Source organism: Schistocerca piceifrons, chromosome 2 (genome assembly GCF_021461385.2).
Source record: "Schistocerca piceifrons isolate TAMUIC-IGC-003096 chromosome 2, iqSchPice1.1, whole genome shotgun sequence".
Classification (NCBI taxonomy): Eukaryota; Metazoa; Arthropoda; class Insecta; order Orthoptera; family Acrididae; genus Schistocerca; species Schistocerca piceifrons.
The window spans coordinates 851,974,831-852,046,919 of record NC_060139.1 but is presented as its reverse complement, the minus strand read 5'-3'; the positions used below and the strand labels follow the sequence as shown (position 1 = coordinate 852,046,919).

The 72,089-nt window shown below is 40.9% G+C and overlaps 1 protein-coding gene across 1 annotated transcript; it reads left to right on the top strand.

The window, feature by feature from the left end:
* The first annotated feature begins 33,771 nt into the window (after positions 1 to 33,771).
* Positions 33,772 to 62,199, top strand: LOC124772595 (trichohyalin). The gene is made up of 11 exons (XM_047249334.1): positions 33,772 to 34,091; positions 36,736 to 37,131; positions 41,259 to 41,780; positions 42,582 to 43,004; positions 45,209 to 47,659; positions 51,773 to 52,735; positions 54,531 to 54,740; positions 55,159 to 55,281; positions 55,750 to 55,916; positions 58,197 to 58,411; positions 60,209 to 62,199. Exons 2-11 carry the CDS (start codon positions 36,880 to 36,882, stop codon positions 60,622 to 60,624), a joined length of 5,742 nt encoding a protein of 1,913 aa, XP_047105290.1. The 5' UTR covers positions 33,772 to 34,091; positions 36,736 to 36,879; the 3' UTR covers positions 60,625 to 62,199.
* Positions 62,200 to 72,089: the final 9,890 nt, after the last annotated feature.

The window sequence follows — 72,089 nt, the reverse complement described above, 5'->3', positions numbered from 1 at the left end:
ATGTTTTTATCTTAGAATTTCTCAAAGTAGTTTCTGAGTTCCGCCATGCTAATTTTAGCGTATCAGTAATCCGGGATCTCCCTGTTACAAGTAGCCCGCGGAGACTGAAGAAACACTGTCGCCAAAACGATGACTTCGGTGACTTTGTAAAGAAGATGTACAACTCTCGAAGTACTGTTTCTACTACTACTACTACTACTACTACTACTACTACCAGTACTACAGAAAGCACCTGTAACAGTGGTCGATTCGAGTCAGACCTGTATCAGTGCAGTAGTTTGGAAAATGTACATAGTGGGAGGATTAATCTTAAGGTATCCTTGATGTATGCTGAGACACCTCAAAGGGAATGTAGGAGGGGCATTCCGACAGTATTTTTTTTGTGTGGAGTGCCCGAACCAGATTATGTATTTGATTCTTCCCGCTAACCCCTGTTGGTTTAGTTGTCAGGTAGCGGCAGCAGTGCGGAGCGTTCCTAAATTGCATCTTGCATCGGCGTGCGTATGAAACAGAGGCGTGTCCATGAATTCCTCATTCCAGAACAATGGAGGCACGAATTTCCAGCCCCCGCAAAGGCTACGCTAGCATGGAGTTCACTTGCAAATTTGATAGGACTTCCGTGTCACATCCACCATACAGTACTGCGGTAGTACCTTCAGATTTCCGCCGCATCCTTCTTTGAGAGATGGACTACGTGACCAAACGTTTTCCTTGACTCATATGCTGCCGTTAAAGCTATAAGACAATGGATGGCCACAGCTAGTTCACATGCGGGCTCTTGTTCATCGTCGACAAAAGTGCTTAACGGGTGGTGATGACTATGTGGAAAAATGACGGAAATCGTGCTCTGTTTAACTGCGTTAGTGTGCGTTATGTATCTGCTGCAGTGTCCATCGTCGTCTGACATACAGTAATTAGGCGTATAGCCGATCCGCCTTCACGAAGTTTACGTCCGTTGATTCCTAGGTTGACATATGCATATCTCTCCGTCCTTTCGGTTTGTAGTTCAAAATTTTCTTGGATGGTTTTATTCATTCTCTTCGCGTGATATTTCCACTTCTCTCTATATGCAATTATTTCTTTATTAATAGCATCTTCGTCCTCTGTTTCATCTCTTCTTGTGCAGCACTTCGTACCCCCCCCGCCCCCCTCCCAGAATCTCATCTCTCCTACTTATATGTTGCTGTCCGCTTTGTTTTCATATGTCCAGCTCTCACTTGCAAACCTGTGTCGCTATTGTTCTACAAAAGTAAATTTTTGCAGTGAATGTTCTGTTTGTTGTCACACATATTTTCTGAAATTTGTAGCTGTACTTACCGTGATTGTAAAAAGAAGACATTAGTTTCGGAATGACCCTCGTATTACTCACGACGACGAATCGAGTAGGCTCAGAATTGAGTTCTTCTACTGTGTAAGAGACCAGCGGAAAAATGTTCCTGTCGTAGCTAAAAAAAAGGCGAATATCCATCTGTTTGAAAGACCATTACTGAAAAGTGGGGTACCAGCCAGATGCCTTATTCTGCCTTCTTCAGCATCTTCAAAAATTTTCCCAAAAATGTAGGCATCGAAAATATTTGCGCTTCTTTTTTTAACATGCAACTCACCCCATATTCTCATGAGCTCCCCTAACCGTAACTCACTTACACCCATTAGTCTATCGCTGTAAGTCGCTCATACTCTTTCACTCCATCTTGCCCATTCTCGCTCACTCATTTATCTCAACTCATTTATCTCAACTCATTTCATTATCTCTTTGTGTCTCTCCGTCCACGTCTCCGGTCTCACAGTCACAGCCTCCTTCGTTTCTGTTCTACTACTGTCTCCTCTAACTGGTATTGTCTCCCTTTTGCTCTCTCTTACGGCTTCTATATCATTCATCCCTTCCCATTGTTGCTGTCTCTTCTCACTGTCAGTATCTCTCTCTGCCTCGTTGTCATTGTCATAGACTATCTCTCATTAACACTAGCTCTCGCCCACTTCCACTTTCTGTTTCCTCTGTATCTGTCCCAGTTATTGTCTGCTCCACTCTCTTCCTAACACTGTTCTGCTATTCTGTCATTGTCAGCTATGTTTCACTGTCGCTGTGTCCCTCTCTTTCCCTCACACTGCTATTATCTCCTACGCTACTTCTATACCACAACCACTGTCTACTATCTTCTAGTGTTTATTACTCTTTAGTCTCTTTGCCACTGCCACTCTGTCAGCATAAAAAAGCGGGAATATGCCAAAATTTTTAAAGATGCTCTGGGAGGTAGATTGAGACAGCTCGTACCCCACTCCTCAGTCACAGTAGAACATTCGCCTTTTTTTGTGCTCCGATAGAAGCATTTTTCTGCTGATTCCCTTCTTTTCCCAGCTACGGCAGGGGGTGTAACTCATATGAAAAGAACTTTATGGGTCAGTGCAGTTTTGATAGTTTACTTCTGTGAAACTGAAATAACGCAAAACTAATTTTACACCTCAGACCAGATTTTACGGGCACAAAAATTTTGCTTGTGCTTCAGTACTACAACATGGGGTTCCAGTTACCCTTCTGATGATAACGGAGACACCTGACCGCATTGTTTCTGTGCTACATCGCTGTGTTAACTACGTTTCCGCCAGACATGGATTTTACGTGCGTATTTTTTGTCTACAAGTAGGGAAACTTCGCACCTTGGAAACGGATAAAGATATCAAGATGATTTTCAAGGCTGTTCGATATCTGGATCTTGCGAAAACGTCGTAAAAATTACACCTATTTGCTGTACAAAGCAGTCTTGCCATCCGCGTTTTCATACCCAGAAGCCATGTTTTTGGGGTGTTTCTCGATAACGAATAAAGATTTTTGAAAATGGGATGATGGCGTTTCTAGATAAATGCTTGGAGAATATACCGTTGGAATCTGAGCAATTTGCTGCGGTTAATTATTTCTATATCTGCTGCCGACGGCGTAAAAATGGTGAAAAATGCTTTTTTGGGGTTTTGTCAGGAACCGTCCATGAGCTAGATGGTGCCTCAACGAGACCCTTAAGGATCACCATAGACCACATACAATGCAAAAAGAACCAACCGATTTGCTTCCTCCATTTGGCCAAACAGCAAGAAGTGCGAAATATTAAAAAAATTAACTCTGCACTATAAGATACCTACAGTAAGACGATCCTTATGTTGGGCATGCGCAAGGGATATCCAAAACACTTGATCCTACCTATCTATCTATCACCAATAGAACCTGAAGTACGAGCGCCGGAAAAACCCAGTTTTTTTGCGTTTTGGAACATGTTGGTAGCGCATGCTGTCGCAGCTGTACAGATTTCCTGCTGTAAAGTAACGCATGTTTCTCGTTTCCTTCCGCAGGCCTGCCTCTGGACATGGACATATCGTTCAGCAACGTGCTGGAGGACGCACGTCAGTACTTCCAGGGGCTGCCGTCTCCCGCGTCGGGCCCGGGCGCTCCGCCCCCGCAGGCGCCGGGCCAGCAGCCGCCCCCGCAGCAGGCACAACCGCCCCCGCAGCAGGTGGGCGGCACCGCCGCCGCCGCGCCAGCGCCGTCTGGCCAGCCTCCGCCGGCGCCGCCCCCGCAGCAGGTGGCACCGCCGCCGTCCGCCCCCGCCGCCGCAGAGCCGCCACCCGTGGGTACACAGTACGACGTGGCGCCCGCCTCCACAGCCGCCCCCACCGTCTTGTCCTACTGGCCGCCCCCAGCCTCCACAGCCACCACCTACCCTCGTAAAAATGTGAGTTTTTCTCTAACCAAACCACAGAATTTTATGATGTGACAAATTTCGGCTGATTACAAGTGAAATAATAAAGAAAGAGGTGAAAAAAGTAATGGGATACCTCCTAACATCGTGCGATACTGCCTCTGTAGCCGTCCATAATAACGAAAGTGTTGTCGGTGCCGGATTTTGTACATGAACTGACCTGTCGATTGCGTCTCATGTTCGGTGGAATTCATGTCGGGCGAAGTGGGTGGCTAAATCATTTGCTCGAATTGTCCAGAGTGTTCTTCAAACCAATTGCGAACAATTTTGCCATCCATAAAAATTCCATCGTTATTTGGGGACATGAAGTTCATGAATGGGTACACAGTACGACGTGGCGCCCGCCTCCACAGCCGCCCCCACCGTGTTGTCCTACTGGCCGCCCCCAGCCTCCACAGCCACCACCTACAGTGGCCGAACATACCATTTCCAGTCAATGATCCGTACAGTGGGACCAGAGGACCCAGTCCATTCCACGTAAACATAGCCCACACCATTATGGAGTTACCACCAGCTCGCGTAGTGCCTTGTTGATAACTTGGGTCCATGGATTCGAGGTTTTTGCGCCACACTCGATCCCTGCCATCAGCTCTTACCAACTGGAAACGGGGTTCATTTCAGCGGGCTACGGTTTTCCAGTCGTCAAGGGTCCAACCAATATTTTCATGAGCTCAAGAGGGGCGCTGCAGGCGATGTCGTGCTGTTTACAAAAGCGCTCGGGTGGGTCGTCTACTGCCATAGCCCATTAACGCCAAATTTCCCCGCACTGCCCTAACGGATACTTGCCTCGTACGTACCACATTGCTTTCTGCGGTTGTTCCTCGCAGTGTTGCTTGTCTGTCAGCACTAGCAACTCTATGCAAACGCCGCTGCTCTCGGTCATTAAGTGAAGGCCCTCGGCCACTGCGTTGTCCGTGGTGAGAAGTAATGCCTGATATTTGGTATTTTCGATACACTCTTGTCACTGTGGATCTCACAACACCGAATTCCCTACCGATTTCCGAAATGGAATGTCCCATGCGTGTCAGTGAATTCCCGTCGTGCTGTCATAATCACGTCGGAAACCTTTTCACATCAAACACCCGAATACAAATGGCAATTCCGACAGTGGATTACCATTTTATTACATGCTACTACCGCCATTTGTATATGTGGATATCTCTGTTTCATGATTTTCTTCACCTCAGTGAGCATAAATATCCAGTGATGTTACGAAAGCTCGCTGAAAAGTAATTTTGTTCTCAATATTCTTTGAGGCATTACAGTGTCACGCGTATTACTCGGCCGACTTTCCCGCTTCGCTGACCCAAGTTGCAACCCTCTGCGGTTAGAAGGCTCCAAAATGTTGCGTCAGACATGTCGGTATGTAACGGAACTATGGCTTTGTGTGAGGAACAGGGTGCTGTAGTCCCTCAGGAAACTGAAAGCACGAATTCGAAGAGTTCGTCCACACATGGTGCTTGTCTCCTCCAGCATAAGAATGCCAGATCACACACGAGCTTTGCGACATCTGCAGTAATCGGACGCCTTTGGTTCACTAATCTATTATCCTCCACACTGCCCTGATTTGCCCCATTCGTTTGCAGCTATTTCCAAAACTTAAAGAACTTCGAAAGTGTTGAAGCGGTGCAAGCAGAAGTGAGGCTGTGGCTCCGTCAACGTTATACAGTTATGATATCAAATAACTGGTTTCTCGTTGGAAGAAATGTCTTCGTCGCCAGGGTGATTATCTTGAGAAATAAATATGTAGACAGGAAGAATATTAATGTAGAAAGATACTAATGTTTGTATTAAATGAAAAAGCTTTAAGAGGTTTAACATAAAAAATTCGGAAGCACTACTTTCCAGCACGCCTTCGTAAGTGCCGAAATTCAGTACGAGTGGCGTAAATGCAGTGTGACGAGGGATAACAACAGAACACACGAGGTATAACAATAGAACGCTCAAAAGTTCTGCTGTGTAAAAAAAGGGAACATTTACAGTGTACACAGTTGTGCGGCGACTTCTCTCCACCATAGTCGGCTGTAGAACCAGTGAAAGGAAGGAAGGGGAAAAAAAGAAAAAGAAAGAAAAGACCAGATCACAGAGAAAATCACGAATGACTTATTTTTCGCCTTGGAGCTGTTTTGTTTATTTTGTGATCATCCAGTTACTTATTCTGTGATAAAGAGTCCCGAACATTGAATTGTATACGGACCTTGACACAAATATGACGTAAGACTGGTTATCTCGAGGTAGTCTGAAGCGACGTTGATCCTCTAGTTCCAGTTACGCTTTAAGTGCGATAAGCACTTCTGAGAGCACAGTCAGCTGGAACGCGTACCCAGTCACAAGCGGAATTATAATGTCTTTCCCCAAAGTACTGCACGCAAGACACACGTACGCCATTCAAATTGCCTGATCTACTAGCCGTGTCCCTGGGTGGATCTCTAGCGCAAGTAGATTGCACTCCCCATTCATGCAAGGAACTTGAGCGTAGGAACGATACTGTTGATGTCTGTGGTAACGATATAGTTTTGCCCGCACAAAGGTGTGATCTTTCGTTCTCATTTCAGTATTAAAAGAGACCATCATGAATCAGACGGTTGGGTGTGAAAATAATACCGCGTCGTTATAATTAAAGTGCAGCTACTCACGGAAGTCCATTGCAGACTGTAATTATCGTATGGCAGCGGAACTTAGTAGATATTCTAATGTGTTAATGCGGAACCGATTTACGGTGGAAAAAAATTAGTTCTAATTTTGGCTACAAGGTGCAGATCTGGCGCTGTGATTGCAAGAAAGGTGTATAGAAATGTTTCCATCTGTAATGGATTAGGAACGTTACGTAAGCAGAAGGTGTCAAACAAGCGAGAAAGGCATAATGTTGATTTTATTAATAATCGCGTCTTACACAGTTTGTTCAACATAAGCACCGGATACGTCGACGTAACGCTGCATCCATAAACCGTCGTGATCAACAGTTGTTCGCAGCAGTTCCGATGAAATCTGAGCAGCGTGTTCGTGTATATATACCTACTGGCCTTCGGATCAGGTAGAGACCGAACGTGCCCCTGTTAAACGCGTTCTTTTAGATATCTCCGTAATCAAAAGTCACAAGGATTCAGAACAGGGTATCTTGCAAGCCGTGCATCTGGAAAACCTCTGGAGATAACGTCCGTGGAAGGTTGCATTTAGCAGTTCTTCCACTGGGCGAGCGCCATGAGCTGCCGCCCCATGTTGCATGAAAACAGTGGTTTCCACATAGCTGCGCTCTTCCAAAACAGGAATCACATAATGAAGGAGATCTCGATAACGTGCTGACCTTACGGTACACCTGACAGGCCCTCTGTGTGTATCCTCTTCAGAGAAGAGCGGATCGAGAATAAAGGCGCTTGTGAATCCTCACTCCACAGTCACTTACGGCGAGTGCAATGGTTCTTCCTGCACAACACTCGGTTAACAGTACATCAAATTCGTCGGTTTTGTGTATTCACTGGGCCCTGTAGTGTAAAATTTGCCGCGTCACACCATAGAATATCGCTGGCCACATGTCATCGACTTCGATCTGTGACAGAAACCGACGAGCAAATTTAAAACGTTGCTGCGGATCATGAGGTTTTAGTTGTTGCACCGTCTTGGTCTTGTGAGGATACCAGTGTAAAATAACGACAAAGTATTCTGTACTATTGACCATGGAATGGACAATTCTCGTGACACCGCACGAGCACTATCACTGCCCAGAGAACGTGTTGAATAGCCAGTTACAGTACCAGCAAGCTCGTCATAACTTCAAACGGGATATGACACTTGCCTCACACCAAGCTCACCCGTGTTTTCGAACCTCATCATCACCACATTTAAACAATTTAATGACATGCAAACTCTCCTAAGACATTTCAGTCGTCGTACTCTCTCTATACAGCCCTGTAATTGCTGACGTTCATATAAAACACTTTCACTAACTGCGCACGGCCTCTCTTCTCGATAGCCATACTGTTCACTCATGTTATGGCTTCTCAAATGACAGCTTGGCTGCCACACCGTGATACGAACTGTGTAAAGCGCCAGATTTGCACCTGGTGGCCACAACTGGAACTGATTTGTTTTCCAGCGTAAATCGGTTGCGCGTTAATGTACTGGCATATCTGCCAAGTGTCGCTGCCATACGATAATTACAGCCCACAGTGGACCTCTATGAGTAGCTGCACTTTAATAATTATAACCACACGGTACCAACGAAAACTCGTACTTAAACGGAATGAGCTGAACGTACTTCTCCTTAAACCTACTTACTGCGTGTAATCTTTGGTTTCCGTCTTCAATACTTACCCCTCAAACTTCCCCCATTATCAAATTAACTATTCCTTGATGCTCCAGGATGGGTCATGTCAACCGATTCAGTGAAGCTGTGCCATGAATTTCTTTTGTCCCCGATTCTATTCAGTACGCCTTCATTAGTTATCTAACCTCAACATTCTTCTTTAGCACGACATAAAAAAAAACATTCTGTCCTGTTATTGCGTGTGCTGCTTATCAACCATGTTTCACTCTCGTACTAGGCAACACTCCAGACAAATACTTTCAGAGACGACTTCCAACCACTTACTTATTAGATGCTAAAATATTTCTTTTTATTTTCCTGTCCTGATAGCAAAATCACTTTAGTAAACTTATTTGCTTACTCTAATTTCCTCAGCCGTTGCTTGATTTTATTCGACTACATACCATTACACTTGTTTTATTTTCATCTTATAACTTCTTTTCAAGACACTACCCATTCCGTTCAGCTGCTTTTCCAAGTCCTTGCTCGTCTCAGATAGAATTACAGGGTCATCGGTAAACATCAAAATCCTAATTCCTTCTCCCTTAACTCTGCTTCCAAATTTTTCTTTGGTTTATTTTACTACGTGGTCACTGTATCAATTGAATAACTTGTGGAATAGGCTACAATACCGCCACATTCTGTTTTCGATCCTTTTTGTGGCCTTTGGCTCTTACTATTGCAACCTGATTTTTGAACAATTTATAGATGACCTTCCACTCCTTATCTTTTATATTTGCTTGTATTCAGAATTTCAAAGAATACATTCTTCATTGTCAAAAGCTATTTCTGAACCTACAAATGCTATAAACGTAGATTTGCCTTTCTTGAGTCTATCTCCTAAGAAAAGTTGTAGGATCAGCGTTGCCTCACGTGGTTATACATTTCTTCGGAACCCAAGCTGATCTTTCCCAGGGTCGGCTTCTACCAATTTTTCCATTCTTCTGCAAATAATTCGTGTCATTATTTTGCACCAATGACCTATTAAACTGGTGGTCCGGTAATATTCACACCTGTAAGCATTTGTTTTCATTGCAGTCGGGATTACTAAGTTTTTCTTGAAGCCACGGGCTATTTCGCAAGTTTGCATACCTGGCACACCAGGTGGAATAGTTTGTCCATGGCATTTTCCCCCAAGTATCTCAGTAATTCTAGGTGCATGCTACCTGTCTCAGCTGCCTATTTGGATTTGGGCACTTGCTTTTGAGGGGGATCGTTTGAGAAAATAAACGGGTACTGATACATGTAAGCTAAGGTAACTCTTCCTGTTTGAAAAATAATTGAACCAAATTTTGCACATCTTGTCATATATAATCTGGATTTGTTTTTTAGTTTTTTGTCAAGTAATTTAATTAGGACATTGCTGGATGCTTTTAGAACACAAATCAAATCCAACGAAAGCGTGTGCTGATAGGTGTGAATATTACCGAATATCAGTTTAACAAGTCATAGTTACAAAATACTAACACGAATTGTTTACAGAAGAATGGAAGAAAACTGGGAGAAAGCGAGGGAAGATTACTTTGGACTCTGGAGAAATGTAGGAACACGCGAGGCAATATTGCCGCTGTGACTTCTTTTAGAAGATGGTTAAAGAAAGGCAAACCTACGTTTGTAGGATTTATAAAGGCAGAGAAAGCTTTTGACAATGTTGACTAGAATACTCCCTTTGAAATTCTAAAGGTAGCAGGGCTAGATTACGGGGAGCGAAAAGCTATTTAAAACTTGTACAGAAACCAGACGGCAGTTGTAGGAGTCGAGGTGTATGGAACGTAAGCAGTGGTTGAGAAGGGCGTGAACAGGGTTGTAGCCTACATCTGATTTATTCAGTCCGTCGATTGAGGAAGTCAAGGAAAAATATGGAGAAGTTCAGTTAAAGGTCAAGAAGAAGAAAACGATATACAGTTCAGTCAAGAAGAGAGCAGAAGGTTTTGAATTGTGGTACTACAGAAGAATGCTGAACATTAGATATGTAGATCGCGTAACTAACGAGGAGATACTGAATAGAATTGGAGAGTCAATAAGTTTATGGCACAAGTGGACTAAATTAAGGGGTTGGTTGACACATTCTGAGACACCAAAGGATCACGTATTTAGTATTGGAGGAAAGTTTGTGTGCGTGAAGGTTTTTCTTAGTAATTAGATAAACAAATGTGTGCACCAGTTTTTTAACGTTAGTCTTACAACTCTCGCAACAATTTATGAATTATATATATAGCATTTTCTATTTCAGAAAAATGTAAATAAATTTGACATTAACACACTTTAAAAAATTTTGTATCACAGGGAGTTATGTTATAGTATGTGCGAAGACTATAAGAAATTTCACATTGTATCTGCGATGGTTCAGCAGAAAATATTCCTCATACACTGAAAAATGAAAGCTGCGAGAAACGCAGAAATAAGATTTTATTAGCGTTTAAGCCAGAAGGAAGTAACTTAATATTGGCCATAACCATACATTTGGTGATTTTGGTCTTCATTTAGCTCTTTTCCCGTTGTATGATTCAGTTTGGCAAATACTGTTTACTGACATTTCTGGACTAGCGATACGCATGTCATCTATATTTTTCAATAAGTTTTCAGTGAAGCAACGTGCACCAGATCCTCGTCTCACAAGGGTCCTGATTCTTCCACTATTACCATCACTCAACACCAAACAAACATCATATAAAAAATTTGAACAACAGTAGATAAGGAAAATTTTGTCTTCGGGCGTCTATCTTAAATGAGGTTATTAAAGTTCTCGTTAAAGTTTTGTGTTCCACCAAGTGTACATTTCTGTAACAAATTATAATTAATCGCATCATAAATGGTGATGGGCTCACAGCCACAGTACTCTACGGGAAGTAATAAAATATCGCAAAAAAAGATAGTTTTGTAGAAAAGGGGTCGTAACACTGCTCGTTGGCCCAAACAATATGGCCTTTACAGCATTTGTAGCACGAATTTAAGTCCGCAAATTGATGACATTATTTCCAACATGCAACAGAACTAAACGGTGGCAAAATAATTCCAACGCTTTTAAGCAATTTTTGCGCACACTGAGGTGACAAAAGTCATGGGATACCTCCTAATATCGTGTCGGACCTTCTTTAGCCCAGACGTAATGAAGCAGCTTGATGCGGCATGGACTAAACGAAACGTTGAAACTCCCCTGCAGAAATAATGAGCCATGCTGCCTCTATGGCCGCCCATAATTGTGTAAGTGTTGCCGGTGCAGGATTTCGTGCACGAACTGGCCTCTCGATTACGTGCCATAAATGCTCGATGGGATTCATGTCTTGCGATCTGGGTGGCCGTATCATGTGCTCGAACTGTCCAGAGTGTTCTTCAAACCACTTGCGAACATTTGTGGCCCGGCGACATGGCGTATTGTCATCCATAAAACCACATATTTGTTTGGGAACATGAAGTCCATGAATGTCTGCAAATGGCCTCCAAGTAGCCGAACATAACCATTTTCGGTTAATAACCATTTCAGTTGGACCAGAAGACTAAGTCGATTCCATGGAAATACAGTCCACGCCACTATGGAGCCACCACACTTTGCACAGTGCCTTGTTGACAGTTTGGGTCCACAGCTTCGTGGGGTCTGCGCCACACTCGAATCCTACCATCAGCTCTTACCATCTGAAATCGGGTCTCCTCTGGCCAGGCCACGGTTTTCCAATCGTCTAGAGTCCAACCGATACGGTCACGATTCCAGGAGAGGCGCTGTAGGCGATGTCGTCTTGGTAGCAAAGGCACTCGTGTCGGTCGTCTGCTGCCATTGCTCATTAACGCCGAATTTCGCCTCAGTGCGCTAACGGATACATTCGTCGTACGTCCAACATTGATTTTTGCCGTTATTTCACACTGTATTGCTTGTCTGTTAGCACTGACAACAGTGCAAACGCCGCTGCTCTCAGTCGTTAAGTGAAGGCCATCGGGGTGGTATTCTCGGATCAATCTTGACGCTATGGACCTAGGAGTTTTGAATTCACGAACAACTTCCGAAATGAAGCGTCCCACGAGTCTACTTCAACTGCCATTCCGGGTGCAAACTGTGTTAATTTCCGTCGTGCGCCCACGACCACGTCGGAATCATTTTCACATGAATCACCTGAGTACAAATGACTGGTCCGCTAATGCACTCCCCTTCTATATCTTCTGTAAGCGACACAATCGCCATCTGTATAAGTGCATATCGCTTTCCCATGACTTTTGTAATCTCAGTATACATCCCCCCTTATCCAAGGCCATTCGCCAACATCGCTGCTCCTCGTTACCGCAGAGGTGGTAGAAGGTTTTTGTTGAAGCAAAGAGCTGTGGGAGATAATGCTCAAGGCCACCAGATGAGTGTGAAGGCTGGGGGACTGGACGGGCGAACCGTGAAAGCGGCGCTCGTACACCGCGCGCCAGCCAGGCCGGCCGTCTCAGCTGCAGCGTGCGCACGCATCTCTCGAATTAAACGACGCACAAGCCACGAAGGCCCGAGCAGGGAGCGCGGTCGGGGTTGCGAACCTGCCAGTGGCGTGTGCAGGCGGTGTTCCATTGTTCATTCAAGTTTCGTCTCATCTTTGACAGCTAGCTCGTTTTGTTGTCTTGGTGGCCAAGGGCGCCCGTAAAATTTGTATGGGGAGAGCGGGGGGGGGGGGGGGGGGTTAGACTTGGGCGTATAGTGTACTTTTATTATTTTGGAAGACGAATGACAATTTGCAAGTAGCCATAGAGATTATCAAATAGCCATAGAAATTATCAAATCCGACCATCTTAAGAACATGTGTAACACTAAACCTATTTCTTTTCCTTACGTAAATACACCATATTGTTTGCTTTGCCAGAGAGCTAGAGGGAGGGGGCGGGTCCCCACTGTTGCTCATACCGGCGCCCTTGTTGGTGGGTGTCTACGCTTCTTTCATCGTAAATTCAAATCTAGTGTAAACATACGCACTCTCATTGATTGTTGATCGGCCGCAGTGCACACCCAGTGTTGCATCGCTACTAAAAAGTAGGGCTCACTTGCTACACATCAAAGCGAACTGGGTAGGGCGGTAGCACCATTGTGCTTACGACCAAAAATATATTGAGTGAGTGGGTTCGGGGGCGAGGAGGGAGGTAGTAATAGCGTACATTCCGGTATCGTTACAAGTGTAGAGCTGTCGCACGCTGTACGCCAATGCCTTGCGTAACTATCCCAACAAATCGTGGGTTCTGCTTTTGTTTGACAATATCGTTCGCACGGTAATTTGTAAGCATTCAAGTTTCATGTAATTATACCATTTGCTTTTTTAACACTCGCAATACAAAAGGGGGGGGGGGGGTACTTTATGGCCACCTTCTGTGGTCATAACAAAATAGCTAGTCAGCTATAATTTTTAAAAAAAGTTATTTGTTTTTAATGAATTTAACCAGATTTCATATATGTTTTAAATTTGTCACATAAACTTAACGCAAAAAGTTGTCTCGGTAGCCGATGTCACTTTTCCCAATGAATGTCACATTCAGCATTTCGACTTTGAGGACCTTACTTACATATCAATATCTCTTTAAAATGTATGTTGAGAGTTAAATTCAACAACAGTGAACGAAATTTTCATTTTTAAAAGTTTTTCTGTGGTAGTCATGAAATAGGTAGTATGTTTTATTGAACATGCATTGATATAAGTAACAGTGTGCTAAACGATTTTTTCAGGTTCTGGACCATACTCACACATCAGTACGTCTTTAGACAGTATGTTGTTAAGACAATTCAAGAACAATTAACGAATTTTGCTTTTTCTAAAGAATTTTTTGCAGGTGGGCATAAACTACCCCACCTAGCCTTCTTGGTAACGCACGATATGGAAAATGCCTTGATATTGCTTGGCTTAATTCTGACGTTAAGTTTTTTCGTAAAAAATTTGATACGACTTATCTGTTTTGAAAGTACTTCTTATTTGTAGATGACGATTCGTTTATTCTGACTCTTTCTAAAACCAAATCTTGAAGTTTCCTTATTATCCTTGAAGTGAAGTTCTTGCGACAAAAACTATGGAGCTTTCTTTGCAACACTAATTTCAGAAACTAATGCCTCATAACACATTTGTCGGTATCGTCACTGACTCAGTCACCTTTAACGGTTCATTTTAGCGCTCACCCCTTTCTACCCCTCGTTTATTTACAGTGCAAAATAGTAATTTACCTATGTTTAATGACAATTTGTATTGCTATTACAACAGTTTAATTATACGTTCTCTAAAAGAAGTTTTTTTTCCGAAGAATGTTAAGTTCTCCCTGCCCTGTTGTTTACTTATCCATTTTTTCAGTCACAACATAACTGGCAGGGCATGTAAAACAGATGTTGCCGTGAAATGTGATTTCTTTTTAGCGGTCGACGCTGTGACAGCTCTATGTAATGGCTGATTCCATCCAGCTTTCTCAATCGATCATGGTCGTTGCTGCCTCCATATTACGTAGCTTGGCACTGCAGCCTCCACGCACCATAGGTGCATGCACATGTTATTATATTCAGCACCATTATATTTTTGTCTAGGGTGATCTTGGTGGGCAGGATATTGTTCCACCACGTCCAATCCAAGTCGACACATTCCTACTGAGATAACAAGACAATTTCACGATGATAATGTGGTGGCACGCCATCTGGTTGTAAAATAAATTCTCTGCCCATATTCTGTTGTAACTGAGGCATTAGATAATGTTCAACCATGTCCAGATATGATATGTCAGTTACAGTTGACTCCGCAAAAAATAAAGAACCGTGAATCTGGCCGACCTTGACCCGGCGTCCTACGTGATACACAGCCCAGTATCGGTGGAACGATTGTACCAATTAATAACAGTTTGTTTGAGGTGGTGGCGTGCTATATCCTGAATAAAAATTGAACATATGCTGCATTCAGTGCTGTGTCAGACATTTGTGTAAGATATTTATCCTTTTCACAATAAAGGTTGCTTTTGTATAACTAATTTATAAACACGCTGTATAATAAGACATTGAAACAAAACATAGCATCGCAGCAAGTGTATTTTGTAACTGGGCTCTTCGTAGTTTGATGTCCAAATTGAGGACCCATTCGAGGTAAGACGGTGTGGCGTTGAAGCCAGCTGGGCTGCCCTGATAGGGTCGTAGTTCACCGTCCTGGGGGATGTGTTGGGCCGTTTGATTTGGAGCCCCACAGACGCAGCTAGGGCTAGGTAGCTTTTCCCAAATGTGGAGATTGTGTGCGCATACGAGGATGGTTTTATAAGTCTGGTAAATTTCCATGAAAGAATGGAACGCTTTTGTTGCACCTTCATGGTTGGTAAGCGTGATTACTCCAAGGATCGTACAGAGAATTATCAACAATATAACTGCGTACAGTTCAGTGTTGACAGCCTTCTGAATTGGTAAGTGTGTCGTCTGCGATTGAAAATGGGTAAAACTAAGTTTCCTGCTGTTATTAAACATTTTAATTTGAAGGGTTGGGCTGTCGCACATATCAAAACAGAATAGGATGAAGTTCACGCAGACTCTTCACTACCTTTGAAGACCATATACTTCTTGATTAAGGAATTTAAACGTATTGGGACAGGTACCGGAAACGATACGCGCTGCAGCATTCCAGGAAGGTCATCTCAAAGGAACCACTGACAAAATCCGTGATATGATAATGAAAGAACGCCGAATAAACATTCATGAGATTGCTGAGACTGTAAGCATCTCAACTGAGCAAGTGCATAATATCCTGCACGAGAATTGGATACGAAGAAGCTGTATGCGACGTGGGTGCTGTTATTCCTCCAAGTCGTCCAAAACCGCACTTGGGACAACATTTCAGCACAATCTCTGGCGATGTTTAATCGCAATCCGCAAGACCTTTGGCGCCGATTTGTAACTCGATGAAACCTGGATCCATCACTACACGCCAGAGTCAGAACACAGTCACAACAATTGACAAAGCCTGGTAAAAGTGCACCGAAGAAGGCAAAGATCATTTTGTCAGCTGGTAAAGTGATTGCCCCTGTTTTTTGAGATTCCCAAGGAATTTTTCTCATAGGTTACTTGGAAAAGGCAGAAGCGTAACTAGACCCTATTATGCTTCATTGCTGGATCGTTTGACATTTGCATTGTCTAAAAAAAAGACCAAGGTTGTCAAGAGAAAAGTGCTCTTTCACCAGGTTAATGCACCATCCCACAAATCAGTGATAACAATGGCGATAGTGCTTGAATTAGAGTTAGAACTGGTACCTTATCCACTTTATTCACCAGACTTAGCCCCAAATGACTTCTACCTGTTCCCGAACTTGAAACTTTGGCTCGCTGAGAAGAACTTTTCATCAAATGAGGAAGTGATAGTTGCGGTCAACGAGTATTCTGCAGACTGTGACAGAACCTGCTTTTTCGATAGGATGAAAAAGCTGGAGAATCGCTGGAGCAAGCGTGCAGACGTGTTCAAATTATTAGACTAAAGACATTTTTTCCAAAACTGTACGTTTATTACACATTTACATCCACATACAGATTAAATTTGTACATTCAATACTTTGTATGCGTGCCTTTGTTCTTAGTCAACCTTTGTATCCTTTTTGGAGTAGTTTTATTAACTTTTCGCATGACATTTTAATATCATTGTCATGGTACCATATTTCCTCCAATTTCCCCATGAGATCTTGTTTGGTGGTTACTGTAAGTTTCCTTATTCTCTGTTTCACAATAGCCCATGAATTTTCAGTTGGGTTCATACAGGGCTATTTTCTGGCCGGAGCAACACTTTCAGTTGCTTTTCTTCCAAGTACTTGGAAACACTTTTGGCTTTGTGGCAAGGTGCCCCATCATGCATAAAAATGGCATATTTATTTGGAAACCACTCATTTATTTGGGGGAAAAGTACCTTTTCATGGATTTCTGTATAATGTACTTGCCTCATTGTTCCTTCACGATGTGTAATCTGCCAGTGCCTTTCTCGGACGTCACATTCCAGACCATAATGGAAGTTGGATGCTTCACGCATTGCTGCACACAGTCTTGAACTGTTCTCCGGGTCTACGACGAACATACTGGCTGCTTTCTTCCATCGCAGTGAATACAGATTCATCACTGAAGCATACCTGAAACATGAGCACAAAATTGAAAGTTAGGAAAGCTGGGAATCGTAGCATGAGATCTCAACAGCCCCAAAATTCAAATGTGCGTTTCTTCAGTATCAATAAAACATCACAATTTCAAGCCAGATCTAACTTTAGAGATCAGACCAACTCAATTTACCATGTCATTGCACGTTCCTTAGCCCAGTTCTCTCTTGTCCACTCCTGAAGTTGTTTAGCCCACTACAATCTTTTGGTTTTCATGACAGGTGTGATTTTCTATTTTTTCTTGGTCAGTATCCCTTTAAACGGCATTCAGACAGCCTCCTCTTCACTGTCACAGGTGAAACTTCAACACCCAAACCTTTCAGCTGATGGCTCATGTCTGTAGAAGTAAGTTTAACGTTCATTGTTGCCATGTTTGTAAGTCTTCTCATTATTCTAGGGCTAATTTTTCTTTTACGTCCACGTTTTCCTTTCTTGTTTGGCTCGTATTCACCACCTTTCTGCACTGAACTTTTGATTCTGCTGACAGTTTTCTGCGATACTCTCATTCTGTCAGCATTTTTTTGCTGTGTATAACGATTTTCACCAAGAAGTGCTACCACAGCCGAAACTTTCGGAGGTGGAGCATCTTTTGTCTTCCCCGTAACCTCACTTTCTTTGGAAAATCCACGACTTATTCCTATAGCTGAAAAGATGCAAGTTCACAAGCTTTGTAATGTCTTGTTAATGTAGCAAGAAGATGATAGAATAAATAACAAGCTGAAGTACACAACAGAAACATAAAACATTACTGTAAACACAGTTTTAAAGCATGTACCCAGACAACTAACACTAACACGATTAGAAGGAAAAATGAAAAATGGTACGAACTGTGAAAAATTCAGTGACCTGCGAGTTGCTTGAAAGGGAAATATCGTGGCATCAATGAAACCATTGAAACAAATCAGTAATTACACTTTTCTCTCCTATTTTTACGCCAGAAAACTTAAGAGCATAAAAAATAATCTGTATGTATCTCGAAGGAGACTATGTCGAGAAGTGAGGTTAATTGTTTACGACTTATCAAACCACCCTCGTATTCCATGCGCCGTACGGAGTCTGTTTACGCTTTTCCCATATCTGTATTTGAAGTTCAAAGCTGATGGGTTTTTCAAATTGATTGTTATCGTCACGGCTCTCAGGGAAGGCACTACCACTCGAGCTGCCGTGCCATTTGATGTCCCTGCTGAAGTTTGTTGCTACCAGATGCTGGGCCAACTCGGGACGTTTATAGAGCGGAGTGGAATTATTTCGAAAATATTGGTTATTCGTGGACAGAAAGTGGAGAGACCAAGTTACATCACTGGCCATTAAAATTGCTACAACAAGAAGAAATGCAGATGATAAACGGATATTCATTGGACAAATATATTATACTAGAACTGGCATGTGATTACATTTTCACGCAATTTGGGTGCATAGATCCTGAGAAATCAGTACCCAGAACAACCACCTCTGGCTGTAATAACGGCCTAGATACGCCTGGGCATTGAGCCGAACAGAGCTTGGATGGCGTGTACAGGTACAGCTGCCTATGCAGCTTCAACACGATACCACAGTTCATCAAGAGTAGTGACTGGCGTATTGTGACGAGCCAGTTGCTCGGCCACCATTGACCAGACATTTTCCATTGGCGAGAGATCTGGAGAATGTGCTGGCCAGGGCAGCAGTCGAACATTTTTTGTATCCAGAAAGGACCTGTAACAAGCGGTCGTGCATTATCCTGCTGAAATGTAGGGTTTCGCAGGGATCGAATGAAGGGTAGAGCCACGGGTCGTAACACATCTGAAATGTAACGTCCACTGTTCAAAGTGCCGTCAGTGCGAACAAGAGGTGACCGAGACGTGTAACCAGTGGCACCCCATACCATCACGCCGGATGATATTCCAGTATGGCGATGACGAATACACGCTTCCAATGTGCGTTCACTGCGATGTCGCCAAACACGGATGCGACCATCATGATGCTGTAAACAGAACCTGGATTCCTACGAAAAAATGACGTTTTGCCATTCGTGCACCCAGGTTCGTCGTCGAGTACACCATCGCAGGCGCTCCTGTCTGTGATGCAGCGTCAAGGGTAACCGCAGCCATGGTCTCCGAGCTGATAGTCCGTGCTGCTGCGAACGTCATCGAACTGTTCGTGCAGATGGTTGTCGTCTTGCCAACGTCCCCATCTGTTGACTCAGGCATCGAGACGTGGCTCCACGATCCGTTACAGCCATGCGGATAAGATGCCTGTCATCTCGACTCCTGGGATCCAGCACGGCGTTCCGTATTACCGCCCTGTACCCACCGATTCCATATTCTGCTAACAGTTATTGGATTTCGACCAACGCGAGCAGCAATGTCGCGATGGGCTACAATCGGACCTTTATCAAAGCCGGAAACGTGATGGTACGCATTTCTCCTCGTTACACGAGGCATCACAACAACGTTTCACCAGGCAACGCCGGTCAACTGCTGTTTGTGTATGAGAAATCGGTTGGAAACTTTCCTCATGTCAGCACGTTGTGTGATGCTCTGAAAAGCTAATCATTTGCATACCACAGCATCTTCTTCCTGTCGGTTAAATTTCGCGTCTGTAGCACGTCATCTTCGTGGTGTAGCAATTTTAATGGCCTGTAGTGTATTTTGGGCACACTGTAACAGACGATACGGAGGAATGCAAAACGCGACATTGACTCGGGATTGAACTTAGGACGGAGAGCGATGGGTTGGGCGTGTGCCGTAGGAACACCGGTACCTGAGCGCGGCGCCGTCCGTGACGACGAGCAAGCAGCAGCCGACGGTGTATAACGGCAGCCGGCTGTCTGCGGAGCACGCTGCCTTCCTGCACCAGAGCCGCCAGCAGCAGCAGCAGCAGCAGGCGGCGGCGACCAGCCACAACCTGCCGCCCATCGCCGCCCTGTCGGGCTACCGCGGCGCCGGCGCGGCCGTGGGCGCAACCTCGCAGCAACAGCAGCAGCACGCTTCCTCCGCAAGGATGACTTCGGGGTCGCAGAAGACGTCGCAACGCAGCCAGCAGCAGCAGCAGCAGCAGCAACAGCAGCAGGCAGAGTACGCGGCGCAGCAGAGCCGCTACCTGCAGTACCGCGCCGCCGCCAGCAAGTACCTGCCCGCCGCGGGGGCGGCCACCACGCTGCCTGCGCACACTCCGCAGCAACAGCAGCAGCAGCAGCAGCAGCAGCCCTACATCAACTACCCCACGCCGCCCTCGTCCGGCTCGAGCCTCACTTCCCAGCAGCAGTCGCAGACCCAGCAGCCGGTCGCGCAGTCTCAGCACCACCCACACCTCCACCAGCAGCAGCAGCAACAGCAGCAGCTGCTGCAACACCACCACCAGCAGCTCATGCAGCAGCAGCAACAGCAGATACAGCAGCAGCAACACCTTCAGCAGCAGCAGCAGCAACAGCAGCAGCACTACGCGTACCTCGCCCAGCACCAGGCGGCTGCCCACCATCAGCAACAACACCACCAGGCGTCCCAAGAGCACCTCAAGGCCGTCGAACAGCAGCAGAGCAAAGCTCGCCAATATTCACAGGTTGGTCATCAGCTTTACTGTCTTCCTCTTCAGTCCGTAGCTGTAGCAAAAGCCGTCGACACTCGGGACGTGCGCGCAGATGAAATATCCAGTGGCAGTTGTCGCCGTTATTTGGCTAGCAGACCGTACATTTTGTTCACGAAAATGGACGCACGTGGAATTCCTATGTTAACCGTATTAAAACGCGCATTTACTTTCTCGACCATACGCTAGTCAGGTTGTTCTGTCTTTGGTGTACATAATTAAAAACATCAATTTCCGTGAACATGTAATAATAAAAAAATAAAGATAAATTTCCGATCAGTAAGGTCATCAACTTATAGAAGTTCACCAAATCGAACAAACTCACTCCTGACAGAGAGCACGCTTACATTCACATAACGTCAAATATTACAAAAATTGTTACTATTCTCAAGACCTTTCAGAAAACGCGAAGGTAAAAAAAGTATACAAAAGGACGCTAAACTTCTACCGTTCCACTCTCGCTTTCGTAACAAGCCGCCACAACAAACTACGCAATACTGACCGTGTATTTTATGTTACAGTCTCCTAAAGGTTTTAACCGCCCTAATGCTACTAATTGACATTTAATTATAACAAACCGTAACAGGACAGACACGTTTTAATGAATCTTCAATGGGTCGTTGCCTTAAAACGGCCTACTCCTATAACACGCGAGTTATAACGCAAAAATAACTAAATACGAAAATTATTTAACCACCAATACGACGTTTTCCGATGTTATATTATAACAAATCGCACCAATAACGATTCGTTCTCGAGACGTTCAATGTGCTGGTGTTTGGAAACAGCATGTATTCGGGGGGTACCGTATAACATAAAACCCATATAATATGGGCTTCTACTGGGCGCAACAAATACAGTATAGCGTCTTGCCTTCTGCTTGGTTCTACTTTATGTGGTACGTTGCCGACATATTGTAGAACTTGTTTCAGCGATATAGGGGAAAAGATGCATTGCTACTCACAGTAAACATGACAAAAAGACTGTTACATTTAGCTTTCGGCCAAAGCCTTCTTCAGAAAAGGAAATACACACACACACACACACACACACACACACACACACACACACACACACACACGCACGCACTCACACATACACACACAAACATTACTCTTCTCACGTCCGTTCTTTCTCTTCGTTCCTGTGTTTGTTCACCTTCTGGTTTGCTTGCAGGGTAAGTGTAATAGTCTTTTCGTTATGCCTGTCCACAACTCGACATGTCATCGTTAAGGTACGTAGCAGCCTTGTCCTTTTCATTATATTGTTGATATTCCAGTCTGGAGTTTCCATTATTTTATTTTGTGTCTCACGTGACTAAATGCGTGACTAGCGTGAAATAGCAGGAATTGACCTCACATGAGCTTTAGTTAACTTATTCCGTATGCCGACGACTTTTCGTGTCTGAATGAGGATGGGGATTAACATCTAGTGTCTCACGTGAAGTAGTTGTCAGACCATTTCTTTTAACGGAAAAAAAGTTAACAGCTGAGACTCATACGCTGCTAATAGTGAGCGAGCATTATAGTTTGACTTAAATTAGTTTGCAGTTGATGTTTGAGGTCCAAAGTGTCAACATTGTCACTACGAGTGCTGTGTGCATGCGGCTGCCACAGCCTCCATGTCCTACAAAAATCGCGTAAAAAATCCGAAAATCGGGTATTGTGTACATCTCTATATGCTTTCTAAGTAGTCTGTTCTAAATTTTAAATGAGGCGAAAGTTTAATTAATTTTTTTAGTGTATTAAGTTTTCCTTTCCGAGAAACGGTTTTAAAAATTATCGTATCTCGAAAACGAAACCACTGAAATACGTTTCTTCAGTGATTAACAAAGTAACTCACTCAGCCACGCATCTCTCCAGAGTTGCGTATTGCATCGTATTTACTAGGGTCCAGCTCTTTAAAACGGCATTGTTTGTAATTTTATCAGTATTTTTTTTCTGACCAAGTATGAAGTTTGAAATCACTAACTCTCATACAAAAATTATCACGAAATTCCAAAATTTGCATATGATTGATATCTCCAGCATCTCTCAGCGCACAATAAAATCTGTTCTTAAGTTTCGTCTTTTTTTCTCCCGGATTAGGTGGGATTTTTACACCCGAAAAAATTTCCTACTCGAGAATTGGGAGGCACAGTGCTCTGCATAGCGAAAATTGCAACACAGACAAAAATGTCATGCTACCATTGTGTAGCCCGCTAGCTGTCAAGTGCCAGCTTCTTCTAATCTGACTGTAGAGCAATGCATCCACAGGGCGAATCCGAGCGAACGGTTCTCGTTGTGCAACACTCGTTTCTCACCCGGGTCATCTTCACTGAGGCAGTGACATATCCCTCGAGCACGCGGCTGCGACATTAGGCGACGCACTATCGGCGCGGGTCACGTAATGTGATCTGGGGTATCAGTCACCTTCGGTAACTTCCGTCAAGCTGTGCGAAGTTTATTCGCCTTACACGAAGAATTTCGAACACAAAAGCTAACCTGGGCTACATAATGAGCTGTAAGTCTATGCCGGTCACAAAAAAGACCTAGAATGTTTATAGAAATGCAAGTTCATTTTGAAAGTACAATACGTTAAGGGGCACTTGAAAATGTTGAAATCTCCCTCGTGAGCACGAAGAGACATAACTTACTGAATTACACCTAGGCACCTTAAATCTTCATAGAAATACACGCTGATTTTGAATGTTCAGTACGAAAGAAAGGAAAAAAGGATGAAATTGTTTTCTTTCTGATACTTAACATATCATCTCTGACACTAACCTTTTCCAGTTCAGGATAAATTTTATTTACTAATTCTGGTTCCGTCAGAGGAAGTTTATCATAATAATTGTAAATAACTGCTGACACTGATAAGTACGTCCAAATATGGACATTATTTCATATGCGAATTTCTGGTATTTTAATACGATGGTAATTACATATTTATAAAATCCAGGCAGACAGATGATTTTAATACGTTACAAAACAACTCCTCAAAAGGATGCATACATCACTTCGGTAAAAGTTCGACTTTTGTACTTTCGAGTTACGGTATTAGTAACTTGTTCATGTCGTCTGATAATGAATTTCTAAGGAGGAGAGTATGGACTTTGGTGATGTGCGTTTTCAGTGCCGTGTGTGCAGGCCAATACGTTGACCCACCTGGTGTCATTGACGTAAAATTGTAGTTGAGAGGGAAGAACCAGCAGTGCACGCCACGAACTGTGCACATTGTTTATAAAATCCGTATATATTTTGTCTGTAAGGCAATTACTTCACACCAGTTGCGCGTGTGCTGAAGCTCAACGTACACAAGTGAAGGTGTGCTCCCTACCCTGATGCCGAGTTTCACCAAGTCCAGGGGGGCAATGTAGCATAGCGCTGTGGATTTAGTACCGTGTATTTCAGATTACTGCATCTACGTTACATTTAACAGCTTTCAAAGAAAAATAAACCAATAAATCCGCAAGGGGCCAAAAGTTTGGGTGTTCACGTGCTCTTGTGTTCTTACACAACAGCCGCTCCTGGATTTTTCAGGAAAGAAATCCTAGGTGCTTTTAGCAACCTCCCCTAACTCTTAAATGATATCGATAGGTTTATGATTCAAATTTTATGGAGAATATTTCCGCGACTGAACTATCAACTTTCACCAGTTGCTCGAGCTACGTTCTTAACGTGTGCTGGCAATCCATGCGGATTTCCGAACGCTACAGCCTAAACTGCCAACATTGGCCCACTGTCAACCACAGCAGCAGCTGCCGGACTTGGCTAGTCGTGTGGCGCATGCTTACGAGACACTTTCCTTTGACCACGTCTCTCGACCCCGTCACAGCGGTCATCTCGTGACGCGACCATAATAAAGATGGACAAATGGTTCAAATGGCTCTGAGCACTATGTGACTTAACATCTGTGGTCATCAGTCCCCCAGAACTTAGAACTACTTAAACCTAACTAACCTAAGGACATCACACACATCCATGCCCGAGGCAGGATTCGAACCTGCGACCGTAGGAGTCGTAAAGATGGACAACTTAAAACATATAGTGTATCATACACATTGAGGAAATACACGACATCACACCTTTGTGCATCGTTTGGCCCTTACTAACACAGTGGTGAACCTCACCATGACTGTACTCTGTCGTAATGAGTTGTGTCACGTAATGTTTTGACGAACGTAGTGAATGGAAAAGAGTTTTGAGTTTCTTTGTGCATTCTAAGGCAATGCGTTTCATGCAGACGGGTAAGTAAAGAGTAAAGGACGCAGGAGCGACAGCAATAGAAAGTAAATTGAGGTGGGGTGTAGACGTCCTTGGCGGCTGCGTGGTGCTTATGCAACAGCGTGCTCGGCACTCTCTCTGACGGGCGCCGACCCGCCGCCCTTGTTCTGAGACCGTTTCATCTATTTGAGCGTCCCCTTCTCCTCAGAGCTCTGGCTTTGGCGGGCGCGCTTCATAGACACCAACACTTGTTTGACTTCGGTGACTGCATCATGTTAAACTGCATATCACAATGTATGTCTCGTAGGCCTGCAGCGTAGTATAAGTCAGCAAGTGACATATTTATATGGAGTGCCCAGACTCACTGCGCTGTGTGATATTAATTTCTGTTTTATTTCCCTTTCACAATGGATGTGTTTCGGATGAATTGCTATTATCGAGTGACCTGAGGTACATTTTGATTTACATTTTTGTTATTATAGAACACTGAGCGTGAATTGCTACTTACGTCTATATTTTGTCTAGATCACTGGTTCCCATCCTGCAGTAATTACCCTCCGGGGGTAAAATAAAATTTTCTGAGGGGTAAAAAACAAAAGAGTTCTACCGTGTTTCGGTCACGAAACTAATTTTTTTTTTAAGGTTATTAGTGTTATCACTGTTTTGTAAGACCCTGCAACGCTCTGCCACTGCGCCAGCGTCCAGTGCCAATGGTCACGTGCCCATTTCAGTCGTAGTGTTAACACTGGCACATGCATGGGTCGTCGGCTGCGGAGGCCCGTCGTTAGGTGTGTTCGGTGCGCTGTGTGTTCAGAGCACTTCTACTCAGCCTAGCATTAAAGTCTGATGTTAGTTCCGCCACAGTTCGCCGCCTCTCCACTTTTGCCTAGCCTGCGACATCCGACATCTATACGTGTTTTGACCTTCGTTTCGCCACATGTTGATACTCGCCGCAGTACTCCTCGAACAAATTGTTCAAATGGCTCTGAGCACTATGGGACTTAACTTCTGAGGTCATCAGTCCTCTAGAACTTAGAACTACTTAAACCTAACTAACCTAAGGACATCACACACAACCATGCCTGAGGCAGGATTCGAACCTGCGACGTAGCGGTCGCGCAGTTCCAGACTGTAGCGCCTAGAACCGCTCGGCCACCCCGGCCGGCACTCCTCGAACACCCAACAAGTGCAGTTTCCGAAATGCTCGTGCGGAGCCTCCGAGCCATCACAATCTGTCATCGGTCAAACTCAGATAAATCACGCGGCTTCCGCACTCTACACACGGACAGCGAGCACACTGATACTACATGCACCGTGCTTGTATCTGACTAGCAGTCATTTCTCTCCAGGTGACAGCTGGTATCGCCTGGACGCGTTTGTATTGATATTAGGTCGGTGGTGATAATGTTCTGCCCGATCAGCGTACAGGGTTGGTAATAAACTCAGAGCAGGCCAGTGCAGGGGACTTGGAATCGAGAAAAAAATTCCAATTAACCGTGCGTCAGAACTGTAGAGCTACGCCCATAAAACGACAACCCATCATCGACGAGCGCGCCGTAGTTTGCCCGCTATTGTCTGTAGTGGAGTCGGCGAAACATCCCTGACAGCCGACCGCAGTTGCCAGCTTCCCAGCTGTGAAGCGCAAACTGCCGCAAGCGCTGACAAGTTAGCTGTGGAGCTGCAGTAACACTGGGGCATTGCCATAGAGACAAGTACAGATCTGGGTTACGAAATTGGCTGATCTATAAGAGCGAAGCAGCCGCACTATCCGATTGCAGCTGCTAGGGATCTTCTGTCGCTGAGTCTACAGCGGTCGTGCTGATTTGTCCGACTAATACGCTGCTATGTTAAGCAATGATAGTTGTGTTCCAGTACTCTCGCTGTCAATCTTGTAGCTATGTTAAAAGCGGAAATATCTTAACATTTGCTATAATAATGAGTTGAGAAAAAAAGCGTGTTTAAAATTATGTTCTTTTTTCTTTTTAAACATTGTCGTAGTTTCCACTTGTCGATGTTCAGTAATTGTTAGAATAAAAGTTCATTCGAGCTCTCTACACATCAGCAGCAATAAAAATATGTGGCTTTCAAGAGTGATTAACAACATTTCACCTTACAGCACCACATGTCAAATATCTTACTCCAGCGCGTTTTCGTCAATACAGCATGTTACCTTAATCCTGCTCGATAGTACTGTTATTTTATGAAATACACTCTGGCGTGGAATAGCGGGGTACTCCTGACTTTTACTGTACTTTTCGCACAGCTATTTGAATGGAGAAAAGTAATGATGATGGATATACGTTAATTCTACTGCTGTGTGTTCTTTATTTATATCAAAACAAATTCACTGGAGAGAAACAATATTTACATTAAAAAATCAGAGAAGCGAAACAAAGCACTAAACTGATTGAAAACTAAGGTCTCGAAAATTAAGTACACAGCTTTGGTAATTAAGACTAATGCAGTTGTACGCTTTAATGTCTGTAGTACAGAACTTAGTTGAAGTATTGAAGGAAATTTCTATTTCAGTCCATTTCACAAACCCTGAACTTGAATTAATTTTCATTCGTCGACACGCTCTAAGCGGGATGAACAGCTGCAGGCTGCACGCATATTTTTGTTGCAATTTAGACATACGACTTCACTTTTCTTATTAGACAGTCGAGTACTCGGGGAACATCTCTTCCATTTAGTACTACCAGCTCGTAGCCCTAGAGATGCCACACTCTTATTCAGACGAGCCTGTTAGTCCTTTAGGCAGCCTTGTACTGGATAATCTTCCATTTAGATGTGACTCTCACAGATGCCTTGAAAGACGTCTCAGGAAATCAAGTCCGCAGAGTGAGCTATTGTCGCTGAAGGATGAGTGAAGCGGTTCTAGGTGCTACAGTCTGGAACCGTGCGACCGCTACGGTCGCAGGTTCGAATCCTGCCTCGGGCATGGATGTGTGTGATGTCCTTAGGTTAGTTAGGTTTAAGTAGTTCTAAGTTCTAGGGGACTGGTGACCTCAGAAGTTAAGTCCCATAGTGCTCAGAGCCATTTGATAAGTGAAGTAATGTGATTTTACGCCAGCAATGTTGAGAATTCCAAAAAAACACTGCCATTAGTCAATGACAGGTGCGCCTAATAGTTGAAAAGGTAATACATGTTTTATGTAATCCATCAACGCCTCCTTTTATTTGATTGTCAAACAATACAATGTATGGTTTGCCGGTTTCATTGTAATTGCTTTGGCAGTGATGCATGGACAGCCTTATTTTTCCTGAGCACATAAGAAACAAGTATAGTACAATGATTTTCATCTGGCCGTTAAAATTTTAGCAATTTACATCAAATCAGTACCATTCGTGCCATGTCACTGTAATAGACCCAGAGTTCAGTCTCGCAGCCTGCTCTGCACAAATAGCTTCGTGCGGCCAAGGTGCTTTTCGCGTACTTGTAAAGTATTGTTTTGTAATCCAGTTTCCTCATTAACACTGTGCGACACCCGTCTGAATAGGCTTTTCTGTCTAGAGTAGTGTGCTGTTAACACAGCCGCTATTCGTTGTGTGTATTTACTTCCGTCGCTGCTACTGAAACAAAACGAGAACTCACAGCTGGACTATTGACGTCAGGCTTCTTGCATTCACAGACATGCCCGTTCGAGTACTCCAATACGAGGAGCCGTGGTTTGTTGATATTTTCGCAACGAGACAGTTTCGAGGGCATTCAGTGGTCGCCTTGGCCTTCTTCGTCGGACCTTCTTCCTAGTAAAAAGAAGAAAGGAAAAAAAAATGAGAAGTTGCAACAAGCAACAATTTTATAGCACGTGCTGGATGGTGGCAAAGTTTCGCTGTCTCAGTGTAAATGCATACGTATTGTGGAAAAGTGAATGAAGTGCAGTACCAACAGGCCATCACAGTAGAAGCAGACAGGTGGACACTAACAGAAAAAAGCCGTCCTCACTGTCGCCCAGCACCCAGCATTATGCTAGAAATAGATATGTATTTTCCGGAAAATCATATGAAAATAAACCTGAAAAGATTCGAAAACCGGCTCATGGAATAATAAATAACTATTCAAAAAAGTGACTGTTTGCAGTTTTTGATATTTACATTCAATTAACAGTCACGGGTTCTAAAATATCTATAATGGATAAGCTTAGATGAGAAGTTATTACTGTATCTGACTACCTGTGCAGAGGTGTTGGATCCAGTCTCCGACAAGTTTGTGAGATTTTACTGTGAAAGGACTGTCTGCAACAGTGTTTTCTCAGCCTTTTCACACGAAGTGTTTGAGTAAATTAGCAGTGACCTTCAAGCAATTTAAAGGACGTCAGTTTAAACGTGTGCTCAATTTAACGCATCTTCTGAATAGAGTCTATAGAAATGACCTTCCATCGTACAATGATTGCTGTTTGCTGACGATGCAAGCATGGTAACCAGATCAAGCAGAAACAACTTCTAGGAGCAATAAATGAAATGTTCGCTAGTATTGTTGATTACTTCGCGTATTGAAAATATTATTCATTCAGTTCTGCACAAGGCAAGATCAGTAACAATACGGTACGGGAATAAAAAGGGAATATGTAAAGCTAATTGTTCAAAGTTTTTGTGTGAGCATATCGATCAGAAGTTCAATAGGACATGACATATATATCGTCTCCAGCGCTGGAGTTCAGCAAGATTTGCCCTTTGTGTAATTGCTGATTTTGGCGATGAAAGAATTGTAAAATTACCGTACTTTGCATACATCCATTCATTGATATATCGCTTGGAATAATTTTCTCGTGTTATTCCACACAGTGACACAAATTTTTATGTGGCCGAGTGGTTCTAGGTGCTTCAGGCTGGAACCGCGCGACCGCTACGGTCGCAGGTTCGAATCCTGCCTCGGGCATGAATGTGTGTGATGTCCTTAGGTTAGTTAGGTTTAAATAGTTCTAAGTTCTAGAGGACTGATGACCTCAGATATTGAGTCCCATAGTGCTCAGAGCCATTTGACACAAGTTTGTTGATATTACGTGGCATAATTTTTTATGTTATTCTACACAGAGACGCAAGGTAATCATTCGAGGCAGATGTGACGACTTGCAGAACATTGCAAAATACTGTCCCCCTGAACTACTCTCAATCTCTTCAGAAAGGGAAGGTTTAAAAGCGCAGGCACGCCAATTCCAGCGCCTATTCTCAGCATACATGGCTCTTGACTAACTGCCCAACATCTGTCACTAATTCCCACTACACGGTCAAAGAAGACACGGCACGGCTTGTAGAGACCAAGTTCAGTTTTACAGTCGCTATTCTGAAGAATATGGTCTCACTATGAAATAGGCATGTTCATTTATATTTCCTGTATGAACCCAAATGCATCAATCTAAATATAAAAAATTGTATTTTCTGCGCCAGAAGAGAGGAGAAAGAGTGAAAAATCGAAGTCGAAATGATCTCCACTCCAAGTAATCCGAAAGCTATGGTTCCAACAAAGCACAAAGTGCAGTCAAAGAATTAAGAATGTAGCAGTCCAGTTGGCATGGCTGGACAGAAGTTTGTCAAACTCCTGGGGCAGGATAAGTTTCGTCTTGGTTTCTAGACTGTTAAGAGTCGATTGTACCTGGCAGTTTTTGATGTTTTGGATGGCTACCAACATTCATCTTGTGGAATACTGGGCTGGGTTATACTTGAAGAACTTAAAGAATATAGATTTTAAAACTTTTTATGGATCTTTTATTATGGTAGGCATGTCCGCGCGGGGCTGTAGACAATTTCGTTATGTTTCGTAGCAGTTCCAAATAAAGTAGCAGATCCTATAAAGCAATGTTGTTCGTCTTCTGGAATTAAGGAGACTTTTGACAGAATGCATCGTTCGGGGCATGTACATTCGTCAAGAATGACTTTAGGACGTTTGGAAAGGAAATCGGAAAAAAGTGCAAAAAATCTGCGGGCAAATTATAGTCCACACCAACACTTAATCTCTGTGATTCGACAATAATTTGATGCTACAAAGTGATGTCATATGTTATCGTAAGCCGTTAGTTTCCAAGTTCAGATAGTACGATTGATAGGCCAGGTTCTCAGATGTCAGTAGTATTTGTTTGCGAATTGATATTGATCTAGATTAGGTAGCTCCTGTAGGCTGACGTCAAATATTCCACACCTGTTAGAGAAGAGATATTAGTTGTGTCACAGCTGTGACGCTCAAAATGAACAAATTGTTCGCAGCGACATGATTCATGATTCTGATAGGGGCAACGGGCGGAAGCCAAGTTATTATTGGCGCCAATCCCGTACCCCTTTATCATTACGTCATATAGCCGTATATCGAACACAGGCATTACAGTAATACATAATCATCGTCTTACATTATGGGATTCGACAGCTGCTTGTTCCTGAGAGTAATTAAATCATTAAAAATCGTGTCACCCTTTACCTTGTTTACAACAGAGAAAACTGCACAACAATGGAGCCCTTTTCTTTACTTGGGATTGTTCGTGACTGCTGAAATGAAACGTTGTTTATGTAAAGCAAGAGCTCATCAGTGCTGTACACACAAGAGAGAATTACCAGTACAAATTTTGTACATTTGTGAAAGTTATGCCGGACATTTAAAGGTATGCATTCAGTCCATAAGATGTGGAATCTAGTAGTAATTCCTGCGGACGATTTTAGTCGCGAGCCTCGGATCCAGTCTCTTGTATTGTAAGCATTAAGAGATACCGTTATTCCAGGAAGCCCAATTTTCAATTTCCATCTTTTGTATAATTTTTTTTCCTGTGTTACAGTTTTTTACAAATGAAGTTTATGATGTCCTAATTGCACAATAATGACCTGGTAGACAGTAATAGTTGCAACATTAGTTTTTTTTGTTGCAAATGGTACAGTGATCAGTAACAAGGTGTTCCCAGACAAAATCTGCTCTTATGTTGAGTCAGGTCTTGAGAAGTTTTGAAAATGGTTCATAGTTACTAACATGCTTTAAATGTTCCGGAATGTAAAATAGTGCACTTCACAAAGTGCAGAAACATATCATTTTCTGACTACAATATCAGTAAAACACTATTGGAATCAGTTGACTCGTGTATACTTATAGGTATAACAGTTGGCTCAGTTGGTTGGCAAACTTCGGTTCATTGGAAGGATTTTGAAGAATATTAGTCGATTGTGTGGGACCTATACCAAGTAGAATTAACAGGCAATATTGAATACATAGAAAGAAGGGCACCACGAATGGTCACAAGTTTGTTAGACTTGTGGAAATGCTAAGAAGCTAGAACTGGCCACTTCAAGAATCAGTATTAAATGAGGAATTTAAGAATATTCTGCTGACCTGTATCTATTGCTCCTGTAGGAACTGTAGAGATAAATTTAAGACTAATTAGGCACTATATGTGCAGAGATATGTAAGTAGCTATTTTTCCCGCGGTCTAGAATTACACAAATGGAATGAGAAGAAAACCTTGTGATATAAATGCAAGTATCCTGAGACATACACTTCACAGTGGCTTGTAGAGTATGGATGTGGATGTAGATGCATTGTGTTCTTTTTGCAGCACCACATTCTCACTGTGCTGTCTCTCTTGTAAGTAAATGCAGAGCATTGTTAGGCAAGCTGCTTGCTGGCTGCCCCCCACACCACCACCACCACCACCCAAGTTGCAAACTGTTTTCGTGTTCAGTAACTCCTTTTTGAGCAACAACATAAGCAACTGATATGTTGACATATTGTTGAACTTATTTTATGAGTTGATAGCTGTTGGAAATAATGTTAGAAATAACTAACTCCACCCATGGATTTGTTTAAACTGTGTGGACAATAAATTCTAAGTGCTGGAGATGGAAAGTAGTTTAGTGATGATGCCTTACGGGACCATTAAATTTTATAAGAATTTGCCATGACTAGTGCCAGTTTCATGCACAAAACTGTTTAGTGAATTTTTTTTCCTTTAACTAGGCTGTATTTATTCATGAAATAGTCTATATATCACTACAGTCAGCAAATTTTGGTCTTTTTTCCCACTTCTCCTTTGTTTGCACTGTGCAAAGTAGTGTGCATTCATCAATGTCTTGTGCATTGTACTTACTACACGGTAAATGCATACTGCAACTCATTTTATTGTGTTCTCTTACCAAAGTGTGTTGTGTGAGACAATGTTTCATCAACATAAAGGCCAAAATAATAATAATAATAATCTCAGCAGTAGACATGTAGACTCTTGTAATAAATACAGCCTATTTAAAGAAAAAATATCAGTAAATAAATATAATATGTTTGTATGGCATATCACATTTGTTGATGAATTGACTTAAAATCACAGCTGGTGGTGGTGGTGGTGGTGGTGGTGGTGATGACGACGATGAAAGTGTTATTTAATCTGTTCAGGTTAAAGATAGTGAGACTGATCATACTTTAAAACACTTTTCCCCTTGCATGCTATCACTGACTTTTAATCTTATTACGGTATGTTCAACTATTTCAAAAATATTTAAGTTAACATTGGCAACTCAGCCTGACCATTGGCTTTATTTAAATATGAGGTAGTTAATTTGTATTTTCTACATTACCATGGTCTGACGTTTTTGACACACTGTGTTAATTGTTGAATGTTGTGCTGACAGGCATACTACGAAGCTACACGTCCGCACACTAGTGCCATCGTGTCAACAGTGCTGACCAATGGCCACCAACACCAGCTTCAGCACCAACACCAGCACCAGCACCAGGTGCAGCCGCAGCGCTCGGCATCTGCATCCTCGTCTTCTTCGTCGTCGGCGGGTGGTGCAGTGTCAGCTGCAACGCCCACCCCTGTGGTTGCGCCAGTGCCAGCACCCGCACCCCTCGTCCCGTCCGGCAGTCACCAGGTCGCTCCCTCTCAGCAGGTCCAGCCGGCAACGCACGCGAGCCGTGCCGGTGCGGGAGCCCGCAGCAAGCGTGAGTCACCACTGGACCTGTCAGTGAAGACAGTGCGTCAGTCGGCCGACTCCACTGCCAAGGATGACCCCGACCTGGCAGCGGCTCTGCACGGTGCCAAGGTGCAGCTGCCACCCCTGCAGCTGCCCTCCAGTGTCGCATACCCCACCATTGACCCTCGTGGGCGACAATCTGCTGCACATAAGGTCGACTTTGTGCCCAACTTTGGCTCTGCTCAACACCCACACCACACTTACGACGCACAGCGTCTCCAGCAAAACCACCTCCAGGTAACAGCAAGTTCTCTCACTCAATTATTCTCATCTATATCAGAATCGCCCAGGTGTTGGCACGTGCGAGCCAAGGCAGTTAGCGCTTTTGGTGCAGAGATCGTAAATATAAAACAGTCTTGCTTGTTGGGGACCAGATCTGGGGCTTTAAATTGCTTTATGTGACACACAATTTGTCTATGAGTTTTGGAATAAACCCTACCTAACTACAGTTTGTTCATAACTGTCTCAAACCTGGATCGTAACTTTTGTCTTGCCTCATAGCTGAATGAGAATCCTTTTTTATGTAACACTTGCAGTTCCGTACACATTCCTTTTCTGCAGGCACTTTTATGGGAGCAATGTGTTCACAAAAGTTCATGCAGTTAGGATGATGTAATGTAGTTAGTAAAGGATGCACTAAACATTTTTGCGCTGTTTGTTTATGTATTGACCACAGATAGGCTAGCCTACTTAAAATTCAGAATTTAAAATTTGTTTTCTCGCTGTCAATTTACACTTCTCTTTTGTTTTTGCAAGTGTTAGCTGTTCCCAACATGATTATAATACGTTTTATAAATATGTACAGACAAGCATAGTTTGCATATGGTATAAAGAGCATGTTGCTAGAGCATTTTTATATTAACTTGTTCTAGGCCCTATAAAATACTTGCGTTAGCGTACATTCCACGGATTTGCGTGATACTGTATCCGATTGTCAATTTTAAGCATTATATACCAGTTGTGGCTTTGAACATTCAAATAGGGCATTGTATTAAAAATTAGGAAAAAAAGTGGGATTAAAAAATTTCAGGACACTCACTGCAGGGATGTAATTTTGATTCTGTAAAGCTTTCCTTTCGTTACAGTATGTAATATCTTGCATGTTACTAAAATGAAAATACAACAATATACAGACTGTTGTAATGACCTGTATTTCTGTTGTTAACATAACAGTGCCTAGTAATCTGTTAACGTCTTCAGTTTTCTTACAAAATTTCATTTTCTTATGCTATAATTTTTAACGTGCATAAATTTTGCATAACATCGCTTTCGTTGCTCCATGTGTATTTGCTAGACCCCAAACTGTGAATTTAATCTCTGTCAGGTTTGCATTTTTTCTAATACTTCAGTTGATGTTCACTCTGAGAACACTTCTTGTGAGTGTAAAATGCTAAATTATATTGCATTGCATTTTGTGTTAAACTGTAGAACTGTGGATGAACAGAAGTGACAGAAGGAAATGAGATATCCTCAAGCATTGTGGTATTACTAGCATTTGGGTTGATGAGTGTGTCACTGCGTTTCATTTTTCTGTTGGAAACAGAATTGTAATAAAAAACTATATTGCTTGATGATTGTTCTTGTTTCTGTTCGTTCTTATCTGTGCTCATAATGTAATGAGATTGAATAGAGAATTCATCATAATGATGTGGCTGCTATAAATGAAGTCTTCAAATTGAAGTCTTGAAATTGAAATACATTGATCAGTACTGAATGCCTTTCAATCAGTATTAGCCTTAGCTAGCTGGTGACACCGTGTTTAATGTGTCTCGTGTGTGCAGTAAAAGAGATTACAAGTTCCTGTACACCAACATTTCCGTGATCTTTTTAAATGATTTTGTGATGCCTTCAATTGACATTTTCTTTATTGGATGTATGACTAAAATTTTGGCTTAGTGCCATTTTCAGGTATAATATACAAGCATTACTTATTGAATGCATTAATATCGCTTACAGATTAAATGTAACAACACATCATACCCAAACATAGGCTTTGAGGATTATAAAACAGAAGATTTGTTACATTACGCCACGTATGTCTTTGCTCCTCTCTTGTAGTTATTATATTTATGACTGCATGTAACAGCCATAAAATAAATTGGAAATATTTTTCATTATTATCAGGGCATTTTACTTATCAGCAGTTTTTGAAAAGCTCTATATAAAGTTGATGTCTTTAACATACATTACTAGGAAACATAGCTTTGCAGCAACTACTGATTAGTAATGTGCTCTCATAAAAATGAAAAAAAATTTTGAATTTACTTTATGACTATAACATGCAGTCATAATTACAACATAGGAGCAAAGAGGTATTAACAAATGCTGTTTAAAGTTAGTTATATGTCTCCTAGTATATTTTGGGATATGACTTGTTTTTATATTTAACTCATAAGTGATATTAATGCATTCAGTGTACAGTGTTTCAGTTTTTGATACCTGAAAATAGGCTAAAGCCAAAATGGTACAATTTTACATCCATCAAAGAAAATGTCAGCTGAAGGCATCTCAGAATCATCTAAAACGTTCATCGTAGATATGGACCCAGTCAGAATGAAGATATTTTTCAATGATTGTTAGTTTCACATGCCACGTTTGGTTTGGTAGACATAGACTTCCTAGATACAGTATTGTCTGCAAACTAACACTGGCAGTGGCCATAAAGCGTAACTGTTCACTGTTATGTGATTTCTGTTGACTCATCTACACTGGTCAGCCACCAGAGTCTTCTAAGAGTATTTGAATGGTATGCAGTTGTGTTTCATTGTTGATGGATGCAGCATGTGGTTTCCATCAGGAAATTGGTGTATTATTTCTCCTCCATAATTATGTTATTTATTGTAGTGGGTGTTCTTACCTTGTGTGCTTGGTGTTCTTTTAGAGCCGTAACAGTTCCCAGCATCAACTGTACAGTGCACAGCATCAACAACAGCAGCAGCAGCAGCAGCAGCAGCAGCAGCAACAACAACAACTTCAGCAGCAGCAGCAGCAGCAGCAGCAGCAGGGTAGTGGAACCCTTCCTCACATGGGAAGCTTCAAGAAGGCCGCTGCTGCTTCTGTTCTCCAACAAGCCACTTCTGCTGCTCCATCCTCAGCTTATGACTTGAACAAACAGTCTCACTACTATGGGGTGCAGGTCCCACAGCAAAGGGCAGTGCCATATTCTACACCTGTTTATCCTGGCTATGATTCCTCTAAGAGGGCAGCTACTTCTGTTGAATCCTATAATCGCACTGAGTATGGGACTCAGGCAACGGGTGTGGCATCCTATGCACAGGTAATGTGAAGTTTATTATATCTGTTGAGGTTTGTACTTTGTATGGAGACCACAGGCATAGGCTACTTCATTTTACAGTTGCATAGTAGATCGCATTCATGTAATTATTCCTGTAAGGGGCAGTCAAATGAAAATGAGACAGATGGAAAAAAGTTAGTTAACTGTTTGTTATTTCAAAAGAAATTGCATTAATTGTAACACATTTGCCCTCGGTGAGACAGGATGGTCAGTGCCTTCATGGAAAAATTTTTGTGGTTGCCTACGGACCCCGGTTGTCCTCAGATGCGCATCTCTTCATCTGAAGCAAATCAACGGCCATGAATGCCTTTCTTCAAGGCTAAAAAATATTGAAATTGGATGGGAAGAGATCAGGACTGTATGGAGGATGCTTTAGAGGGCTTCCCAGCAAAACTTTGCACCATATTCAAAACAACCATGATGTGTGTGAGAGTTGTTTAGAGTATGCTGCAGAAGTTTCGCTGGGAAGCCTGTACACATCTTCTGTACAGTACTGATATCTCCCCATCTAATTTTCATATTTTTGGAGCCCAAAGAAAGACATTTGTGGCCAACACTTCGTTTCGGATGAAGAGGTGAGTGCCTGTGTACAATCATTGTTCCATAGGTAACAGCTAACATTTTTCCCTGAATGCATTGACAGATGTGTCTCACGGTGGGGTAAATGTATTAACAGTTATAGTGATTACTTTGTAATAATAAACATACTTAATTTTATCTCCTTTTCAATTGACTGTCTCTTATAAATTACTAGACTCTCTTCATTCGAATAAAATCTCCAACTTCCTTATGACTTGTATTCACGTCTTTTTGGCTTCCCATCAGATGCTGAACTGTGCAATGGTTACACTGTCTTCATTGTCATTTTTTACTCTGCTTTAAAAGTCTTCATTCCTATTCCTTTCATTGCAGTACTTTCTGATGTGAAATTTACCTCTGTCAACATGCATTCACAATCAGTCAGTAATTAATAAAATCCCGCATTATCAGAATATAATTTTTTTATACCTTAATAAGTTTAAATCCATTTCTCTTAATATTATTTTGACATTGCTGAAGAATTTTTCCATACAGACAGCACCCCAACTGCCAACTTTTCTCTCCTCTTCTGGGCAAATATGTTGTTCAGTATAGTGGTAAAACTTTTATTTTGCTTTAAAAATGGATTAAAAACAGTCTTGACTACAATATTGTATTTATTTGCAAAGGTTACTGGTCTCGATCAGAATGTGACCATCTTCAGCCCAGTTATACCATGATGGTAGGTGGTAGCAGAGAACAGAGCAGGTCTTGTGACTCCATGAACATCAGCTGCAGTTGACATTTGTGGAGTCGCAATACCTGCTCTGTTCTCCACCGCCACCTACCATCATGTAATAAACAGTTTGAAGATGTTGCATTTTGACTGACACCGATAATCATTGTGTATGAATATTTTATTGCAGCCAAATTTATTTTTAATCCATTTTGGCCAGACTGGTGTTGTTTGTGACAAGAAATGTTCTCAAAAAATTATTTTTATTTTGCTCTTGCACTAACCTCAGTCCATGACTTGATTTCCCCAATCACCAGTGTTACACATTCTATCCCAAATGTTCTTTCTTGTTGTATAGTTTCGTTTTCTTTCTACAACAAACTCCCATTTCAGAACTGAGTTCATGTTCGTTTATAGGACATTTGTAAATTATTTTTATTGATTTTTTAATGTACTTCGTTCATTTGTTGCTTCATTTTTTCCTCTGTTGTGCAGTTGGCACTGGCTGTAGAACTGAGAAATACAGGACAGTTCAAAACGAATATAGCAATTATAAATGGCTATAACTGTTTAAAGTGTAGCAGTACACTGATGAGAATGACAGAGAATACAGTATTTTTTGCATACCTCACAGGTGTTCATTCCCTTTGATCACACTGACAACATTTAATTGACTATGCATTTCATACCATACAGTCTGAAGCAGAAGTGGAGTAGCCGACTCAAGCACATTAGAAATAAAAGTTTTGAGTTTATAATTGTTTCTGCCGAAGGTTGTATCAATATCTGTCTCATACCCCCATACAAAGACTAATGAGTAGGCATCTGAAAAACATGCATTTGAGCGAATATATGTGTGAACTTGGCCTGAAAATGCAAAATTGCTAAATTACTTAATAAAATAGTGAACTGTATCTAGATAAACTATTTTAACAGAGTAATTTAAAATAGCTTTATTTTCTGTGTATAAATATCGAAAATGAAACCAATTTTTGTTTAGTGGTATTGCACGTCATCTGGCAAAGCCTAATTTGGAATGTTAATGTGTATAAGAAAGTGTTTGCAGAATAAGAAGTGTGCAAATGCGCAGGTGTACCAATGTTCTCAATGCCCTGCTGCCTTGCTGATCGTGGGCAGTTGAATGGTGTGTAAGATACATGCCACCTAAGGCAACATAGGACTCAACCGTGAGATCTGGCTCTCAGAACAAAGAAATTCATAAGTTTGCCTGCTAGCTAAATTTATAACTTAATATAATGTGGACACTTTTAACGTGACAGCTGTAGGTGGCATGTATTGCGAATTGTGATTGCATCAATCATTGGGAGAGGCGAACCTGAATTACCTCTTCTATGATACTGCCAACCTCAGCAAGCAGTTGCGTGGTAGCTGTGTGTTGTGTGGTGCCCGTTGTTTTCTTCTCTTATTTTGAAATGAATCAAGAGACTAATCCTGTTTCATCACGGAGTTTGATTACGACCCTCATCACACCAGAAGAAATTTGTGATCCCTATGACTGTGTGTCAGTTCTGCATTCGCAGAAACACTGAACATGTGTGTAGGCTGTTTATTTGCACTTTGCAGTATAGTGATTGCAAAACAAAACCTGTTGGTATATGTTGACTACACTGAAACTTTTCCCTAATGTACGAACAGAGTTTATTTTTGATTGTACTTCTATGTTACATACTTTGTTGGTTCTATCTGTAACATTGTCATATATGGATCATATGCCCACACAGGGTCAAAATCATTATTCTGCAGATTTTGTAATTATTAAATTGTGTGGCAAAAGAAATATGTCAAAAAAACATCTTAAGTCCGAGAATGACTGAGAGTTCACAAATGGGACAATGCTGCAGTTTCTCAGTGGAATCAAACATTTGTTGAAAGCTTAAATAGAGCCAAAAGAAGAAAACAGGCAATAACCATTTTGGAAAAAAAGCTGTTGAAGTTTTTGCAAAACTAAACATTCCAGTCGAAAAGCTTGGTGATCACTGCTTCTTCTTCTTCTTCTTCTTCTTCACCAAAAATAGATGCTACAATTTCAGGTTGCCGTTCATGAGTATCAGGTCCATGGATCTGGGTGGCCAAGAGAACAGTGTCATCATTTTCAGTGCAACCAGTGTAACAGCTTGGAAGACATTAATTTAAAAGTGTGAACCTTCATACTTTTATGTGGTGGTGCTCTATCTTGTGGAAAGATGTACCCCATGAAAACCATATCAAACTGTGGCATCAGCCATTGTTCAACCAAGTCCATCTGTACGGAATCTGCCTTTTTCATGTATGATATGGAACTATTCACATACATATCACCACTTGTGCGTGACTTCTTATTCAATGCGCTTCACCAGCAATTGAAATTCCAAACTTTTGTTTACATTATCTGTATGTATTATTGATGTATGACTACAAATTAAATAGCTGTAGTTGTTTGTAATCGTTATATCTGTTTTGAATTTCACTGTACCTGTGCTTGATAGAGATTGAGTAGATTTTGGCACAGCTAAATGTATCATGGTATATTCCTGGCAAATGTCAGTGTGATTCCTAACTTCCTGAGTGTGCTGGATTACAGTATTTTTATTGTTTAAGTTTTGCTTTCGGTATCAGTAGTGAGGAAATATTTTGATAGATGCATGTCCAGAAATTCATTGTTTCATCCTTTCCTGCATGTTTGAGAATTGAGTAAGATGAGAAATGATGCTAGATCGCATTAATGTGATGACCAAAATTATTTATTGGCAAATACAGCACTAAAGTTTGTTAGTTCCACTTTTTGTCATCAATGTTCCCAAGAGATGTGTTTCAAGTGGTGGGAACAACACTTGTAAATGTTCTTTCTTTTCAGGCCAGAGATCACTCTGCCACTACAGGCCAAAAACGTTCCTCATGTTCATCCGTGTCAGACACGCGGCAGCATACGGTAGCTAAAGTTCCTCGCCTGGACTCTTGGAGGACTGCCATCGAGCAGCAGATAGAGCAGCGTATCCATTCCTACAATGGCCCACGACAGCAGCAGCAACAACAGCAGCAATCTCAGTCAGAGATAAGTCTGCAACACCAGGTGCAGATGAATGGCAGGCACAACTATCCTCACCACAACCATGTTGTCCAGTCTCAACAGCAGCATCAGCAGGCACAACAGCAGCAGCAAGTGCAGCAACAGCAGGTGCAGCATCAACACCATCAACAGAATGTGCACCAGCAACCTGTCATGCCATATGGCGGTATTGGACCTAACTACCAGTACCAGACAGGCCACTCACTGCAGAAGCTTTTGGCTGGATCACTGCCACAGGCACAGCACCAGCAATCATTGCATCACCATCAGCAGCAGCAGCAGCAGCAACAGCAACAGCAACAGCAGCAGGTTTGTTGACTCTTGTAATTGAGACAGTTTAATAATGCCCAAACTGGTAGCCTTTGGTGGTATGTATGCCCTTGACTGTGTTTGTGTTATGCAGATATGTATGTATTAACATGAGAAACTTGGATCATACTGCTCTCCACAAAAACTTTTTTGGGTGCCCACCTCATAATTATCATCAACTTTTAAATGAAAGGGAAAAATTAATTAAAATGTCTGTTTCTGTATCACATTATTACAGGGCTGCCCTCTATTTTATAGTTTAGTGGGACACACACATTGCAAAATGTTCTATGTATATGAAGAGAGAGAGTATTTTGTTGTTTGAATTAGTGTAGGTGGACATTTTATTTTACCATATTTTAAATATTTTGTCTCAGTATTTTATGCAATGGTTTTAATGACCACCTTATCAAAAACCTAGAAACAGTACACCAGCTTACCTAAACCAATCACAACACTGTGATTCAAGTTTGTCTTAAATATGTTTTACTGTTTTGTTGTACTTCCAAAGAAATTCCTTCATTTGTACCTCTCCATACTTGTTTTTCTCTTTGAAGTGTTGCTGAAATGTTGAATTCAGAGACTGTAAGTCCTCACGTACCCACAGAAACAAGAAGTATGTGGTAGTTTTAATTCTTGGTGATCCAAAGATTTTGCAGCTTTCTCTAATCATTGATAGATTACTTGAGTACTTCTGAAAATGTGAGATGCAATACTGAGTGGATTGTGTAAAACTAAACATACTGTAGCAGTGTTAACTGGTATTTAATTCATTTCACTTAAAAATATTTTGATGAACAGGTGAGAGCTTCGGCTCCTATGACAACTGCCCAGGGCATAGTTGACAAGCACGTGATAAGCATATTGCGCACCAGCCTGGAAGTGAAGGAAGCTCGTATCAGTCAGCTGCAGAATCAACTACAGCAGAATAGTCGCCAGGCACAACAGCTGCCACCACCACCATCACAGCAGCAGCAGCAGCAACAACAACAACAACAGCAGCAGCAACAGCAACAACAACAACAGCAGCAGCAGCAGCAGCAGCAGCAGCTCCGGCAACAACAGCAGACTCAGCCATCTGCACAGATGCAAGAACCTCCGGGTACCTACAAACTGCACCTCCCTAAGGCAGTCGATTCGGTCTGTCTCGATCACACTGCAACAGAGGTTGACCACACGGCTGCAAACCTCGCAAGGATACGCACAAAGGCTGAACTGAAGCAGGTATGGAGTGATAGGATTAGTGCATCTGGAATTTCAACTAGGTGTGTCCTTAATACATCTGAGCAAAATAGGGAGTACATTAATGGGCTGAGAAGTAATTTCATGCCATTTGAGTAAGTTTTTTTCAGTTTTGATGGATTTCACTTAATCGATTAAGTCTCTCTCTGATTTCTTCATTGAGTCATTTCTGTACGTAAGAAGTATTAGAAAGATGCTATCACTGCTCTGCCTTGTCTGTTCATTCAGACCCTTAATCCTAACATTACTGGTAAAGTTTTTATTGCAATAAATAAATGACTCAGATTGACATTCTGCAAATTTAATACAATATTTTGTAATCTGTACTACAGTTTTTTGAGCTACGTAGTTCTGCTTTATTTCCAAAAACTGTGGCACAATTTCAGTGTTTGTACATTTGAGCATCATTATTACTTTGCTCAGTGTAGTGGACTACCAGCACACATGCTATATTACTGCTCATAAAAAGAGGAGAAATGTTTCTGATATACAGAAAGCAATGGCTAATAAGATTTCTGACAAGGCTCTCATTACTTTTGGTACACTAATTTGTCAGCTGATGTTCATGATTGATTGCCACCCAAAAAGGTTTAGAAGTGACTAAATTTTGTTCTATCGCTGCACTGTGAAAAGGGCAGGCAATCTCAGCATCCTACCTAAAATGAGTTGTTGTGGGTTTTGTCAAATTGTAGTTGTTAAAAACTACGGAAGGTTCTATATTTAGGCTTGCAGTATGTTTGGGATTAGCTGGGCAGTTCTAGTTTTTTAACACTGTCCAGGGCTACAAAAATATCAGGGATTGAGAATTTTATGACTGGTGAGGATAATCTCTTTTTAGACCTATTTGTTCGACACCTCATTTTAGATATTTTGTTATGGTGGTGCCTCTCCACTGATATCAGTGGTGAGGCAGGGTGGTTCCACCACCAATTTCTCACATTTGGCAATGCAACAGGGGCAATGTGTTTATGTTGCTTTTGTGTGTGTGTGAAAAGGAACTCGTCTACAGGTTTTTGATCATTTTATCTATATTCCTTTTTTGTCTCACCGTTCACCGTTCAGCGATGTTAACCTACTGGCGTTTAAGAATTGTAGAGGACTTCTTCTGATAAAGTTAGTATGTTGCAGCGAATAAATTAATGAACTGAAATTGCCTAATGTGATTTAGAAGAGAGTGCACTAGTTGTGGATAATTCAAAAACACAGTGTAGGTTGTGGTCAAATTCTGAGAAAGTACTAGATATTATTGAAGAGAAGTTCAAAGAAATTTTTAAGGTGTTTCAAAAGATAGATATTTCATGTTGTAATATTTCTAAAATGGTTAAGTTAGTGATTTCTTTGCTTGGGACATCTGCTCCAGTTGAGAGAAAGTTTTTTTTCAGTTGTGGGGAATATTTGGTCTGTGGGAATGGGTAGACTTTCCATACTTACTGTTAAAAATGTACAACTGGGACTGAAAAATAAATGAAAGGCCTATATTAGAATTGATTTGAGTATCAGTTCAGCTGCTGTTCTCTTGCAACGAATATGGTGGCTATAGCGATTTTTTAGTGTGCTTGAATTTCAGTCTGGTGGCTTGATATTACTGAATTTGGCATTTAGGAAATCTCATCTGTCTGCAGTCTTTCATTGGTTTAAGGGAACGAGACATGAAAGAAATTACTTGTTAATTAAATAAAACCTCTTTCCTTTCTCATGTAAAATAGTCGCATCAGTTCATAATCTTGCTTGGAATGCTTTAGGGTAGAGTAATAAAAGATCGATTACTTCCACAGTTTTCACCAGACTTTACATTTATGTGCTCCTTTGAAAGTAAAAGGCATCTTATTGACAAACAGTTATCAATAATATTGAAAATAGTTTGGAAATAAAGTTTGATGGTGACTGGAATTCTGTTGTATTTTTACGTAAGGAACAGTCATCTGAATATTCAGAAAGTCATTACATCATCCTAAAATAACAGGTAAGTGATTGTGGAGTTACAGTGAATTATAATTGTCTATCTTTATTGGGTGGCTAGTTGTGGCTGGTATGGTGGGTTTTGTGTGAGTGTGACTACCAATGAGTAGTCAGGTTTTACACTCTTTGAGGCAGCTTGAAACTTCTGCAATAAGTGTGCCAGATTCCAATTCTCTTGTAACAATGTGCTTTGCTGTTATATATTGATATAAGTTCTTTGGTTCTAGGTGGGTCAAAACTTGGAGCAGCAACTACAGTTCCGTTCACCAACACCAGGCAGTGCGACCAGCTCAGCAGGCCCTTCTCCTCGTGGCACTCCACAGCTGTTTTCACCTCCACCCCCACAGCAGGGCAGCCCACCGAAGTTAACACGTGAGCGTGTGCCGCCAGCTACCACACCCACTTCGGGTCCACCACGTCGACGGCTGTTCAGTCCTCATGATTCATCTTCCTCATCAGGTGGACATATGGGAGAAGACAATCATGGCACTTCTCTTGCGAGTGCCCGTAATGATCCATCAGGCTTACGTTCCTCCTCGGAGACTTCTGTGTTTGATTTCCGTGACAGCGACAGTGATAGTGAGATGCCCGTGCTTGAGAGGCAGACTCTGGACGAACTGCGCCGAGACCGTAAATCGATGGCCAATAGTGCAAAAGCAGCAGGGCACCATCCGTATCATCACCAACATTATACCCAACAGCAGCAGCAGCAGCAGCAGCAACAGCAGCAGCAGCAGCAACAACAACAACAACATCATCATCATCATCATCATCATCAACAACAACAACAATTACAAATACAGCAACAACAACAGCAACAGCAGCAACAACAACAGCAGTTGCTGCAGCAGCAAGAGCAGACAACAGATGAAAATACTGATAAGGTTAGTGCTGATAACACAGCAGCTGAATCTGCTGATCCAGAGTGGTCAAACACCTGTGAGCAGTTCCTCGAACAACTGCGTTCAGGATCTGGGTCAGACCGTGTGAAACGGAAGGGTCCTTCCAAATCTCGCAGAAGGTATGCTATTGGTCCACTGGCTGGCCTGGGCAATATTATACGTGGTGGGAAGAATGAAGCACCATACTTCCAGATTGACACCCAGCAACCACTTCAGGCATATACCGTGGAACCTGCAACAGCTGCTGTTACTGCTGCTGAAGCAGCAGAGGCTGAGGGGTGCGTTGAGCGTGTGTTGCAGGTTGAGAATATTCTGCAGATACCGCCCGAGGAGCTCGAAAGGGTTGAGCAGTCTGAAGATGCCGACGACAGGCCCGATAATGATGAAGAGGGTATAACTGTAGATGTCGAAGGTGAAGACGACTCTGTCGCTCCACCACCGTCACTGCCCCCAGAAAGACCAACTCCTGTGGAAGATCCCATCAGAAGTGAATATAGGATTGTCAATGATGGTGTGATAAGGTTAGTCAAACTGGTAGAGAGGAAAGTACTACGTGAGGAAGGTATAAACATTCCCAGTGATAAGGAATCGAGTGGGAAGTCGGGTAGAGATGGGTTTAGGAAAAGTGGGAAGGACAGAAAATCGATGAGAGATGGTACTAGGAGAAAGGATGAAATGAAGAAAATGAAGGAACCAAGGAAGGTGAAACAGCACTGGAAAGCTGTAATGAAACAGACTTTGCAACAGCCAGAAGACCAGCAACAGGAAGAGCTCAGGAATGACACAAACGAAACAAAGGTAGAGGTAGTAGAAGAGCAGTGTGCACAAGTAGGAAATGAGGAAACTACATCTGTGAAAAAGTGGCAGGAAGGCGACAATAAAATTTCAGGAAAAGAAGCAACAAAGAAGAGAACGAAATCAGACATTTTGAAGATTTCAAAGGTGCCAAAAAGGAAGTCAAAGGAAGGTGATGATGAGGTAGATGTTGAAAGAGATCAGAGTAAAGATGTTAAAAAGAGTTTAGAAGCACTCAGTAGAAGGAAAAGTAGAAGCGAAACATGTGCACTGAAGGAAGATGATGATGTCAAGCCATTGAAAGATAAGGATATAAGACCAGACACAGGAGAGACTGACATGGTAGAACTTAAGACGGTGACAGCAGAGAAGGATTCTAAATTGGCAAATGAGAAGACAGAAAAATCTGATGTTAAGGAGGAGAAGGTGAGGAAACTAATAAATGAGAAAGAAAGCTCACTGACTGGTTTGAATAATCGTGGTACTTTAGTAGTGAAACTTGAAAAGGATTTAACAATGATAAAGGTGGAAAAAAGTACAGTGTCTGAACATGAAGAATGTGATTCTGACGAAGATGCACCATTAGTTGCACGGCAGCGAGGTCGACCACGGAAAAGGCAACTACAGCAGCAGAAGGATTTGTTGAGATTCCACCAACGACCCCGAAGTGCTGGAGCTATTGACGAGAAGGATGGTGAGGACGAGATCAGTCTGGCTGAGATGAAAGCCCGCCTGGGGCTTGGTGGTCAGCGCGATGCCTCTGTTGCGAGTGAGGCTGCCACCAGTGTAGGAGGTAGCATTAGCCACAGCAGTAGCAGTGGCTCAGAGGATGAGACGGCCAGTGAGCCGCCTAGGACACGCCTGCGATCCAAAGATCCCCCTGTTGCTCCAGCACCTCAGCAGCACCAGAAGAGACAAAAGAAACGCAAGAGGAGGAGGAAAGGCCTGCGAGGTGCTCAGAAACGACAGCGGCAGAAATCAGTAAGTAAATTCATCTCAGTTCTCTTATTACACATTTTTCACACATACACATATTTGATTGAGTAGATATGATGGATGATTCCTGTACCTGATAGATGAATCCTATACTTGGTACGTTGAATAGTCTTATTTCTATGGCAAAGTAATATTATATTTAACAAATTAATTCAGGAACAATGATACAAAAAGTGAATCTTCAACAGTGTTTCATTTTGTAATGCGATGCATCAGACTCTCTCTCTCTCTCTCTCTCTCTCTCTCTGTGTGTGTGTGTGTGTGTGTGTGTGTGTGTGTGTGTGTGTGTGTGTGTGTGTCCTCGTGTAATTCACAATTGCAAGTATTTCTTTAAGTCCTTCTTATTGACCAAATAATAGCATTTAAACATATCTTTAGGTTCTTTAGTTTATTTTTTCTTTGAAGAGAAAGATAATTGCTTTGTTTCCAAAAATTAGTAAGTTTCGTTAGTTGGAACGCCCTATCCCGACAATGTTAAATTTAGGGACTTGGCTTCCCTGTATTTCAGGAACCACTGTAGCCATTGACATGAAACTTTTACAGGACATTAAACTGTATGTTCCGAGTCTACTGAACTGCAATAATTGCATTTCAGCCCCTGCTTTTGGAAATACAATTTTTTAATTACTTGGTTAAAGTTTTGTTTACTTTTTTTGCATGTTATCCTAAATAATTTTAATTATACATAATATTATGTTCTTCTTTTAGTTCAGTAGACTCAGGATATGTATGTTATTATTCCCTCAAAATTTGAATATGCTACTCAAAGTGGTTTCTGAGATTTAGGGGAAAATGCAACAGAAAAGGTAAATTTTCAGGAACGGCTTCTAAAGTTTCAAAAGACTGACAAACTGCCTATTGGCTTCTGTCTCGGGTTCTTCGGCCGACGTTCATCTAATGATTTTTCTGACATTTCGCCAGCACGAGTGGCTGGCATTGTCAAAGCTTCACCCTCCATTGCCGATGGTGAACTGGAGCCGAGCTTGCGGGCGCAGACTATATGTACCTGGCGCGCCAATGTCCGAGGACTTCTCCGCGGTCATTTCCGGTGCGCCAGGTACATATAGTCTACGCCCGCGAGCTCGGCTCCAGTTCACCACCGGCAATGGAGGGTGAAGCTTTGACAATGCCAGCCACTCGTGCTGGCGAAACGTCAGAAAAATCATTAGATGAACGTCGGCCGAAGAACCCGAGACAGAAGCCAATAGGCAGTTTGTCAACAAGTGGCCACGAAAGCCTTAACAATTTTGTTTCAAAAGACTGTAACTCATTTTTAAATATGCTTAATTTTTTTATTTTTAGTCACTCAGCGTGCACCATAGGCCTACTGTATATCATCCTCTTCATCTTTATCCAAGTTTTTTCTTATTTCCTTCTTTCTGGACTCCTTAGTGGCCCACTGTGCTGCATACCCTACTTTATCAATGCGAACCTTGTCCATCTGTTCAAGTTCCCTGATGCAGTTTGAGCCAGGATTAATTCCCATATGCTGTAGCACTTTCACCCTACCAATGTTGTCATCATTAAAAGTAATAACAGCATCACTGACCCCCACTTTAGTGTCTTCATTCCAACAAAAACATTTTTTGGTAAGTGAGTCCATATAAGATTATTGAAAGACTCATTGGGATTTTGAGTCTGACCATGCAGGCACTTCTCCAGTAACTCAGGATTTGCCAGGTCTCTGTAAATAGGTTTTATGATATCCGTGACTGCTGCTGGGTGGACTGTTTATGACTATGAACTGTTTTGAGTAGTGGGCATTGCAGTTATTGTACCATGAATCAGGTCCAGGAAGACAAAGGTGGTGTACTGGTTTTTCATCAGTTGACAGTCTGTGGAAGAAGATAGCCCATACTGCCTGCTTCATTTTCAACAAATCCTCAGTATTATTTCTAATGGCCACCCAATAATACTGCTGTAGTTCATCAGTCATTTTGTTTGTCAGTCTGCCACTTATGGTTTTACCATCAGAAAGTTTCTTGTCTCTCAAACTTTGTTTCAACTTCCTCAAGCTGGTGCCCACCCTCTTCGTGACATGACCAACGCATTCCAGTTTTGCGATAATCTTCTCACCATAAGGCTGAACGGCTACTACAGTGCTACATGTTTTTGATTCTCTATCACCTAAGAACTTAGTGTAACACACTCCCCTTTCGTTCACAGATCAACTAAATATTTCAATAGCTGCAGAGGCCTCCTTACCACCACTTGTTCCTTCATAATTTCTGTCATAGGTGTTTCCTTCTTCATTCCCTGATTTACACTTATAACAATGTATGGTTAAAATCTGGAAATCTATTACCTGTCCAGTACCCACACTGGTCATTGTAGCAACAGGATCCTTAGAACATTAGCTGTGCTTCTGCGAAGTGCCATCAAAAGCTACTGGCTTGTCAGTCATATCATCATTTATTTCAACAGCTTCGTTTGCAGCACCCTTTATTGACTCACATGCAACAGATTCCACAGCAGTTCCAATAAATTTTGCATACCTGTCAATTTTACAAGGTGTGCGTGGCATATTCATTACAGCACACATTGTTTCTGCTGCAGTGTGTCCTTTGCCAATAGCTCTCAATCCATAAAACCACCTAACATTTACTACAAAATAATTATCTTTACACTTATCAGAATTCCTAATTGAATGAGTGTATTTACAACTGGCACAATTAATGATTAAGTTTCCTGGCTAATCCATTTGATACTTCACTGTCTTCATGTAAACTAACTGGCCCTCCACATATTTTACGACACACACATTCACCGAACATCCTTGTTAGGATGTGTAAATCTGTCAGAATATAACCTAACCTACCATTTACATCACTTTCATTTTGAGAAAACTGTGTATCACAATGTTTTATTTTAATCTTCGAAGCACTAATGTGTGTTTCTCTTGATACTGATGAGTTTGCCTGTATTTCATTGTCTGTAACTTCACAAGCCACATGTTGAACACAATGTTGCCCTTCATTCGAAAATCTTTTACCATGAAACCCATGTTTCTTAAAAACACTTCATTTTGGAGTCGTACTTTACTTTTTGAGAGATTTACCAATCTATTCGTCACTTTTCCTCGGAAAAACATTTGCACTTCGACATACAACGCATTTTTATATTATGAAATGATACAATACTGTTTTTGACAGTGCTATCAATACAAACACAAAATTTAACCTTTATAACTCAGCAATCCACAGCTTTCTATATAAAAAATTACTGATTTTATTAGATCTTGAAGTAATGCACATAAAAATTTTAACATTTTCAACCGATGTAGATTATATTTAAAAAAATAAAATAAAATGGGTCCCATGTAAGTTTATAAGGAAAATTGCAAATTTTATAATGAGATAAAAATCCGAATATGTGAAAAAAAAATTCTGTTGTGACTCCCCTTAAATATTTGTTTCATTAGCCTACACACATTTTTTTTTTTTTGTAAGTGTTGCCATTTACCTTTGGAAGATGTAAAATATATGATACACCAGTCTTCATAATCAATAAGCAGTTTGACTTTAGAAATGTCATATAATTCTGATTTCATCATTCTGTTGCATGAAAAATATTTAAAAACTGTCTAAATGATGATATTATGCTGATTAGTGATAACGAAATTTTTTGACTGGACCAGTGCTTAAATATAATGAAAAAGTTTAGCATGAACAACTTTCCCAACAGGAGAGACTAGAAGACTGATTCATGTTAAAACTGAATGTTGTTGATTCATTTTAGCAGACAGCAAAGTAATTTAAGTAATTTACATACTGTTGGACTATTAGGAAATAACATTAGAAAAATAAGTAAAATATGTGGCACTGATACCTTCTCTATATCACAGAAAATTGATAACATAATATTGGAAGTTGGGTCTTGTTGACAATAGCTTACAGGCCTCAATTGCTGAATACTCTGATGACCAGTATTAAAAATATTGTTTCTGGAAAAAAAGGAAAGATTTTATTTTAATATCCCGTTGATGTTTAGGTCATTAGGGGAGAGCCATTTTGCAGTGTGATGTTTCTGATTTTGTTGTAAGCTGTTCTAATTGTCTTTACATTTGATTAATTTGCTGCGTATGTTTTGATGTTGCAGGCGACAGGCAGTGAGTTTCGACCTGGTTGGGAAGAAGAGGTGTACAGATTTAAGCAGTCCCTGAGAATGCCGCCATCACTGATCAATATCCCACGGCCACCACGTTCAGCCTCATTGCCTGACCTTGACAAGCAACGTGCAATGTCCCCTTACACTGCAGACAGTTGTTCAGACTTAGACTCACGCTCCAGTTGGAATCCCCTCCCTTCCAGTGCTTTGTCGACAAAATCCTCACCAGTTAATGCGAGTGCAAACAATAGTGCATGCACTGAATCAGTAGGTGTGTCTTCAGCAGTTACACCAACACCACCATCTTCATCAAGAGCTACTGGTTCTGGAAGCTCTATCGCTGATGTTTTGGCAGACCGTTACAAGCTACAGAGAAAGACAAGAAAGAGGGGCGCAGCACAGAAAGTTGGTCCCCGCCTCATACCACGCCCTGCCAGCAGTGGCCCAGAGCTACTACCTTCGCCAACTGTTGTCCTTATTCGGGAAAAGGACCTTTCGTGTTCTTCATCGCCATTACCTTCCACTACGTCTGCATCTACAGTGTCCAAGTTTAGCAAAAAGCTCAAGAAAGGTTGTACAGGAGGCAAACAAGAAATAAAGAGCAGTGAAGAAACCCTTGCCAACTGTGTGCTGCCCAAAGCAGCACCTACAGACTTCCATCAGGCATTCCGCCAAAATGGTGGTATTTTGGGTGACCGATATGCCACACTAGTGTTCAAATCACGTACTCGCACCGAATCACGTGTGATGCGTCGACGTGCTGTCATCCGGGAAGTGTTCGGTGTGGACGAGCAACGACCTGCTTCTGCGCCTCCAGTCCCTGGTGCTGGGCACAACCACGAACGGAGTGCTGCACTCATCCGAAGTAATAAGGCTGTACTCAACTCGAAGCGCCGTCTTGTCCAGGGCCGTGTGCGCAATCATGACTTACTGCGTGTACTGGCTGCCAACAAGGTATTTTTATCACCTGTGTTTTTTCGTGTATTCCTTCTGTAATGTTTCCTGAAATAATGAGACTTTGTATTTCAGATAAATATAATGTTAGTTTGTAAGTCATGACGTATTGGTGCAAATTTTTATTAAATTGTTCTTCCTTAACAGCAGCAAATACTAATCGTTGGGTGGTTGTGAATATTGTATCATTGAAGTACTTACGTCTGTTGCAATATTGTTAAATTTGCAGACTCTTTACTTCCTGCATCGTATAATTTTCTCATATCTGTGTGAGACAAGTACCTATTCCTATGATGGAAAAAACTATTTTCTTCTTTGAATGGAATGATAGCAAAATTTCCCCAGCAGTGAAAGTTTCACATTTGTTAAAGACTGTTCTTATTAACCTGGTCAGAAGGAAAAATTAAAAATTGTGGCCAACTTTCATGACACATTTCTCATCTTTAAAAAATAATTATGTTGTGTAGAGAATGGGTCTGCGAACACTTTGTTAGCATGTGAGAAGCCATTTTCTACAAATCTTCATATTGCTTTAATCTTGGAAAAACACAGGAACATATGTACTACAAGAAACTCTCTCTTACATAAAATGTTGAAAATGCCTTCCATTAATATTGATGCATACACCAACATGTTCCTGCATTGAGTCCTAGATGTAGCCCAGCAAAGACTGCAACTTGCTTTAAATGTTTTGAAATGTAAAATTGGGCACAGCACAAAATACAGAAGTGTGATATCCTTTATCCAGAATGTCAGTGAATTACAGTTGGAATCAGTCAACTCTTAGAAATACATGAGTGTAACAGTTTGTGTGATCATGAAATGGAATTATCACAAAAGCTCAGTTGTGACCAAAGCAGGTGTCAGATTTTTAATTGTTGGTAGAATACAGGGGAAATGTAGTCATTCCACAAAGGATGTGGTTTTACAAAACATTCGTGTGACGCATCCTAGAATATTGCTGGTATCAGATGGGACTAACAGGGGATACTGATTGCACACAGGGAAGAGAAGCTCAAATGGTCATTGGTTGTTTGACTTAATGGAGAGCATCATGGAAATAATGAAAAACCTGACATTGCAGATGCTTGAAGATAAGTTCCAGTTATACCATGAAAGCCTACTTACAGAGTTTCAAGATCAGTATTAAGTGGGGAATCTAGGAATATACTGCAATCCCCTGAATATTGCTCTCCTAGGGACCCTAAAGGCAAGATTAGACTAACTGCAGCAAACAAAATAACGATATTTAAGCAGTCATTCTTCCCATACTCCATACATAAATGGATTGTGGACTGCAAAGTGTGCTACAAAGAGAAGTACCTTCTGCTGTGCATCTCACAGTGATTTGCAGGGTAATGGATGTAGGTGTAGATTATTGTATATGTTTTCATTGTGTTCCACAATACAAGTACAGAGTCTGTAGTGTTCACATAAACAATTGATGGTATGTGTATGGAAGGTAACAAAGTGACTCCCATGTCAGCACAAGCAATGAGTTGCATGTAACATTAACTTTAGTGAAATGGAACATGAAACATGGGCATTGAGCATAAGTACTGCATTTTAACCAGTCATAACCGGTATGGCATTATGAATATTACATGTAAGAAAGTGTTTTACGTGGTATGCCTATAAGTTCTGTTCTCATGATTAATGTATGACAAATAGTCCCAGAAAATAAGTTCTAACATGAAAGTAAAGTGGCTCTGGATACATGTATATAAAATAAGACACATTCAGATAATTAAGATCATCCTATGTTACCATATTTATAAATTCATGTTTCATATAGGTTTCACAGACAGCAAGTGCTAGTAGTGAGCATGACGAACAGGACAAAGACGCAGCTGATGAAACAGCAAGTACCTCAGGCTCACAGAAGCGGCCAAAAATTAGAACTGTACGCAGGAAATTCCGTTCTGGGTTTGATTATATTCGGAAGAAGAAGAAAATTCAGAAGAGGGAAAATACTGAGGCAGAAGCTCCAAAGGATAGGAAAAAGGTAGATAACACTATCGCATTCATGTAATATCCAATTGTATTTATATGTTTAAGCTTGCAATTAAAATAAATGTATTTGATATAATCCTGATCAAAAATTGAAAGTCTTTTTCTGTGGTTCGCATAAACTGTGGTAAAGGACAATATTTTAACCAGTTTTTTTTCTGTTTGAGTCAGAATGTTTCATTCTTTTTGGACTGGAATTTCAGACCCATTAAAATAGCAAGGGGAAAGAAATGCATGGGGAAAGAAACAGTGTAGGTAGTAAGCTTGGTAACTCCGGATAGCACTTTCATATGACTCATGAGCAGCCCTCTTCCCATATTTTCAGCAGCTCTATATAGAGTTTTCAAGTGGTTTCATATTTTAAAAACTTCCATCATATTGTGTCATTAATAAGAAAAAATTTATGTTTTCAGGGCCCTATTCCACGGCCAAGCTGGCAGTCTGTCCAGGATATAATGAATGAGATAAAAAGCTGGGTAATTAACAAAGGTTTGGGAGAGACAGTGCTGCATCGAGCTTCCAAGTTGGGCTACACGGTAAATTCACATTTAATATTAATATACTGAGGAAACAATTTTAAATGTGCATGAATCCAAAAGTTTTACTTAAAGATGGACTTTAGACTGAATGAAGTTGCCTGCCAGGCAAGTAACTGGAAATTTAGTGCTCGTACACAGATTTCTCAGGAACCAGCTCTCTTTAATTAACTTTTTAACTGTGTAATATCACGTGAACTTAAATAACAGAATACAAGCACAAAGACAAATGGCATTCACTGTTCCAAAGGAGTGGACACCTCAGTTCCCTGTTTTAAAGGTGTAGGCTACTGCTTTTTTGACTTGCACTGTCATCTGTATATGACTGTGCAGACATTAATAACCAGGTGTGGTTCAACTCAGTGTTAATTATGTTATTGTCAGTTTTAGATTTTGTCATCATCTACATATTTATTCTGCTTGTTATCTATTTCGCTTTACTTATAATGTGTATTTCATTTTGTGCAGGATATAGTAGCGTTTTGTTTGGAGAAATCTGATAATTCTCCATCTCCTGAAGACAATGCTCGCTACACACCTCTTCATGAAGCTTGTCAAAGAGGTCATTTGGACATTGCACGACTGTTGCTTATGTATGGTGCAGATGTTAGTGCCAGTGCATGGGGGGGCTACAGGTATGTTTATTAACATGAAATTCTATCTGTCTGCCTTCCAAAACTTATGAAGTGTCTCACTTTCGTTTTGTTGAAAAATTAGCATCAATGTGTTTCTTTGTAAGTGATAAGATAATGTGGGGGAAGAGGAGAAGTGCAGACAAAATAATTTTTCTATAGAAAAACTTTACAGTTTTCTTCTGAAATGGTCTTTGCTTGTTTCCTTCTTGTGGGTTTATTTAAGCTTTCAACAAATGATTGTTTCTGTTGAGAAGTAACAGCTTTTTCTCACCTCATTCTTTGATTTGAAGCATTTGACTATATTATCTTTTTTCCTCCCACTCAGTTCGAAAATTACAAAATCTGCAGAATACAGATTGTGAATCTGTAGTATAGAGGCCCTTATTAACATATTGCAGAGCCCTGTCTTGTGGGCATTCACAGCCATGGTGACCCAATCTTGACCGTGCTACAGATAGAACTGACTGGGTAGATGAAGAGCCTAAACCTACTCAATTTGCACTTTCAGGCTCTCAGTATGGTCGAAATCCCTACTGATTTGTTTTTCCAGTTTCTGTAGTTTCGACACCATAATGTGACAATTAGTTGCAGGCTTAAACAAGCGGTAACTTAAACCACCCAAGATTTGAGGTATGAAGCAGGGGAACAAGCCATGCCTCCCTCTTGTAGGGTAGCCAGCTTACATCTGCATTATGTTTCTCTGCAAAATCAGAACTGTCACTAGCCATAGGGATCACTCATACCTTCTGCTAATGTGATAGCCGCACTCGAATTCCGTGATGAACTATGATTAATTTCTTTATTCATTTCAAAATAAGGAAAGAAAACAGTGCACAGCTCAAATCAAAGCAATGTGCTCAAAGCATTTGGTAAAGGATACTGTGCAATTACTTGATGAGATTGCCTGCATTGTAAATGCTACCAGCATCTTATGCAGCTAAAAGTCAAGCCTCATTCATCTAAAACTCACACGTAAAGTGTCTCGATAATACTAACTTTTGCTAGCAGCCATACTTACATATTTCTCCATTGTGAAATGCTATGTCCCACACTGTCATAAGCAGTGTATATCTTACAGCGACCATTCAGTCGCCCACAGTTGATGTGACCCCAGAACATAACATAGAAGCTCACTGATAAATCTTGTTATCATGCAGACGTGTGTGTGTCTTATTTTCTAATCCACAATCTCTTTCCAGTTGGGCTTCACCAGAAGTTGTGCAATACCAATAACTGAAAATTGGTTACTTTATTGAATTTCATATGCAGAAAGTAAAGCTGTTTCAAACTATATTAAAATAATTCATCTGGGTATAGTTTTCTAGGAAATAGAATTTATTGGGTAATTTCATGTTTTCACATTTTGAAGCAGAATTCACACCTAAATTTGTATTTATTGCTAATGCTAATTTCGCAGGTCCATACTTAATTATATTATCATTCAGATTTGTGTTCGTTACTGGAAGCAACTCTTATTAAACATAATGCCTATGTGTCGTAGATTATACAAAAAAGAGTGTTACTTTTAATGAATTTGAAATAAAACTGCAAGAGTTGATAGATTTAACAGGAAAAGCTGATTTTGTTAGTATTAATCCTGTATTTATATGTTACTGATGAAGTGAGTGGGAAGAATAACAATCAGTTTTTGCAATGTTTCTTGTGGTACAATGGTCAAATACTTTAACATGTATCTGCATTCAAGGAGGGAACACAAGTAATAGTGTAAGATATAAGGTATTGATTGCGTTTGTGGGGCTGTAACTCTGTGGAGTTGCCTCGAAAAATATCACTGCCCTGAGGTAGCTCAACTAAACTCTCTGGACCTGCAGTTAGTTCACTGTGATCGATATTTGTGACAACATGCTTTCTATCTTGTAGGACAATAAAATATATTTGTATGAAATTGTATGACCTGTTAGTTGTTATTGTATGTAACTACTACCCCGAATACTGAACTTCCAACACATTGATTGATTGTTACTTTTGTATCATTACTGTTGTTAATAATTGTTCTGCTGACATTATTGTCTGAACAGAATATGAAAATATTGCAAATATTGTCTTGAATTAGTCTTTTGCGGTGAACTTTGCACTTTTCCTATCTCTCAAGAAGTTTCATAGCTTTTTGCCTTGAAATATTTTAAAAATTAGCTTATTTACTTCAAGGGGAAAAATGGTTTGTTACAATATTTCTCTTGTAAGAGATGTCTCTCTCTCTCAGCAATCTATAAAATTAGTCATATGCTTGCAAAATATGTATAAAACTCTCTGTTCCAGGCCACTTCATGAAGCTGCAGAAAATGGTCATGTTGAAGTTGTTCGGCTGTTGTTGTCATATGGTGCTGATCCTCTTTTGGCAACATATAAAGGGTTGACTCCTTTACGGCTAACTACCGATGACCTCTGCAAACGATTACTTTCTGAATATCTTGCTGATGTTCAAGGAATATCTGCACCAACATGGAACTTTCTAGGAGCTGCCCAATGTACTGGTTAGTACAAGTGTCATCTTGAAGTACTTATATGCCCCCCCTCCCTTTTTTATGTTTTAAACGTCTGTGTGGGGATGAATTATTACTCACACAATAGAAAAGGTGTTGAGCAGCATATTGACATAGAGTATAGATAAGGTGATCAGTGTCTGTTAGCTACATGATCTGTTACTTTGTCCAAAAGCTCAGTTAGCTATTTATCTTTTGTATTTGCCTGTCTGTTGGTCAGTGCCTCTTCTGTTCTCAAATTTTTATATTCAGGGTGTATGCACCCCAAAGACAACTGGGAAATTTGGGAAAAATACGGGAATTTTTTGATCCGGGACAAAACTGGAAAGTAGTTTGGAATTCTTGAGGACTCTGGTAATTTCTCCTCTTTTAGTTTTCAGTTAAATTTCTGTGAAAGAATTTGACTTGAGCCCCCTACTGTAAAATAATACTGCAACAATAAACCATAAACTTGAACAATAAACCATAAACTAGAGAATAACACAAAAATAAAACTTTAGTTGCAAAGAAAATGCAGTGTTTACAACACAAAACACAGTACACATACAAGCGTCTGCCAACAGAAAAACGTGTCAAAGACTTTAAGACAAAGATTATGCAGTACTTTGTAACAGCAAAGTGCTTTCGGTGAGTGTGACATCACAACCGTCTATGTTTCTAACAGGTCATGGGAAAATATTGTGAATGCTGGTTTGAGAAGCATTACTTAGTGAATTTCCTGGTACACAAAACAAATTATGTTACGTGTGAGAATGTGCGATGAATTTCTTAAATCGTGGGTTGTGTGACTCTTTCAAAACTTAACACTTTGAGGACCAGTCACTTAGAGAAATTTCAGGCCCAGATGACCAACCACTTATGCATTTAAAATTTTACTAGTACACTCATATTTGATGTATCTTAAAGGGTAACACATGCTAAAAAAGACCAATCTTCAAGGTTACTTTCTCATATTTAGTTCTTTCAAAGATTACAAATTATGCAACAGCAATAGCAAAATGTGAGTTCTTGAACAATTTCATACATAATTGGCTTTGCTATGGAACAGTCTTAAGTGCTCGATGCAATATGTGTTCAGCCTGGTAACCCATGAAGTGTTCAGTGCACAGCAGTGAAATTTACAATCATGTTTGTCAGAAATGTTCAGCTGCTGCAATTTAAGCTGTGCTCTTATGATCCTGCTTAACCACACACACTCAGAAAAACAGCAAAAATATTTTGATGACCAGTATTACATGTGAAAGTTTAAATTTTCTTAATGAAAAATATTATCTAGTAGTCATATTTATCAAAGCAAGAATATATTTTGGTGTTCTGTTTTTGGAAAGTACTGTGCTTTATTGGTGAATCAGTATTTATACTTTTGTAATATCAAAATATGCAGTGTACATGTTGCTGCACATTAAAGATCTTTCCAAACTGTGTTGTTTTTGCTGGGAGTGCCAGAAAGTTCTACACCGGTGTGTAAAATCTTTACCATTCTAAGGATTGATACTTTTTACAGTTCTGAGGAAAAGTATATTGTGACTTAACAATGAAAAAATGTACTTTAACCTGTGGTATGGAATAAGTGCATTTTCACCTGGAAAAAATTAACTGGGAAATTTGGGAAATTTTTTTCTTATCCATATATATTCCACCTGAGATCTTCCATTGTTCTTGTCATTTACATGACAATCTCATTTGTTTCAGATTTTCTTATTTTATTCAAACAAATAATGAATTAGGCAGTATGATTCATATTATTTTATATGCTTCTTTTCCACTGTGAAAACTTTTGTTTTGTAGATCCCCTACATGCGGGCTATGATCCATTGGAGGACGTGCCTACCTTCGACCCTTGTTCAGAGGATGAAGCAGAGATTGAATTTGAAGTCAGTGAGCAGGTCCTACCTGCATTGTACAGATTGCACGGGGAACCTGCGTTGGAGCGCTGGGTTTTACTGCAAGATCTGGCTGCTGTTCTGCGCATAAAGTCGAGAGACACACTTCTTAGACAGTTGAGTCCTGATCCTACAAAACCCTCACCTGCTCGTGCTTTGTTGCGTGAATTCAAAATGGCTGACTTCCTAGAACAAGCAAAGTGCTGTCAGCTGGTGGGAGGTGGTGAAAAATTTAATGTGAGGTCATCAAAGGTGGCCCTAGTGAAGTACAATGATAGGGTGCGGCAGTTACTCGGTGTTGAGAAGGTGTTTATTAGGTGACATCAGGAGGAACCCGGTGAATGTGACATTTAAGTGTTCCTTTAGAACGAGAGTTGTGTAACTGGGATAGCACTGTATTTTTACCTTAAAGAATTGAACTCTAAGTCTGCTTAAGGAATCAATGAAATGTGCAATTACTTTCAAAGAGGATTGTTGTGATGGTGAGCTTTATAATTTTGGTTTGACTGCATTGCCCAGAATGGTCATGGTCTTTCGCACTTTCATTTTTTGTAGTATATTTATTCTAAGAACTTGTACAGGCCTATTTATTATAAAGATTATGTCAGAGAAATTGAAAATTATTTTATATCAAATAGACGTATAAATTATTTATTATATTGTAAAGCAGTTTGATTTTATGTAAAGTGTACATGACGTTCTATGCTTTGGTGCTATGAAAAAAAAAGAGTTATATAGTTTTGTGTGGAAAAAAGAAAACCTTAAAAAATCTTCTATAAATGGTAACCTGGTCCTCTGTGAAAGTACCTTGGTGCAATAGAAGTGAATGTGACATTATGTTCACTGTTGTAAGGAATTTATATTGTTTGTGTACTTAAAATGAGTATCAAAAGTTTTAATTAATGTGAATGTTATGAAAGCTTGTGTGAGTAGTTACATAGAATAAGTATGTAATGGTTGTTGTACATGTTTCAGTAGCATTTCTATCGAAAATTTAATTGATGTAAATGTAAAAAGTAATTTTATGTGAAGTCATCTCAGGGAACATAATAATAAATATGGACGTTGTAAACAATAAAAAGTCACGCTTAGAATAGTATTGTATACATTATCATCATAGAAAATGTTTAAAAAAGAGAAATCTGATCGAGTTTGTGATTTTAATCATATTTGTCTTTGTAATTATTTTAGGAAAGAGCCGTTTTATGTGAGATAATAGCATTCATTTCAAATGTGAAAATGTGGTGACATCTTCACAGTCCATTTTCTATGTGTAAAATATTTCAATTATTATCATTGGAAGAATAGTGAGATAGTGCTTAACAAGCAAAGTCATTGGTGCATTATTTCATAACATAAAATGTTTAAATGTGTTTTAAGCCTTGAAACTATTGCTGTTGTGTATACTGTACTCTAGCATTAATTAATTACTTCAAAAGATACGAAGGAGTCATCTGTGATGAAGTTGAAGGGGGAGTGCAATGCTTTTTTATGTACATCATGATGGTATATCTCCTTGTTATTTTTTGTTCCAGATTAGGAATTACTGTGATTGTGTGTTTGTCAGAAGCTTGTGAAGATGGTAGTTTGTACTGTAGTGGGAATTATATAACATGTCATTTTTCATAGTATTTTATTAAAGGAATGTATTTTATATATGGATTTCTGTTACTTATAGTAAACCAGAGATGCTAAAGGTTACTGGATCTGTTTCTATCTCTCTGTGTAAAGAGATTTCTTTTACAGAATACATTGTACGCTTATCACTTTTCCTGGAAATGAAGAGAGATAATACAAAACAGTGATGTTCTGATTATAACAGTATCCAATTTCACTTTAGTATCTAAAATCCATTAAGTGTCCAAAGAATTTTGAATAAAAGTTTTGCAGACTTGAGATTCAATGTCTCCTACATTTTGACCATACTTCACAGTAAAATGTGGCAAATAATACATTGCCGTCATTTTATCATTTTGTGCAACTCTTGAGAAGTCCATGACATACATGGTAATACAACACACTTGAAAGAAAAAATTAATTCATTTCAATCTCCTTCTTTTTTCAAGGAAAAAATGTGTTTTTATGACCCTTATGGGATTAAATATTGAAAAATTGTAATCTGTGTTTCAGAAAAACTTCATCATAATTGCAACAATATGGTCTTGGTCAGTTTCCTTGAAGCAAGACAAATGACACAGAACCAGTGTGATGGGTACATGTACTTTATTTCCTTGTCCATTATTAGTGTTGTGGCTCAGGACTCAGTAAAAGACATGGTTACAAGAACTCTACAGTTTTATTAGGTCATGGTATGACAGTGTAAACAGAAGTGGAACAATACAGTGAAGTGACAGGTAAAGACTATTTAGTGACATTTACAGGCTGGCGGCCGGAGACAATGCACAACAATATATAAAGTCTATTCACTGAGAGCTGGGACGAAACATAAACAGTGTCACGTGAGCGACTACGCTCGTTTCCAGAGAAAGCATTCGGTGTTAACGTGATACGTAGGGGTGTGGAAAATCCTTAGCCCACGCTTTGCAGCTGGCGCTGTTCGGCTGGCTGCCGAGCTATCACAGCGGACCATGAGAAACCTGGGCAACAATGTATGAAATAAATTTAACAATAATGTTAAACTGAGTTCATTCTGTCGAAGCAGATTTATTTTCATTCAGGTTGCTAACAAAACGCTCCATTCAAACACAATTAATTGTTAATTTTAATAACAATACCATTAATAATAATGATAAAGGACGAAACAAGGTTCACTATGTCGAACTTGAACTGTTTTCATTGAGGTTTATGACAAACCGCTCCTCTCTCTCCTCTATAATGCAGTCTAATTTCCACATTTGAGTTTCCACTTTTTCTACGACATAGAGGACGCACTTGTTCCAATCCTCTGCAGTCACTGTTCTTACTGCTTCTTCTAGCAGTAGTTTAACTTCCGGCATTTTGTATGTTTTGTTTTTCACTGCAACATAGCCTCTAAATCTGGCCGACACTAACTCGATGGTGTTTAATTCACATTGGTACGGAGGAATTCTGAGAACAGTTTTCCCTGCATTCTTCGCCATTTCATCTATTGCGTATTCGTTGTGCACTGTTCTGTGATTTTTAAATATATCTAAAAGTTCTTTCTTCAACATACTGTCTTCGAAACCGAAGTTTTTAGATTTTAGCCACTCTGATATTTCGTGCTTATTGGAATTCGCATTGGGAACTTTTTCTTTTCTACGGAATGGTACGGTGCGTTATCAAGAACAATAACTGCATTTTCGTGAAGCCGAGGAAGAACGTCTTGAAACCACTTCTCGAAGGTTTCGGCGCACATCTCCTCATGATAATCTCCACTTTCCTTGGATTCAAAAGTCCACAAACACCCTTCAACGAACCCTGCTTTCCTGCCAATGTGTGCGATAGTCAGACGTTTCCCTTTACCTGATGGGCCCTTGCTTCCGGTGGATAATCTGGACAGAAATGCTTGTTTTGAGGAATTTATAGTGTAATCTACCCAGACGTAACTTTTGGGTATGTCCTGCGTTCACCCACGTCTCGTCCAAATAGTAAATGGGTCTGCCTTCATCTCTCAACCGTTTAATGGTTCGAAGATAACGCCGCCTCCATAAAATGATGTCATCCCTGTCTATTAGCATGCTATCACGCCCACGCCGGACATATTTGAAATTCATTTCTGTCAATAACTTATAAAATGTGGTTCTCCGAAAATTGCCCAGATCTGCATCTTCGTTCACGACTGTAAGCACTTTGTCATTTGTTGGCAATTCGTTACGAAAAAAATATCCGTGTACTTTCCTTCGTATCGCATTTCTGTCGAAGTCATCAACACTTTCAGAAAGTTACTGTCGTAACTTTCCTTTCTTGGGAGACTTCAAAGAGTGTGTGGCCTTGTACTCACTTATCACACGATACACTGAAGAACGTTCAACACCTGTAGCTGCAGCTGTTTTCGAAACAATGTCACTCATCGACTGCTCTGGATGTAACAGTTCCGTTTTACACACATTAAGCACCATGTGCTTCTCAGAAGAACTTAATGATTTCTTCTTTGTTTGCTTCTTTGGTGGACTCAGAACTGACACGTCGACCTCGCTCGCTGAATCCGTGGATGACATAATGAGGACAGCTGTATGTGATGCTAATGAAATAAGTGAATATATAAAATAAGACACCATGCGATGGCGCACATAAACAGTGAATGCTCAGCGTGACTACAAAAACATATACTTACTCTAATAATCAACAACTTGTCTTTCAAGCATCTTTACAGATGAACTTAAAACTTAAGATATCCTGAAATCGCCGCTGTACAACACCCACTAACGAGCTCACACCTGCAACTGAGACGGCCACACTGACTGAGCGCCGCGCCTGCGAACCGCACAATGCATCGCTCATAAAGAACAAACGGTTGCACCCATCGTATTCGAACAAACTACAAAATTAAATTCAAACCTTTCTGAAACTTTTCTCGCTTACACCCCCACAAAAAAATTTAAAGGGGAAAAGTTTGTCGCTTACTATATTTCGGATGATGATTTGGTAAAAGTTCCGCATCAGACGTGAGATTTTAATTTATTACCTCACTATTACTGACTCTATTGGGCAGAAAATTTGCAGACGTCATCAACATATAGTACTGAAGGCAATTATAAAATTATTTTGCTGTGCGACACACAGTTTGGGAGATATGGCGTGATAAATATAGAGTAACGTGAGAAAACAGCTTTTCCTGAAAGCTTAAATATTTCTCTTTTACAGTGACAATAAATTTTAATGTAATGTAAAAAAAAGGTGTTGGAAGGTAGTTCTTGGATCACTTTATCATGTTCAGGTGCCAAATTGTAAGAAACACGACTTTCATTTTTTAATTTCTGACGCCCCTGCCTTGTACACCCCTCGATGGCAGCGCTGTGGTCACATGCCTTGCTGTGTTTACAGCACGTCTCTTGTTTTGGTGAATGGAGTGTAGAGAAATTGCCCATTGGGGCTGCTAGCAATTAGCTGCAGGCAATTAAGGTGCTGGACCATGACCGGCGACCTCTGGTGGGCACCTGGAGCAACTGAATAGTGTGCTCACACACACACACACACACACACACACACACACACACACACACACACACACACACAGTGCTTGCTGAGACAAGAAGCCATCTTGGCTCAGTGGCTAGTGTGGAAAGGAAAATGGTAAGGAAAGGAGAAAATGTGATGGAAGGGCAGTGCTTGGATGGAACTTCAGGGGTGTGCATTTTTCCACTAGGGAAGACATTGGGATTAAAAGAGACAGTACCGGAGGAAGCAAGACTACAGAAGAGAAGGAAGGAAACAATATGTGAATAAGCAGGAGTGGAAAATTAAAAGAGGAACTGAGAGGTGTGACACTTCATGTTGTCACACAGAATATATGAGGAGCCTGCACAAAAACCATGAGCTGCCATCACATTCAAAATGGCTACACCCATCGAATGTGCAGCATGCCGATGTTCATATGCCACAAGCCCTGAACATCTACAGATTCTTGCTCCCAGAGTAGAAATCCATGCAGTATAGGGTAATAGCTGATCTGGAGATGTATGCTCCTATATAGTAAGTTTCACTGGCTTTAGCATATTATACATGGTCTTCAACTGCTGCTCTACCAACAGATTTATGACCTCATGACTGTATGGAGGTCAGCACCCTGTACCATTGTAGACATTGTGCTAATTTGTTTCATGTGAATCCCACGTCTCGGTATCCAGTAGAATGTCGTCTCATTCCATAGACATTTTAGTTGAAGGGTGGCCTAGTTTCTCTGTGGGGGAACACTGAACAGATACAGAGGACATGTATACCAGGTACATCACTGTGAGTTTCCATTGGTTGTGGCAGCACATCCATCTCAGCACAGAGGCTAGCTACAGACGTGATCTTGCAGTGTGTACGTGCTTTTAGAGGACTCTTGGTAAGGTGGCTGATGGGATAAGTTAACACTTTAATGGCTGATTAAGAACACACTATCCTTGTAAGGATGATGTTTTTGAGAATTGTTTGCCCTCGCCATAAATCCCCCTGTTGGCTTATCATACTTTTGTGGATGATTGATTTCAGAAGTGTCCGCCATGGTATCTTTTCACACTCTGTGATTGATCTGCATGCATCTGACTGGACAATGATTAGTTTTTCTGCAGATGGGAGACATATGGACTGACACTAAATACAGAGCTTGAAGGGATTTCAGTATCTTTTGACCACCGTGCAAGAGATTCATCTAGTCACTCTTCATTTTCAGTACCCCCCCTCCCATGGCCAATAAGGTGTCACTTTTAAGGTATTCAATGAAAACAATTAGCATTTTTGACAAACTGAGGTAACTGGATCTAAGAAAATCTGCTCACCAAATGGCGGCAGAACACACACATAAAAGATAACAATTAGACAAGCTTTCTCCTTCTTCAGACAGATTGGTTGAAGGGGAAGGAAGAGGGGTGAAGGGAAGGACTGGAGAGGTCTAGAAAAAGTGGTAGATTTTGGGAAAGTCATCCAGAACTGCAGGTCAAGGGAGACTTACTGGACAGGATGAGAAAGAGAGACTGATTGTTGGGGACAGCACTGGACGACATTTCAAAACCTGAGAGCTTAAAGTGGAAGACAGGATAATGTGTAAGGCAGAGATTACTGCTTAAACATCGTGCAAGAGTTGATATGAATGAAAAGCTAAGTGAAATGAATGTAACAGAGGAAAAAAATGCTTTCTGAGAAAACGTTTCACATCAGGAATTTCTGGATCAGCCTGGACTTCATTTCTGTTAACTAGATGCCAAAAGAATTTTATTTCTTGGGTGACAAAGAGGCACTTTCTCAGATTCAGGTGAAGACTTGTGCTACAGAAACGCTTCAGCATATCTGTTAATTGATGTTGATGCTCTTCAAATGTCTTTGAGAAGAAAATAACATAATCTACATAGGAAAGACATCATTCATTTCAGATGTCAACGTAAGTTATCTATCATGGATTCAAAGGTGTCTGGAAAATTACACAGATCAAACAGTGGAAAACGGAACTGTTGAATCAATCTCTTCCCAGTCAGCTTCGATCTGCTGGTAGCCAGTATGTACACTCATAGTAGAGAAATGATTCATTCCCATCAGACAGTCCAAGGTTTCATCAGTTTGTGGTAATGAGATGTACATCCTTTTTGATGATTTTGTTCAGTTGCCAGTAATCTACACAAAAATAATGTAAGCGATTTTTCTTCTACATAAGGACCCCAGGATAGGGCCAAAAACTCTTTGACTGCTGAATGATGCAACATAATGTCCACTTCCTTCTGAATATGTGCTGTGGAACTGAAGACACACCTATATGAGCTTTGGCTGAGGGGGGATGACTCCCATGATATGATGTTTCACATTCAGTCATCTGGTATGCCCCACCTCCACTATGGACCTAAATCTGCCCAAAAATGTATGCACAGTGGTCGACATTCTCAGGCATTGTTACTCAGTCAAGATGAGGCATATTGGTGGCTGGATAGTAGAATTATCTGATATATAGTTGGTAATTGAAGTGTAGCATGATTCTCTATCAGTGTCACTGATACGATATTCCTGGACTGGTTTGGCTGATCCTACATACATATCCCTAATGATAAGTTGCAGGTGTTTATAGGAACTGGTGTCCCAGAGTTCTCCTTGTTTACTTCTGATGGTATCATCATTGCTGACCTATAGATTCTCTTGTGTGGCTGAGAACTCTTTCGCACTTGACTAGAACCTGTCTTGCTGATGCATGGCAAATGTATCTTCAACAATAGACAATCATACAGAGGAACTATTTTTCAACCATCAGCACAATGTCTTTGGTGGTGATAAGCATCTGATGTAACAGAAAATGATGCCCCACATTTGACTAGTGCGTGGACAGGATGGTTGTCAATGACGACATCAATGTGATTTCCCAACATCTTGGAACACCGTGGCAAGTAATGTCTATCGAGGAGCTTCATCTGCAGCAGACTTCCCCTGATGGTCACCTTGTTTGTTTCTCTCGATTCAGCAGCTAAGAGACTGGAGTCAAAACAAATGCAGTGAGCAGTAGATAAATACAAGGTGCTATCCAAAATTTTCAGAACTGGTGCTGCCATCTGTTGAAAACCTTACCTTTGGACTAATCACTCTTGAAATAGTTCCCATCCGCACGTACACACCAGTCCCAGCACTTCTGCCACTGGTCAAACATTCTCTGGAAGTCATGTTCTTTGAGGGTGTTTATCACCACCAGCGGTGCTTCTTGAATCCTCTCTAGAGTGTCGAACCAGAGGTGGATAATCAGAAGCGGTGTGATGAAGGTCCGTGCACACTTCAACACGCTGTGCCTTCTGATCCATCGTAAAATCGCCACACACCATACACAGAGTATTACAGAAATCACTGTGAATACGCAACACATCCTCCCAGCAGAATGCCACTCTGCACACTGACTCATCAGATACGCAGTTCTCGCCACCAAGCGGTGCAAAGATCTACTACTCCTACTTTCCAGGTGGCAGCACCAGTCCTGAAAATTTTGCATTCCATCTTGTACTGACCGTGGCACAGTGATGGGCTTTGTACCACTATTCAGCTCTAGTCACCCGCGGTTGCCTGTTATGTACTGAATTGTTCTGTTGTTTGACTTATTGTAGCAAAGTAATAGTCAAACAATTCTTCTTTCATTCCAGTAGCATATGACAATCAAAGTGCCTGCAGTGGAAACAGCATGGTGTGTTATCCTCTATTCTCCTAATGCCCATCTGTCTGTGCAGTGATAAAACTTGTGGGGAGGCCAGTTGTATCTGTCTCACTGAGTACGTTGGCTGCATCTGATGACTGCTGCATTAAGTCCAGCAGGTTATGTTCTGTTTGTCCATTTGTTCTGACCTGTAGAGATTGATACAAATGATCACCATACTTCTTCTTAAATTGGCAAGGCTACTTCCTCCTGGCTGGGTTCAAGATTCAATGCTGCTGCTTCCAACCATCTTCATTCAGTATTAAAAGATGTCATAAATTTTTGTCCAGCATATGGAACAGGGGCCACAAGCTGAAAACAATAACAGCTCTAGCTACTGTTTTATTTTCAAACACCGTGACTGGTTTCAGAGTCTGTCTGTGAACCTCCACAACACTAGGCTCAAAGCCACTTGAAAATGGCCGTTGCTTCTAAATCTCACTGTGGCGTTTGAAAATAAAATTGCAACTGCTGATGTTAGTTGTCTCCAGAATATCATAAACCCTCATATCTCTTCTTTGACTATTTGTTGCATTAAACAATGGAAGCTCTAGGTTGGAATATCAACAATATAAGGCAGATTGCTGCTCACCACAAAGATGCCATATTGAGTTTCAGGCAGGCACAATGAAAAGAACTGCTACAAGTTTGCTTTCAGCCAAAGCCTTTTCCAGAAGAGAGGAAAACACACACACACACACACACACACACACACACACACACACACACACACACACAAACACAAACACATACACACACACCTTCATACAAGTAAGCACACGTCATGCACACATAACCGCCATTTCTGGCAGCTTGGATCGGAATGTGTTGCTTTGATAAGTCTCTGGGCAATGGCTAATGCAGATTGTGAGAACTTAGATGACTTTCTCACACTATCTCCCACTGCAGTACTCGCAACTGCTGATTGCTAGATTCATAATGGTTTACATTTTGGATTTTTTTGAAAAGTCCACTGAGAACATTTCTAAGTGTTACTTGGTATTCACTTGGCTGTGAAGAATTTTCTCACACTATCTCCCACTGCAGTACTCGCAACTGCTGATTGCTAGATTCATAATGGCTTACATTTTGGATTTTCTTGAAAAGTCCACTGAGAACATTTTTAAGTGTTACTTGGTATTCACTTGGCTGTGAAGAAGGCTGCAGCTTAACAACAGGCCCATTTGTTCATAATGGGGAGGTCTTTAAGCTCTCAGTCGACTTGTCAGTATCCCTCAGTCTTTAAAAGGGATACTTCTTTCAGAGTGAAAAACAACACTTGAGAATCATATCAGTCTGCCTTCTATGGCTTTCAGCAAAGTCTCATGATAACTGCATGTGGCTTAACTGGACCCATTTTGTACAGAGCATTGGGCTGCAAAGTATTACAGTAGCCATTGGTAACTTGACAACCTGTACAATTAGAGGAATGTACTGTTTGTATGTGGTTTCCTGCCTGTGAAAGTGATAGTTATCATGCAGATTTGTTGAAGCCATGGAGATATTGATAACTGAGATATCTGGCATCTCCACGAAACTACAACAAAGAATCTGGAATAAAGTACCAGTTATGAGAGCCGGCTCACTAACAAGAAATAACTCTTCATACTGAAAGAATGTTTACTCAGTACACACGAATTACATATGGGAGCTGAATTGCGTGCCTCAGTGGAGAGTGCTCCCCTATTTATATACGATGTTCTAGTAAATTCTAAAAATAAGTAGGTTTCAGAACATTTCAGAAGTTAAAAATCATAAAATATAAATAACTGGAGGAGGCTTGAATCAAACTGGTGACACTGAAGGTACCAGCCAGTGTCTAGAGCTGCTACATCATGGCAGGTAATATTAAGCATGGAGCAATACTGTGTGAAGTTGATAACTGAACACCATGCAGAAGCATTCATTCATTCATCCATTCATTCATCACACACTGTATTCTGCAAATCCCAACATGAAGGAGAACATTCAAAAATCTGTAACAAGTCAAGTTATACATTAATGGGGAGAAGCCATGACTGTTGGCTACTTCTGTAAAGTATACTGACAAATTATGACTAGCACAATTTCCTCAAACTGATAATTTACTTGTAGATTACTTTATATACGTATGTCATAAAATCAAGTACTTTGTTCAGCCGCTGCTCCTTCCCCTGTTCTACAGAGATGCTGTTAAGTAAAATGAAGCATTTATGTAACTTTACACACACCACGATCAGCTGTCTATGTACTGGCAAAATGATGATCTATCAAATACAAAAAGTAGAGGTACAAAGAATTTACACGCTTTAGTCAAAATATTCTGATAAATTGCGGAATGTGTCTAATGAGGCATTCTTTTAATTCGTTTTTAAATATTTGAGGATGTTCTGTTTCCTGCCCGATGCCCACTGGCTACCTGTCTGAGACTTTTACACCAGAATATGAAACTTATTCTGAACTTTAGATTGGAATGCACAGTCTGTATGGACATTATTTCTACTTCTAGTATTGTGGTTACAAATTGCTGAGTTCATTCTAAATTTCTAAATTCACTCTTTCTATTAGCCTCAAATGTCCTTAGAGAGCATTTCAACTGGCATGTAAATATAAGAATTCCTAGATCCATGAAGAGGCTTCCGCAAGATGTTCAGCTATCAACGCCACACAATATTCTTAATGCACACTTCTGTATGCGCCAGAGAAGATTATGCCACAAGAAAAAATCAAGTGAAAGTATGGTAGCAGTCTTTTAGAGGTCAACATTGCTGTATCCAGTGAATCAGATCTTGATACATGTGATCAAGTTTGTGTGGGCCCACCGCCAGCTGTGTGAAACTCACCATGATTACATCACGAACAGTGCTACAAGCCAAGGACAAGTCTTCCAGTGCCACATGGTGCCAATCGGCTTCTTCCATCCCAAAATAAGCATGTGAACATGCCTACTGTCACTTGCATACCCTCACCATTCAATCCTCAGACTCTGTGATCCAGCTTTTATAATTGTAATCACCACTGTGAGGGA

Coding starts and splice junctions, on each gene's coding strand:
- LOC124772595 (XM_047249334.1), top strand. CDS start 36,880: ATGGGAAGCTTCAAGAAGGCCGCTGCTGCTTCTGTTCTCCAACAAGCC. Junction 52,736..54,530: donor GTGTACTGGCTGCCAACAAG/GTATTTTTATCA, acceptor TGTTTCATATAG/GTTTCACAGACAGCAAGTGC. Junction 58,412..60,208: donor AGGAGCTGCCCAATGTACTG/GTTAGTACAAGT, acceptor TTTGTTTTGTAG/ATCCCCTACATGCGGGCTAT.